At 37.1% G+C, this 72,089-nt stretch overlaps 1 protein-coding gene across 3 annotated transcripts; it reads right to left on the reverse strand.

Annotated features, from left to right (window-relative positions):
* Nucleotides 1-1,418: 1,418 nt before the first annotated feature.
* LOC134655398 (diuretic hormone receptor) lies at nt 1,419-37,404 on the reverse strand. 3 transcript variants are annotated; one of them, XM_063510856.1, is made up of 12 exons: nt 37,269-37,404; nt 35,441-35,534; nt 32,916-33,018; nt 23,475-23,555; nt 19,181-19,260; nt 18,587-18,712; nt 11,319-11,507; nt 8,633-8,691; nt 8,074-8,181; nt 4,852-4,899; nt 2,315-2,417; nt 1,419-1,658 (listed from the first exon to the last, which is right to left on the reverse strand). In XM_063510856.1, exons 2-12 carry the CDS (start codon nt 35,492-35,494, stop codon nt 1,611-1,613), a joined length of 999 nt encoding a protein of 332 aa, XP_063366926.1. In that variant the 5' UTR covers nt 35,495-35,534; nt 37,269-37,404; the 3' UTR covers nt 1,419-1,610. The 3 variants fall into 3 exon arrangements, with proteins under 3 accessions (XP_063366926.1, XP_063366927.1, XP_063366928.1); XM_063510857.1 differs by lacking the exon at nt 4,852-4,899; XM_063510858.1 differs by lacking the exons at nt 1,419-1,658; nt 2,315-2,417; nt 4,852-4,899 and adding an exon at nt 6,101-6,259.
* Nucleotides 37,405-72,089: the final 34,685 nt, after the last annotated feature.

Consider the following 72,089-nt stretch of genomic DNA (forward strand, 5'->3'; position numbering starts at 1 on the left):
ATTTTTGATAAATTCGCCATGCACGCTGATGGTTATTAGCTGACGCTATTGAAAGTTATTTATTTTCTTAGTATAACGTACCTACGTAATATAACGTAATAAATGTACAAGTTTATTTATAACCTTGACGACCGGTCTGGCCTAGTGGGTAGTGACCCTGCCTGCTAAGCCGATGGTCCTGGGTTCGAATCCCGGTAAGGGCATTTTATTTGTGTGATGAACACTAATATTTGTTCCGGAGTCATGGATGTTTTCTATGTATATAAGTATGTATTTATCTATATAAGTATGTATATCGTCGCCTAGCACCCATAGTACAAGCTTTGCTTAGTTTGGGGCTAGGTTGATCTGTGTAAGATGTCCCCCAATATTTATTTATTTATTTATAACATTTTAACATCACTATTAGATATGTGTGTGTGACAGGCGGCTATTATCGTTAAATTAGGAATTAGTAGAGTAACTGAATTGATTTCATGAAGTATGTATACATCTTGATGTCTAATGCAATGTTAAAACTGGTTAGGCAAGTTTGTTACAAAAAATAAAAACCGAGTCATTTGTTTTGTTAAAACAATTTGGGATTCGAATTATCATTATTATTATATAATCTATAATCTGCATCTGACTGTTTTATTATTGTCCTTGTAAGTCGTCTATTTAACACACGTCGCTTAAGGAAACAAGAAGTAGGAATTATTACAGGGCCCTAGCCAGGATGACAATCGTTGATAGAAAACGCCAATCAAAACTCAAATAATGTATGGAAATAGTCACGTGACTTTTCGTAGCATTTGTCATCACGATACTATTTTTCTAGGCCCCCAGGTCGGAGGGGCATAGTATCCAAATACATATACACATTTGTAAAACTACCTGACCGTCTAGCATGAGCTGCGCTCTCGCGCGCAAATTCATTCTTGAAGTCGCGCAAGATTTATGGAGTCGCGCGCGACAACGCAACTCATGCTGGCAGATCTCGACTACTCGACTCGAAAACCACGTCAAAAAATTACTGTTCTAAAATTTATATTAAGGATCTATCGGTTTAAAATTGTAGCTATAACAGTACTCATAAGCATTTTAGAAGCGTCCACACAGTCACTGAACAGAGATTCGTAAGCACGGCATATCGAAAGATTGAGATTTGAAGGCGAGAGAGACGGACGAGGCGGCTCATTCCATTCATTTCACACCTCTGGGATTGGCCCTACCGCGGGCTCACATGAATGGGTCCATAACTGAACAGAGATCAGAGGCACGTGGTAGCAGTTGATGCCGAGAGCGAGCAATGCGATGCGTTCTTCTAGTCTGTTTCACACCAAGCATTGTGCTGGATATACATATAGGCTAGGCTATGTGCCAAGTTGGTGGTGAGGGAAATACAGGCCACGTCACGACATCATACTATTTGGCAGCTGTCAACTGTCATATAAAAAATATGTTCCACACTAGGGTGGCGCCACAGTCATGCACGGAGCGAATAATCACTGAACAGAGATAGTAGGCACGTCGAAAGGACAGCTGAAGAGAGCGAGAGAGGCGGGCGAGGCAGGTGCGTCTTCCTCGGGCAAAGTGCGTAGTCGCGGGGGCCCCCCTCGCTTCTCTCCTCACACTGGGGACTGGTCGCCGCTGGCGCTGCCGCTGCCCGTGTACTCCTGCGCACAAACATACAAATTGAAAAGACAGTCTAGTTGTTTTGGAGCTTTCCGATGATATTAGATGGTCGGACACTGTGAAGATCTGGCGGCACGGCTGTCTGCACCGTGCAGTCCACACCCACAGACTTATGACCGCACAAAATGGAGACAAATCAGAAATCTCATGTGATCGCGATTCTTAGCAATGAGGAAACGAGAAAGAAGAAGATTGTGTTTAGGAGAGACAGTTCTAGATTTGATATTATGACTAGGCATTTGATTTCATACGTTGGGCATTCATTCAAACATCATACTAAATAGAATAGTTAGATAGGAGGGCCTACCACAAACATGAAATTCCGAAATTTAGGTATCTGCCTCTTTTCCTTGAATATGCAAAATTGATAGAAGAGACGCTTATTCCAAAATGCCCTTGCAATTATTTAACAATTCCTAATTTAGATAACCCATTCACTGCCAAGAACACATATGTGTGTTCATTTTGGAAATTAACCTAGAATCTGGGACGGGTACCGCGGCCGGGTGGTCTAGTGGTTAAGACGTTAGCCGCGTAAGCTGAAGACACCGGTTTGATTCCTGCCACGGGCTTGAGCCAGATGGCTTGGTCACTTTGTCTTTAGTATATGGCATCTATTTCGGTTTTAGGTACTTACGACATGTAAATGGTGGGGAGCCAGCGAGTGCCGTGGTACCAGTAGTGTGGTGGTGGTGGTTTCGGACGCGGCCGACTCTCGCTTCGACGGATGGCTGTACAACCTGGGCCAAGCTCTTTCATTAATTCGTTAAAACTAACCTTAACTAATATTAACTACAAAAACTTTCGCTATGTTCTACTCGTATGTTACAATATCTCCACTACGTTAGTTACTTCTTACACCTTACTTGGTAGTAACCAGGCGTGTCTCACTCCGCGATTTCGTCGCTTTGCTACAGGTAGCTAAAAGTATATCCGTTCGGCCCCAATTTTAGGGAAAGCCGCGCGTGGCGCTGTCGCCACCTAGCGGCCATATCTGTGACTGAGGAGACTACACTGGAAAATACAGTTTATTATTGCATTCCGGTGGACTTAGTGAGAAGAGAACGCTTGCAAACAATAAAACGAGAAGCTGCTACTTATTTCATAAAAGGCTAAACTTGGTTTTATAGTCTCCGTTTGACTTGACAAAAGGGATAGTGACGAATATAATATAGTTGTGTCGTTCTGGAGAACGTTCTCTGTTTTGTACGGGGAATGTTTTCGTGCGTTTCGTGCTCGGAAATTTGCATTCGAATACAGTGTGTAAATCCAATACGGGCGAATATTTAAACGGTGGTTAGCATAGGACCTAAAAAGTATATTCAGATACATTTTACTTAAAAATGCAATGAAAATTTTAACCATACAGAATAATTCGGCCCGCAATGTAATACACCACACGTTACGGGATACGAGCTTTTTAAAGTAACTGTCAACGCTTGTTAGCAGTTACCATAAAAAGCTCGTATCTCGTAATGTCATGTCATCTTCTGTTTCTTAATGTTTGCAGTACATTGCTGCTTGGTACATGTGAAAAAAAATCATTACGGAGTCATATTAAGTGTAACTTTAAAAAACTTCTTAATTAATGATTAGACGGGTAAATTCTTATACCTGGTTTAATTTATTGCCCGTATTGGACTTACACACTGTATAATAAGTTAATAACACCCGTTGACGTGACAGCTCAGTCAATTTGACAAACTATTCAACACAATAACAATCATAATAGTAATCCCTCAGAATAATTTATGTCTATGCAGTCAATTTAGATTCAACATTTTAATTGAATCTACATATATTTATTATTCTATAAATTTAATATATTGGGAAAGTATTCATACAAGCAAATTGAAATAAGCCTCATTCATGCAAACTATTTCATTATCACAAATTATAATTCACTTTCCAATTTCAAATACAAATCTAAGCGAATCTACAAATTATAGCAACAAATATACTCGTAAAGGCTCTATTTTTAGAAATATAAATTAAATCCTATTCAACTCGAATAGGAAGCCTTTAGGTGCAATTGAAATTGATACAAGCGAGATTGATTGCGAGGCACTTGGCCCTGCAATTAATACTTTATACAAATTAATTATAATAAACGTACACAGTTGAATATATATATATATAAATCATGGAGTAGAATTAACAACTGAATGGGGTACAGATGTAGTGCATAATTATTTTCCATCGTATTTTCTCGGAAACGTTCGTATTTGTTATGCTAGTTCAGTCAATGTCAGTACTTTTTGCACGAGACCAGGCGTGGCTCACTCCGCGATTTCGTCGCTTTGCTACAGGTAGCTAAAAGTACATCCGTTCCGACCTAATTTTGGGGAAAGCCATAAGCCGCGCGTGGCGCTGTCGCTACCTATAGCGGCCATATCTGTGCTGATCGTAACAGACGCGTTTTGTTAGAGAGTGAGTCTTTTGTACTTAGTACTATTATTTATTCTGTGACGAGACTGACTGAAATAGCAAGACACATTCACATTCGTAAGTTTCCGTGAAAATAGGATGGAAAATAATAATGCACTACATCTGTAGCGCTGTACTGTATGACGCAATGGGTAGAGGTACTTACATTTTGCGTTTACTGACTGGATTTGTTACCCAAGGACCACGGAAGTCACGGACACACGCTCCGAGCGTGAACGTTCTTGTCTTAACACTGTTAACTCTTTGACCCACCATACCCACAGATACGCACGATTAGAATTTAATATTAACCTTCTTGCATTCCAATAAGGTTTCCTTTGGCGCGTTATATGCAATAGGCGAGGCATTCAAAGGCTTAACAATGTATGGTGGTCGATGTTAGCGTCGAGCGTGCACGCTCGGTGCGTGCGTTTCGTGGCCGAGGAGGTAAAATTACGTATTTTTCAACTGCGTACGTTTATATAATTTTATTGTTAATAGGGGCATTCCACGAGAATGTCGCTTACGTAACGCTTTCGCCTTGTATGGCAGCTATCTTAATCAAATCCCTAAAGTTCTGGATTATACAGCCAATTTCTTAGCCAAGTCGTGAAATATTAACAGACCCAATATAGCTTACTCAGCATTTTCAGAAGTATTAGAATAATGTCGTTACGTAAGCGACATTCTCGTGGAATGCCCCAATACTAGTAGTACTACGTTGCAAATTTATAAATGCTTACTTACCCTTTAATTGGTTTATTCTCTTTTAAGTCGATGGTTTGCAGCTCAATGCTGAATTGGCCAAAGTTTGCATGCAAGTTTAGTTTTAGTAATTATGACATATTAGTCGAATTAGCTTATTTATTTTCAACACTCACAATATTCTACATTGCGGAGTCATGCTCCAATGAGTAAAATATGGGCCATTCTACTTTTTGTTGGACCGGAGGATTTTAATTTTAAACACACCCTTGGTTAAAATGCTTTTTAGGGAATAATCGGACCTCGAATAACTTTAACTTAATTCTAATTTAAAAGGGATATAATTTGGCCTTTTACTTAAATAGTTTTATTAAATATGTATCTAACTATTAATATTCATTAAGCAACTAAGTGACCATTAATGTCATTGATCTTTGTATGAATTATTATTATTTCCACTGCGTTACGAGCTTTTTAATCTAGCGTTGGACCAAGGTAACTCTGCATGACATTTTCAATGACAAAGTGTGGTTATTAATGTCAAATTTCTATCAAAATATGACGCTTATAATGACACTCCCTCAATTTAATTTGTTTAAGTTGGTGCAAAGTTAGCTAAGACGGACCCTACGTGTTTTTATCAATGAATTTATTTGGAAACGAGTACCTAAGTAATAATTTGATTCAAAAACAATTTTAAGCGAGTATAAACTCGTATTTGGATTATTAATGTGTGTCACACAAAACAAAACTATACAGGGTGGTCCAAACCTTGACGTCCAAAAATTTTTTTTAGATTCCTCACGTCGTGGGCTATCAGAATATACCCCATGTATGTCAGCGAAATCGCGAAAAACAAAATTTGGCTGTTTCATACATTTTGGCTGGTCCATTTTCTATAGAAGAGTACCTAAATTTTTTTTCGCCATTTCGGGGTTGGTCCCATAGTAAAAGTTCCTCAGTATAATCCCAACACCTCCCTGGCAACGGGAATGCACTTAATTTTTAGCCACTCTGTATGGGAACCCCGGAATTTCATAACAAAAGTTAAAAGTTTAATAAATCATAACTCGAAAACTACGAAAAATTGGCTAACATACATGGGGTATATTCTGATAGCCCACGAAGTGAGGAATCTAAAAAAAAATTTTGGACGTCAAGGTTTGGACCACCCTGTATAGTTGTGTGTCGTACTATTTTATTCAAGAATAAAAGTAGAATGACCCATCTCACATGCATTTCTCTTCGGATTAAAATGTCAAGCGATGCGAAAGAGTGAATAAAAAACCAGTAACACAAAGTAGGTTACATTTATTATAAACAAAATAACGAAAAAGAGAATATGTTCGTCCAAATCCACATTATTATTCCTCTGAAGTCTTCGTAAATGCAATAAGTCCTTGTATGTTGGATCGTATCCAGATCCGCCAGGCTTCTTCATACCGTGAGCCTAGTGGGAACAGAAATTGTACGTCAAATATGGATTTGGAAAGAAAAAAGACAAGCGAGGTTTGAAGCAGGTATGATGCATGCTTAGTGGAAGGCCTGAGTGGACGCTCGAAGCGGAGCGTTCGGCGGGGCGTGCAGCGTGGCGTCGGACTCACAAGTGATTTGAGCAGCGTGCACTAAGGCCGCTCCTATACGCTTGCATTTGTTTAACATCCACGCCGCACGCCCCGCCCCGCTGCACGCCGATCTCGAGCGTCCACTCAGTCCTTACACTTACACAGATGATTACTATTTTGTTTGATGCCAATTTGAGGTATGTTAGATTCGATTTTTTATTGTTTATCCTATTTCGAACTATATAATCGAGAAGTATTGTCGTTGAAGGTTCGGACGAGTGACAATAATAAAAAGTGTACGATTACATCAGGTTTGGTCGAAACGAAATTGAATCCCTTGAATTAAAACTATCATAGATGCATTGTTTATTTTTAATATTAGAGGTTATAGTGTTATGATACGCTAATCAAAATTATGATCATCATGAGAGTTAGGTAGGTACCTACGTAAATTATCATACAGTACGGGTAGTCAACATTTTATTATACTTGTTTATTATTACCAAAAATAAACACAGAAAATCGTAATTAGCGTCTGTGCTAACCATTTAATCAAACGAATGAATGAGCGCGATAATTAGTACATTCGGTCTCCGACTCAATTTCCATCACCAAACATTGTCACAAAAAACGGATAAGGCAAATTGTAGTAGCTAATTGGAAGCTCAAATCTATGACAACAAACGTTGTCGCTTTTCTAAAGATTTATAATGAGAAAGATTAATAAAAAGATACATTATTAGCAAAAAAAGCTTTTTCATTGAAGAAAAACTGTTTCTATAGTTCGTTTTTTTTAACATTAGAAAGAACTTGAAAGAAGGTAAGCGATTTTGACATGTCTTTTAATTGAAAAACACTTTAAAAAAATCAATAACTATTACTTATGAAAGCAGAAGACTATAAAAGATCGTATTAGATTCATAATTGTTACATATTTGCCGTAACTTATTTTTAAAATGTGTTTTTCAATTAAAATACACATCAAGATTGTTTACCTTATTTCTAATGCTAAAAAACACGAACTATAATTTGAATCAATAACAGCTCAGCTAATAAGATATTTCTTTTGAAATCAGTATCTTTATTGATATAACAGGCTATTGTAGAAATCTAGTTTGTATTCACAGAAGTATAAATACCGTAAAGAAAGGTAAAAGGTTTGCCTTTTTACTATTTGTATTGACTAGGTAAGCTTATTTACTTTTGTGTATATTTTTTAAGATCAAACAAAATGTTTCTTTTGCATACGTTAACTTATGTTAACATTGTAAATTAACGTAGCATTGTTTTGCTATGATATTACTTTTTTTGTAAGAAATAATAAGTATGGCTGCTTGAGAAAAGCTGTTATGACATGACCCGAAGATGAACCGTTTAAGATATATTTTATCTATATGTCCCACTAGCGCGTCCAGATGTGCATGGTGTGGAATGTTCCCAAAAAGTTGATTCAGGAAAATTTCACAGAAAACAAAGGAAACTTTAATTTGGGAAATGGAAAATTTCGATTCCCATACAAAAATATGTAAATTTTCCGAAATTATCCCATGGGGATGTGGATTTCCCAATTTTGGAAGCGTTCTAACGGCACATCGTGTCGGGCCGCGCCTGATTAGAAAATAATTATTAGATTAATTATCCTAACTAAATGAAAACTAAAACACAGCTATCTCATGCTGAAGCCAGAGCGTTCGCTCACCGTATGCTCTCGGTCCTGGATCTCGGAGACCAGTCCTTGGAGTACGAGGCGCCTCTCCGCCGGCCTCCACCTATCGCCCGTCCGGTCTTCCACCGTTCTACGCGATACCTGGACAGAGAATTAGTTGATATTAGTTGGTTGGTTGGTATTGTTAGTTATAAATAAATAAATAATAAATAAATAAATATTATAGGACATTATTACACAAATTGACTAAGCCCCACGGTAAGCTCAAGAAGCTTGTGTTGTGGGTACTCAGACAACGATACATATAAGTAATATACAAATACTTAAATACATAAAAAACAACCATGACTCAGGAACAAATATCTGTGCTCATCGCACAAATAAATGCCCTTACTGGGATTCGAACCCAGGACCGCGGCTTCACAGGCAGGGTCACTACCCACTAGGCCAGACCGGTCGTCTAACCGACCGTCGTTACTTGGTTGTTTCTGTAGCTTTAATTTCCTGTACCAAAATCGGCAATACGCTTAAGGCTGTCGCTGTCTGTCTGTTCGTTTGCTCCTAGTTTTCATAAACTGTTTTTTATACGTACCTAATAGCGTGCCGTACTTCTGTGTTCATGAAGCAGTAAAACAATGCTACGGTAAAACCCTGAAACAAACAATTTATAATTAATATTAATAATTACAATTACAGTTAATTAAGTAATACATTCATTATACAATTTTGTTTTATTCACAGGTACGGAATGGGCCATCCGATGATACGCAGATGGTAAGTGATGATTTATTTTTCGAATTTAGACTGACACGATAATGTTTATTTTATGTGATCTTAGTAAATAATTACGCCGCCAGCTGTGTTAATTATGCCGCTTTGGTTTCCGCGCCGGCGCGTAAAACCTATACAGATGTAAAAGAATAACACTAAAAATAAATTAGCCGAACCATAGAGAAATATAGTAAGACAAGAGTGCTCACTCCATACATCAGTTCAGACTATTAATTTCAGTGTCTACGTCTAGCATCGAGTAGCGGAATTATCAGTACTGCTACTTGACAATAGATGTAGCACCGACCGGAAAGTCTTATCTCAACAGCATAAGACTTTATGGTCGGTGCTACATCTATTGTCAAGTAGCAGTACTGATAGTTCCGCTACTCGATGCTAGTCTTTTTCGTACTAAAACTGATGTATGGAGTGAGCACTCTATGTATTTTTTTCTCTATGGCCGAACTTTTTGAGTACCTAATAAAAAAAAGTACTAGTACCTATCTGAAATCAAGGACTAAAGAAATAAAATTTGCAACTAGGGAACCAATCAAATTATTTTATATCGTTGGATTTGTTTTTTTAGTAGGTACTTATGAGAGAAAAAGTAACCGAGACTTCGAGGCACATACAATATTTTATAAAGTACGTATTAGAACAAATTAAATTATTTTCAGATATACTGGAGGCCTGGGTCACTTTTTCGTAGTATATGACATTTATTTAAGTTTTTAATAAAGTAATTTGATTTGATCCTTAATTCCTTAGTTTCATTGTAACTCGTATGGGTCTTTTATCATGTACTTTTTTCTCTGTACAAATTTCTTCCAGAATTCTCGTGCAGTTCACGCCCTGTCTGAGAAGGGCTTAGCGAGCACGTCTGGTGAATCAACTCTTTGTTGTATTGAAGCCTCTTTTAATGGTACAATTGCCAGCGACATGTTTCCCATTTACGATTTCCAGAGCAACGAAATGGTAATATTTCTGGGAATTTTGTGTAGGTACTTACATAACTTTAATTTGAAAAAGTTTTATAAAAGCAGTCAGGCGTATAAAAATGTTTTAGAAATTTAATGTGAAATGAAATAAAAAGTAAAATAATGAATCAAATTGGATTGAAACGAGGTTAAGAATCAGAAAAATGCTTCAAAACTCTCTAAATTTCAATAGTTACTTATTTCAAATTCCAATCAGCAGTCCATAAAACAATGAAAAGAATTTTCTTAAATCAATCGAGGCTTTACTTCAAAACATTCACTGTGTTCTATTTAATAAAGCTATTATGAACATAAACTTTTTAAACTGTAATTGGCAAAGCTTTAGAAAATTGGAAGCACTTAGAGATGGTTGAGGCTTTAAAAGCTTTGTACAGTTAATATGGCTAGACGTTTTGGTTGGAAAAGAGGACTTTATTACGACTATTATTCTATTGTATCCTGTAAAATGATGTAGAAGCTGTAAGGTTACAGTACCAATGAAACATTGAAATATGTTTTTTTTCTTGAACATTAACTTGGAAATTTCTGACAACTACTCAAAAACCACAAATTTTATAAGCTTGAAAATGTATCTAGTAGATTCTGGCCACGCTAACTGTGCACAAACTTGGCAGTAAAGTATGCATACATATTAATATACACATCCCTATAAGCTCCATACTTAACGTAGCACTTGTCATGAAAACTTAGCGTGGTTTGACTCTAGCCGCCCAAAACTATCAAATCAAAAGCAAATTTGATTTGCCTGAAAAAAATTTCAAAGTACGATGAACGGAAGGTCGTATTTTAGGTCTCTCTGTATCTTACACTCTATGAGATAAGCGTTCTGGGCTCGACAAATTATGACAGCGCCTTTAGGGTTTTCAGCGTTCAAAGGGTTAAGACATAGAATGCTTTGTCTTTACCTGAATTATACAACCTAGCTAGAATATTGTTTTTGTTTGACAAAGGATGCTTTTTATCCAGGATCGGAGAATTAACAAAATTGTGGTTAAACTAAGTCTGACTTACATGGCCTTCGCATTTATACAAAAACAATTCTTACTCAAACACAAAAAAGGCTAGTTTCATTTGACTTAATTATGAAAGCAACGTTAGGTGAGTTTTTATTTAAAGCTAGCTTAGTAACTTCATATTAGGGCGCATGGACGAGTTAATGTTAGCACAAAGAAAGTACCTATATAAAGTCGATGTTTACTATTTGAGCTGTTTGTGGTTTCTTTGTTTTTTGGTTTGATAGCTAAATTAACATGTTGGGTTTGATATTGAATAATCGTAATATACATTGTTTTAGCGAATATGGTCATCGCGTTCTATTTGGCTAATTTACAATGTAATCATGACAAGCGTAGCGTGCATCGGGGCATGCCGAGGGGCGTGCGGCATTCATAGCAACTAAATGCAAACGTACGCGAGCGGATGATGCAGATGCAGACTCTTTGCCGCTTGTCACTCCGCTGGCCGCCTCGTCGTACGCTCTGTTGGAAGACAGTTAGATTTTCATGTTACCTGTGTGGAAAGCATTAGTGCCCTCGTGTACTCGAAGGCGGACGCGAACCACGAGTCGTCGCTGGGGCCGCACAGCACCAGCAAGTTGGTGATGCCCAGCAGGGGTATCAGCACCAGCAAAGCCTTGGTTGCTTTCCTGTACTGCTCCGTTTCTAGAGTGTTGGCTGACCGCAGTTTTGTTATGAGAACCTGAGGAAAAAAATATGTCAGTGTTGTCTAAAAGAGGCATTTATTCGCTGTGTCTAAAAAGTCAGATCTAATTCTATTTATAAGGTTTTCTTTGTGTGAGACCGCGGACTAGACGCAAGACGCGCGGCAAATCAAGGCCATTCATACATTGCGCTCGACCAAATGTATGAACGCCGCTTGATTTGCCGACGCCCGGCACCGACCGCAACGACCGCCGACCGACCGGCCGGCCGTGGCCTAGTGGGTAGTGACCCTGCCGGTGAAGCCGCGGTCCTATTTAGGTTCGAATCCCGATAATGGCATTTATTTGTGTGATGAGCACCGATATTTGTTCCTGAGTCATGATTGTTTTCTATGTATTAAGTATTTGTATATTATATATATCGTTGTCTGAGTACCCACAACACAAGCTTTCTTGAGCTTACCGTGGGGCTTAGTCAATTTGTGTAAAAATGTCCTATAATATTTATATTTATTTATTTATTTGCCGCTCACCGCGCCGCACGCCTCTTTCTTCCAGTCCACAGCCATTCAACATAACAATCATGGATATTAGGCAGCATTTTTTTTTCAGTCTTTGGTTTTGACATGATTTTAAAACTATCCTTTAATTCTTCACAGAATTGCATAGATAATCCAATTTTCATTACATTGGCATTTATTGCATGTAAAAATCTAGCAAAGTAATGGTATAATATGAGGTGCCTTTCATTATGTAGAATCACATAAGAGCGCTCCAACAAGAAAAGTCAAAATAATGCAAAATTGATGATATTCCTCGATGACATTCAGTACTTTAGGGTCATTATTAGAAACAATGAGTACTTGTTACGGTAAAAGCGTCATCTTATCTTTAGGAATTACTTTTTAAATATTGGAAAAAGGGCTTATTAAATTAGTAATGATTTTTTTTCTGATGGTTGTTTCCGAAAAACCACGTGAAGCACTATATTGTGAGCTCGTATTTGTAAATGTTGAGAAGTTTACTCTGGTAAAGCTGGCTATTTTGTATTACTAATACCCTGTACATTAGGAATTACTTTTGACATTTTTTCTAAATACCTTTGAGAAAGAGAAAATCGAAGAAAAACAAACTCAATTTTCTCTCCGAAACAAGTGTCAATTCCTACGAAATTCTACTTAATATCGAAGTCATTTTCATACTCAAGCAATCTGCAGCGTTTGCTTATACTGATGGTATACATTAGTGTTTATGAAATTCTACTATAATTTTTTGGCAATTTTTTGAAAACGACTCTAATATTACCGATGACGCGCGGTCGTGAGCTCAGTGCCGCGGCAGAGCTTGTAGAGGTAGGACGTGTGTCGGTCGGCTCCGCACGTTTTCAACGGCGACGACGAGGTTTTTTATCATTGTGTGCGGCAGGCGCCGCGTAAAATGCTATACTGTGTGCGTGACAGTGCGTGTAAACGGCGATTGAGAAACTTTGATCCTAGTACTGTGTATTTGGTTTTATAGTATAGTATGTAACTACCGGACAGCATTAAAGATATTTGAAATGATCTGATATTTTATAGGTACTAAATTAAAAAATGGCTGAATACAAATGCTTTTGATGACATGTCAGAATCAGAATATATAGGTCTGATGATGGAGCTGGGAGGTGGTCACCGGTACCAATCAACCATGCAACTAAACCACTTCGTGTTTCGGCTCGTTTGATTCGTCTCAACAAGATCTTTGACACAAGATAGGACTCAGGGTCTGATGATGGAGCTGGAAGGTGGTCACCGGTACCAGTCAACCACGCAACTAAACCACTTCATGTTTGGGCTCGTTTGATTCGTCTCAACAAGATCTTTGACACAAGATAGGACTCAGGGTCTGATGATGGAGCTGGAAGGTGGTCACCGGTACCAGTCAACCACGCAACTAAACTACTTCGTGTTTGGGCTCGTTTGATTCCTCTCAACGAGATCTTTGACACAAGATATAACTCAGGGTCTGATGATGAAGCTGGAAGGTGGTCAACGGTACCAGTCAACCATGCAACTAAATCACTTCGTGTTTCAGCTCGTTTGATTCGTCTCTACAAGATCTTTGACACAAGATAGTACTGAGGGTCTGATGATGGAGCTGGAGGTTGGCACCGGTACCAGTCAACCACGCAACTAAACCACTTCGTGTTTGGGCTCGTTTTATTCCTCTCAACGAGATCTTTGACACAAGATAGAACTCAGGGTCTGATGATGAAGCTGGAAGGTGGTCACCAGTACCAGTCAACCATGCAACTAAACCACTTCGTGTTTGGGCTCGTTTGATTCCTCTCAACGAGATCTTTGACACAAGATAGAACTCAGGGTCTGATGATGAAGCTGGAAGGTGGTCACCAGTACCAGTCAACCATGCAACTAAACCACTTCGTGTTTGGGCTCGTTTGATTCCTCTCAACGAGATCTTTGACACAAGATAGAACTCAGGGTCTGATGATGAAGCTGGAAGGTGGTCAACGGTACCAGTCAACCATGCAACTAAACCACTTCGTGTTTCGGCTCGTTTGATTCGTCTCAACAAGATCTTTGACACAAGATAGTACTGAGGGTCTGATGATGGAGCTGGAAGGTTGGCACCGGTACCAGTCAACCACGCAACTAAACCACTTCGTGTTTGGGCTCGTTTTATTCATTTCAACAAGATCTTTGACACAAGATATGACTCAGGGTCTGATGATGGAGCTGGAAGGTGGTCACCGGTACCAGTCAACCATGCAACTAAACCACTTCGTGTTTGAGCTCGTTTGATTCGTCTCAACAAGATCTTGGACACTAGGTGATATTCAGGGTCTGATGATGGAGCTGGAAGGTGGTCACCGGTACCAGTCAACCACGCAACTAAACCACTTCTTGTTTGGGCTCGTTTGATTCCTCTCAACGAGATTTTTGACACAAGATAGAACTCAGGGTCTGATGGTGGAGCTGGAAGGTGGTCACCGGTACCAGTCAACCACGAAACTAAACAACTTCGTGTTTGGGCTCGTTTGATTCCTCTCAACGAGATCTTTGACACAAGATAGAACTCAGGGTCTGATGATGAAGCTGGAAGGTGGTCAACGGTACCAGTTCACCATGCAACTAAACCACTTCGTGTTTCGGCTCGTTTGATTCGTCTCAACAAGATCTTTGACACAAGATAGTACTGAGGGTCTGATGATGGAGCTGGAAGGTTGGCACCGGTACCAGTAAACCACGCAACTAAACCACTTCGTGTTTGGGCTCTTTTTATTCCTCTCAACGAGATCTTTGACACAAGATAGAACTCAGGGTCTGACGATGAAGCTGGAACTTGGTCAACGGTACCAGTCAACCATGCACCTAAACCACTTCGTGTTTGGGCTCGTTTGATTCGTCTCAACAAGATCTTTGACACAAGATAGTACTGAGGGTCTGATAATGGAGCTGGACGGTGGTCACCAGTACCAGTCAACCATGCAACTAAACCACTTCGTGTTTGGGCTCGTTTGATTCCTCTCAACGAGATCTTTGACACAAGATAGTACTGAGGGTCTGATGATGGAGCTGGAAGGTGGTCACTGGTACCAGTCAATCATGCAACTAAACCACTTCGTGTTTGGGCTCGTTTGATTTGTCTCAACAAGATCTTTGACACAACATAGTACTCACAGGGTCTGATGTGCAGCTGGAAGGTTGTCATCCCAGACACGAAGTGGTTTAGTTGCATGGTTGACTGGTACCGGTGACCACCATTCAGCTCCATCATCAGACCCTGAGTATCACCTAGTGTCAAAGATCTTGTTGAGATGAATCAAACGAGCTCAAACACGAAGTGGTTTAGTTGCATGGTTGACTGGTACCGGTGACCACCTTCCAGCTTCATCATCAGACCCTGAGTCCTATCTTGTGTCAAAGATCTTGTTGAAACAGTTGCATCAGGCCGTCATTGGTAGGGTCTGAACCCTGAATATCACCTAGTGTCCAAGATCTTGTTGAGACGAATCAAACGAGCCCAAACACGAAGTGGTTTAGTTGCATGGTTGAATGGTACCGGTGACCACCTTCCAGCTCCATCATCAGACCCTGAGTCCTATCTTGTGTCAAAGATCTTGTTGAAATGAATAAAACGAGCCCAAACACGAAGTGGTTTAGTTGCATGGTTGACTGGTACCGGTGACCACCATTCAGCTCCATCATCAGACCCTGAGTATCACCTAGTGTCAAAGATCTTGTTGAGATGAATCAAACGAGCTCAAACACTGAAGTGGTTTAGTTGCATGGTTGACTGGTACCGGTGACCACCTTCCAGCTTCATCATCAGACCCTGAGTCCTATCTTGTGTCAAAGATCTTGTTGAGACGAATCAAACGAGCCCAAACACGAAGTGGTTTAGTTGCATGGTTGACTGGTACCGGTGACCACCTTCCAGCTCCATCATCAGACCCTGAGTCATATCTTGTGTCAAAGATCTTGTTGAAATGAATAAAACGAGCCCAAACACGAAGTGGTTTAATTGCATGGTTTACTGGTACCGGTGACCACCTTCCAGCTCCATCATCAGACCCTGAATATCACCTAGTGTCCAAGATCTTGTTGAGACGAATCAAACGAGCTCAAACACGAAGTGGTTTAGTTGCATGGTTGACTGGTACCGGTGACCACCTTCCAGCTCCATCATCAGACCCTGAGTCATATCTTGTGTCAAAGATCTTGTTGAAATGAATAAAACGAGCCCAAACACGAAGTGGTTTAGTTGCATGGTTGACTGGTACCGGTGACCACCTTCCAGCTTCATCATCAGACCCTGAGTCCTATCTTGTGTCAAAGATCTTGTTGAAATGAATAAAACGAGCCCAAACACGAAGTGGTTTAGTTGCATGGTTTACTGGTACCGGTGACCACCTTCCAGCTCCATCATCAGACCCTGAATATCACCTAGTGTCCAAGATCTTGTTGAGACGAATCAAACGAGCCCAAACACGAAGTGGTTTAGTTGCATGGTTGAATGGTACCGGTGACCACCTTCCAGCTCCATCATCAGACCCTGACTATCACCTAGTGCCAAAGATCTTGTTGAGACGAATCAAACGAGCTCAAACACGAAGTGGTTTAATTGCATAGTTGACTGGTACCAGTGGCCACTTTCTAGCTCCATTATCAGACCCTGAGTGTCACCTAGTGCCAAAGATCTTGTTGAGACGAATCAAACGAGCCTAATCATGTTACTACATGGTTGATTGGTATCCGTGACCACCTTCATCATCATCATCAGGCTTCATCATCAGATGCTTAGTATCAGCTCGTTTCTAAACCTAAGATACAAATTAAGGGTTTTATTATATAGCTAAAATAGTTTCACTATACAACCTATACCATATGCAATGACGAAAAATGAAAATAAGCGAGTACCTAAGTAAGTACGTTTAATTTCTTTCTAGTAATAATGACCTACATAAGTATGTATATTTGCACTGGATTTAGTATTTTCGTACCAAATAACATTTTTAGGACTTTGATATTAAAGTACAGTTAGTGTTGTTATGATTGATTTCAATGTGCTTCACGATCGGATCAAGAATGTTTAATCCATCATTGTAGTGCGACCGAGGGAAAATGCGGTGGAAGGGTTCGGCGACCTGAGCTCGCGGGGCCTGCCGCAGCGCGTAAAATACCTAAACTCGCTCATCCCCGAAATGTAATAGCACTCTTACCGATTGTCAACAGAATTTGGGGGAAATGGGGAGAATTTATTAAATAAATTACATACATACGCTGACAGACGGAGAAGGCCGACTTTAAAAATAACGAATGGACCATTTTCTCTCCCCTATATTCTCAACTATCACTACAAACCCGTACTGATAAAAGCACCTGCCACTTTTCCGAAGGTAGGTAAGCACTAAAGTCTAACGGTGAATTTGGGGTCTCCTTACTACCTCAGTACCTAATTTATTTATAGAGAGCTACGGATAGGGTTACCAGATACAAATTTAGAATTTACTGACAAAATTCCTGATTTCCGAATATTTTTCCTGACATTCATATTTTTGACGAACGACGACGACGGGTGGGGGGGGGGGGGTTTAGGGGGTCTAGCCGTTAGCGATGGGCACCCGATTGAGCCGATAGCCGCGTTTTATTATTAAGTTTTATTAAAATTTATCATTTGTATTTTTTTTTCTCAATGAACTGTGTTATTTTATTATCGACATTATGCAGAAACTAATATACATAAAAATTAAATTAACACTAACATTAATATGATTGTATTGATTTAAGTAAATAAAAAGGTACTTTATAAAGAAGTCTATCAATTCCAAAAATTCCTGACATTTTCGTGTTCCGTCCCCATTCCTGACAAAAGGCCAAAATTCCTGACATGTCAGGAAAATTCCTGTCATCTGGTAACCCTAGCTACGGACCCCTGTCCTATTCAATTCTGCTTAAAAAATAAGTATCTGACTGCGATGGATTTGTAAATAATATATAAACCATACGGTTTCTAGTTAACATTTAAGGTTAAGGTTGAACTCCGGAAAGGTTTCAATACGGTTGCATCAGATATTCCATGATTTTAAAATAGTAGTACACATGGGAATCACTCATAAAATGAGGAAAATGAAATGTCAGTTAAGTATATAGGTAGATCTTAAATATTTGCTGACTAAATAAAGTGTGGTTTTATGCGATTATGTTCCATGTTGCTTTTGCACCTATTTGGCTGTGTCAATACAATCTAAAAAACAGACCTACTCGTATCAATATCCGGTCCGTAAAACTGGCTTCTATAATGTTATACTTGAAAATACTGCACACATTTTTATTCGAGTTTGTTATATGTTTACATACTGTATGTGTTTGTTTACGATTTTGCAATGCTACTATGTTCTAGTTTGACCTACGAGTAAAGTCAAACATTAGCTTGGCCGTTGACGCAATCTATACCTTAAGCACAGAATAAGTAATAGTACTACCGTACAGAAAGGATACTTCCTACAAAACCGATGTTTGACAGCGATTCAGGGTCATGATATCCCTTTCTAATTTCTCTTACAAATTTCTGTCTCCTCACTGCCTTAAGTTTCATATAAATTTTTAATACTTACCCACATGATCCTGACTAGAAAGAAGAGGTTGAGAGCGAGCCCTATGAGCGAGGGCGCCTTGTGGATCCAGTCCACCTGGTGCTCGTGCATCCAGAGGCAGACCTTCGCCTCGCCCGCCAGCGCCAGCTGAAACACATGTCAAATATTGAATTGGTACAGTCGCCATCAGATATATCGGATCGGCCAAGGTGTTCACAATATCTGAACACGCACTCTAGAGCCCTGATAATAGAGCCGTGTTCAGATGTTTGTGAGCGCCCTAGCTGCACCGATATATCTGATGGTGACTGTACATACTCCAAACCTTTTGGTTGTATGTTTATGTTTAATGTTTATTTGCGCGGTGTTAAGAAGCAGTGGGCTCAGGTACGTCTCCGAACGCAGTCCGCTGAGCACTGAGCGGACGGCCGTGCGTACACGGCAGCGCGAATGTCATTGTTATTTTTAACAAAAACAAGTAGTCAATGAGTTCGAATCCAGTTAACTCTGAACGATATCATGCGAAAATCGGCCTTAAACAAAATGTCAACTGGAAATCTTAACTATCGGCAAGATGGCGGGTCGTTAGAGTGAAATAAGCGGTTGACAAATTACCCCATCGGAGCCGGTGGAAGGCACCACGGTGACGAGACACCGCGATATCACCCATATCGTTAGGAACACCGCCGGCGCGCCTGCGAACATAACAGACAAATTAATTTTAAATCAAGCCTTTGAGGCTGATTCTGCAAGCTTAACACAGGAGAGGAGCGACAATATTTTGCCTGCGGGATAGATTGCCTCCCTAATTATTACGGTAATAAAAAGTCGGGTAGTTTATCTCGCGGGCGAGATACTGTGATGAGTGTCATGACGCTCCTGTGCTAAATCTATTATCTATTTGATATGGTTTTCAGTTTGTTTTGACGCGACTTTGGTAGTGAGAACCAATCAGCGGCAGCAACTTACGCTGATTGATGTTGGAAATTTAATCGCAATCAGGAGTCGTCTCATAAGCCATTTCGTCGTGAGAAATACCTGATAACACGACTAAGGCCCACTTGCACCATTCCACTAACCCTGGGTTAACCGGTTAACTTGTTACCATGGTTACCAATACAATTTGACATCACTTAATTACGGCCTTGTCTATTATGTACCTAACCATTAAAAATGAATTTGTAAATAATTTAAGACTCCTTAACTCAAAAATCTTTTTAAGTTAAGATTAGTAGTTAAGCTTAGTATGTAATACAATGTCTTTTTACTGAAATAAACAGTTTAAATTTTAATTTTTTTTTTTTTTTTTATTGGGTTAACGGTTTAACCCCGGGTAAGTAGGATGGTGCAAGTGGGCCTAAAGCAGAGGCGGCTGGTAGCTATGTATTATGGGTGTTCACTCACAATAAAAAACAAAAAACCGGCCAAGTGCGAGTCGGACTCGCGCACGGAGGGTTCCGCACCATCAACAAAAAATAGAGCAAAACAAGCAAAAAAACGGTCACCCATCCAAGTACTGACCCCGTCCGACGTTGCTTAACTTCGGTCAAAATTCACGTTTGTTGTATGGGAGCCCCACTTAAATCTTAATTTTATTCTGTTTTTAGTATTTGTTGTTATAGCGGCAACAGAAATACATCATCTGTGAAAATTTCAACTGTCTAGCTATCACGGTTCGTGAGATACAGCCTGGTGACAGACGGACGGACGGACGGACGGACGGACAGCGGAGTCTTAGTAATAGGGTCCCGTTTTTACCCTTTGGGTACGGAACCCTAAAAACTAAACCTACACATTCAATTAACCGTCGCAAAGTACATAGATGTCGGTTTCCGTCCACCCGGTCATTGAACTCTCTCATAGATTTTCGGTATTACGAATCTTGACGACCGATAGACGCCAACTGCAGTTCATTTTACAAATGGATATAATGTTTTTATTTAAATTTTATGGAAAGATGTGCTAAATTGTTAACACACCTGTTTCGGTCCAAACAAACTCACCGCACAGTCATGGCCCGCGCCCGCGCCCGCGCCCACAGACTTGTAATTGTCGCTCGCGCTTGACAGACAGCTGAAGTGTGCGAAAGGGAAGCCCTCGCGTATATGAACATTGCATGAGTGCGAAAGAGTCAGACTACAAATGAGAAAACGTGACCATTTTGGAGTTTGACAACGGCCGCGGACGGCCAAGAGCGTATCACCGTAATTTTCAATTTGAAAAATATACACAAATTCGGAAGAAGACTATTTGATTAAGTAATACAATGAAGATAGTGTCTTGTAGTGTACCGGATTTCAGTGTCACAGGGCCAAATAAACCTAGCAAATACTCATTTCAGAGGAATTATGATATTCCGAGCGAAATTTTCTTGACGATATTTTGTCAAATTAACAGCATAAAATGTGTAAGAAGCCGGTTTATACAGTTAATTATAAGTTTTTCTTCCTTTGTGTGCTAATATTTTATCATATTACTCAATAATTTAAGATATTTTGTGTAAAAACATAAACTGTTACTTTACGCTAGGGCTTGACAAAATGTCCAGATGACAGTATCGATAACTTGTCTGTATATTAATAGCTATGTAATAATTTCTTCACAAGACATCATTAAGATATTAACCTTTATAACCGACTTCAAATAATAACGATTGTTATACCTTTTTGAAGGTGCACATGTTTAGCAGTAAATTTAAACTTCACTTTCCAACACAGAGAAAGAGTTAGACTAAGATAAGTCTGTAACGATTTTGATAGCACACGGAGTTCAAGGTGTTATTTATACGTCATAATGTCGTAAATTTTAACGTTTGAAAAAAAACCGGCCAAGTGCGAGTCGGACTCGCGTTTCAAGGGTTCCGTACATTAAGTCCGACTCACGCTTGACCACATTTCTGATAGGTTTTCCTGTCATCTATAGGTAAAGAACTATTTTGTGTATTTTTTTCAAAATTTTAGACCCAGTAGTTTCGAAGATAAGGGGGGGGGGGATTGTCATTATTTGCCTATTTTCTTGAATAACTGCGAAACTATTAATCCTAAAATTATAAAAAATATATATTTGAGATTCTTACAATGAGCTCTTTCATCTGATATGTAACACGATATAGTTTGAAAAAACTTTATTTTTTAATTTTCTCATTTACCTCCCAAAAATGGCCTCCATATTTAAAATTCATTTGTTTACGTTACACGTCCATCTTTGGGTCATAAACTTATGACATATGTGTGCAAATTTCAACTTAATTGGTCCAGTAGTTTCGGAGAAAATAGGCTGTGATAGACGGACGGACAGACAGATAGACAGACGCACGAGTGATCCTATTAGGGTTCCGTTTTTTCCTTTTGAGGTACGGGACCCTAAAAACGGTAATTTACAAACAAACAAACAAAACAAACTTATAACTAGGTAAATATAAAAATTAAGGGTAGGTATATAATTATATGCTATTAGGCCATAGGTACCCGGCTAAATGTACCTAGTACGCTGCTGGCGTTTCCTCTTTGCACCGCTAGCGAAATACGCTGGATAATACGTTTAAAATAACACATTTTAAAAAGTTATCGATAAAGCAACCAAACACCGACAGATTATTAATATGTTGTAACATGACATCACTATTTTTGAACTCACATAGACAATTTACGCACACACTTGCATTTCATTTTTGGTCGCACTTTTGAAGATTGACAGTTGTTCTTGTCTATTCTAATTCTATGCCCGCGCCAAACACAAAACATATAGGTAACACGAAAAACAAAATAAGCTAGTTACTTTTATCACATTCACACAACACAACCACGGTGTTTTTGCTTATTAATCTGATTTAAAAAATATATAAGTTTTTGCTTTTGACTAACATGTAACATTGCTACGAAAGTTCAAGGTCGTCCATAATTTAACTCGAGTCGATTTTGTAAACTTTTTCACATTCTCACGTTAAATTCATTCATTTTGAAACACCTCACAACAAACAAATTATGTGCTTTAACTGTTTAAACTCTTGTTTCATTATTTAGAATGAAAAAAAGCCAAAATTGCATTCCCGCACATACTTTAAAATTGACTAAGGTCTGTTTAGAAACAAGTGACAACAATCTCAACATGGCGCGCGGGTTGCGCGCGCAGATCAACCGGGCTCGGAGCGCCGCACCGATTTTGCCTCTTCCCTCATAGAAAATATTCCGTTTCACGCGCAGAGCTCTGTCGAAACTTCTCTTTCGCTCTTATTGAATTTCCTATTGATCGAATGTACTAAATCTTTTTCCATAGGAGCGCAAACCAAAGCGCTCCGCTTCGCGCGTTACGTTTGATTTCTATGAAATTATAGGAGTACGCCGTGTAGGTAGTGGTGAGCTGTCTATAAACTTAAGTATAATGAATAAAGGTATTATTTAATTGGTATTGAGTTTTTTACGATAGATCTTAAATAGTAACAGATTAAATAAGTACCATAATTTCATTTTGATTATTTATGGGAGTGCACCGCACAAGCGCTCCTTAAGGCGGGCCGCGCCTGGCCTAAAGGTCGTATCAAAATGAGAAGAAAACCATATCAAATGTTTAAAACGGAATCAACTTCCAAGCGTTTATTACAAACATACAGTTTCGAACCTTAAATACGAAACGTAAAGCTCGAAATGAAATGGCATGTGTTTATATTGCATTATAAATGTGATCGACTGATCGTGAAGGGAAACGCGCTAAATGTAAATCAAAATGTTTGTCTCAGTATGTATGTTTAAATCATGTTATGTCTATTAAAATGTTGACCGATTAGTACAAAGAAATTGCACGTGTTGTCTACTTATATGTTAACATAAAGACTCATAAAACACTAAGTTGGATACCTACTACATATATGTCATACCTATGGTGGTAACTTCACATTGACTATTAAACTTACCCCATCCAATAGTGGTGTAGACTTTTAACTTTATATTTTCTGCAGTAAACGTTTCCACGACTAGCATATACAGATATAGACCTAAAAACAAAAAAAAAACACATTACCACATTAATTTATAAATATGCTTCCAAAGAATACTATACTTAAGTCATATCATTAGTATGGCGTAAGGTTTCCGATAATCCCAAAACCTCTCACAACAGTCATGACTTTCTGGGTTAAAGAATAAAAATGAAAAAGATAGAAAATATAAATAAAATATATTTATAAATAACGTAATGGACCCTATAATGGACGTGGAACCGGTAATGGGATATAAAACCACAAATCCTCTAAAATAAGTATGTAAAAGTAGTTTATAAACACTGGCAATATTTTACCGTAAATAAGAGTCATAGAGCTGTTTAAGTTCGACTTTTTATTAATTTCGGTTAATTTTTAAGAAATTGGCGCCAACCCAAAAGTTGTCGTGTCACTGGAAAAAATAACCAGTAAGAATTCTTAACAACTTCGCTAAGAGAGGTGAGTTCATATATTAAATTGTAATTAATTATTACTTGGTGTAAACTAGAATGTGTTTTGTTAATTGCATTTACCATGAGATAAGGTATACAACACATTATGTTGTGACTCTAGAGATGTATAAAAAATAGTGGTATTTTGCCCAATCCCATTATAGGAGCTGTAAAACTGCATACCTCCTATGATGGGATAATTTACATAATGATGCTTGCCATGGCGTAATTTCATGTTTAAACACACTGACTTAATATAAAAGAAATAGACACACAAAGCAGAACAAAAACGTCAAGAAATGTGGATCCCAATGACGTTTCGCACCATTTGCATTGATGATAAAAACGCTTACGTAAATTTTGAGTCAAGATAAATGTTTCGTACAGAAAAGAGCTTAATGTCGTAAGCATTAAGTGTCAAATTTGCAAACATAAGTACCAACACTGTTAAAAAATTTAGTCCGATGGCACTAAACGTAACGTATTTACGTCAAACAACGTCAAACGAGAATAATGAACGAATGGAGTCACTTTGGTACACTTTAATATGTATTACTGTACAGGAAAATATTAAAATTGAAGTAATAAATAAAACAAATTTAATTTAATCGAGAGCTCAAATAAAATTAATTCGTGGTTCAAATTCAAACAAATTAAATTTTTAATTCGTAAGTATACGTCTTTAAATACTAATTTCCTTGAAATAAATTCTACTTATTAAATAACTGTGTATTTAAGATCTACATTTACTCATAGCACGGGTGCACGGGGACATTTAGATACTGATTGGATTTTTTTTATAAAGTCTACCTATACTTTATAAAAAAAAATCCTGTGTTTGTCACTGTGTTCCGACAGGTTTAGCATTTACAGTTAGTCGATATAAGCCCTTATTGGTGGTGTATATGTCGGAAATAGGGAAATGGGCCAAACACACAAGTGCCGTTTTGCCTTGTTTAAAACTGCATCACCCCTATCTCTTGCTATAATTAAATAGCAGTCCACTTTGCACGTCGCATAGGTTTTCTTGGAAATCTTCAATTTAAACATAATATTATTTCTTATGATTTATGAATTCCATATAAAAATATAAAAAAATATTGACCTCACATCGACTCAATAGAATTTTGTTCCTTGACATCCGTTCTTTGGTACTAACAAATTAATTTATTCAAAACCATAAAATTACCACCAGATTACATTAAATTATGTAATGCTATCCAAAGAACTAACCGAAAAAAATACATTCCATCCTTTTTCCTTGTTTTATCATTGTTATTTTTACATATTTTAACGGCACATTTCGTAATTGTTGACAACTTCACATTTGAGCGTTTCAAACAAGACTAAACGAAAAAGTAATGCATGATCTGTTTTGACATCACTTTTGTGGGGCCATTTTTGGCGGCTGATTGGGTATCCAGTTCTTTATACTATATCAATGTTTAAACAATACAGAAGTATAATGTAGTTACTCGTACGAACTATGTCAGGAGGTCTACTCGGACTTCGGATAAATTAATATCGTTTTTACAAAATTTTATTTAACTTGCCCTGTTAGTTTGTATACAGGGTGGATTTTCTTTTTGGGTCAGTGAGGGCAGCTACCAGATCCCGTGCTGCGACGAGAAAACGGTCTTAGAAAACCTTCCCTCGATTTCAAATTAATGAAGATTGGCTTTTACAGATTTTGGAAAAAACATACAGGGTGCGAGAAAAAGGTAATTTTTGACAATCTTTTTTTTGATGCCAATCGATCCCATTCCTATTGAGGATCAAAAGCTTGTATGGAACTAAAAAAAAAAATTCCGGCTAGAAAAGCCACAAATCGAGGAAAACTTTTCCCAAACAATTTGTATGAAAATCAAAACTTTTATTTTTCACATGCTTTTTTTCTATGCCAATTGATTCCATTTTTATCTAGTATCAATAGTTTCTTTGGGGTCAATTTACGATAATGTACTAAAAAGCCACAAATTAATAAAAACTTTTTCCATAGGTACATTTACTATGGAGAAAATGTGAAATTTAATTTTGACCCCAAAAAAACTATTGATACTGGATAGGAATGGAATCGATTGGCATACAAAAATAGCATGTGAAAAATATAAGTTTTCATTTTCATACAAATTGTATGGGAAATGTTTTCCTCGATTTGTGGCTTTTCTAGCCGGAATTTTTTTTTGTATCATACAAGCTTTTGATCCTCAATAGGAATGGGATCGATTGGCATCAAAAAAAAAAGTTTGTCAAAAATTACCTTTTCCTCGCACCCTGTATGTTTTTTCCAAAATCTGTAAAAGCCAATCTTCATTAATTTGAAATCGAGGGAAGGTCTTCTAAGACCGTTTTCTCGTAGCAGCACGGGATCTGGTAGCTGCCCTCACTGACCCAAAAAGAAAATCCAGCCTGTATTAGTTAGTGTGGTTCAAATCTTGGAAATGGCATTTGAGCCACTTTCGGATTTCCGATTGAGTTGAAATTTTGGATACGTATGCAAATCGGATGACAATGCAATCGGGTGACAAAAATGACTAATAACTAGTTTTTTGCCAAAAACTTATTCCCTATTCCAATATCTTATACTGATAGGGTATGCCCATTATAGGGGGCCCATTACTGGATCCACGTCCATTACCGGGGTTCCATTACTGGAGCTTTGGTGTCCATGACTGGAGAAAAAAACATACTTTTAATTTATTAATTATGTGGAAACTAACTGCAGTATCTTTGATACAATACGCCTGAAACATAAAAGAAGGATAGGATATTCATCTTTTAACAAGCTAAGCGGTAGAACTTTTACATGTATCAGGGAAATATCACAAATACTCCAAATTTCCTCTTAAATGTCCCATGACTGGTGCCGTTACTATAGTTTTTGTTAAACTACGTATCACCAACAAGATTATACATATCAAAAACCGATCCAGACATGTTTTATTAATATGACATTAGGGAGTCCCTAGACAAACCATATAATTTATAACTTCTTAGAAAAGTTACCTACAAAGAAACGACTTTTGAAACATAATACCGAAGGTCGATGCTAATGTGTTTACTTCTTTTACTCCAATTTTATTAAAGCATTATATTTCAGTCTGTCAATCATTTTTTAGCTACTCATTAGAATTTAGTTATATAGTTTGGTAATGCTAATGGTTAAAGAGATTAGCTAAACAGAAAAGTATCAAGCAGACTATATAGAAGTCACAGTTCAGAGAAAATACAAGCAAAAAAAAACACAAATCAAAATAGTTGATAAAAAGAATTTGATTTGTTCCCAAAGTTGTGTAAAAATACAGTCATATTTCATATTTACTATGAGTGGAAAGCATTCGACGTTTCTATTGAAAACATTCTATTAAAAGGATTCAGTTAGTAATAATAATTCACCGTTACGTCCATCGCCTGTCATCTGTCAATTCTGAAGAATTTGATTACATTAATCCGTATTTATAGTCGGACCACGGACCCGCCTACGTTGGAATTTTTAAAGTGTCTTTTTTATTGTGTGTGTGTTTTTTATTGGTCGTGTAAAACAAAAGAACGATTCTCTATTTAAATATTTTTGATTTATGATAATATTGTTTCCAATAAAAATATGCCAACCATCATCAAATGTACACAAAAACAATCTCGAAATAATAAAATTTTTTGGTTTACGATAAAGTTGAGCAGACTGTCTACATTCTTCAAATGTTTTTCAGCTTCGGTGTCTAGTCTAGAATTGTTTTGTTACCTATCCTGCCGTGTCACGCGCATCTCGTGTAACTTTAAAAGTTGAGTTTCGAAATAATTACGTTTAAGGTTTTAAAGATTCAAATGCTGTTATTGTTGACGGTTTATCGTAATTTTTTTATTTTTTCTAATCTACATGTAGGAAATATGGTCACAGAATAGGATCTTTAATTTTTTTTTCGCATAATTGAATAGGTTTCATTTTATTCGAATTAAATGGTTCCGCATGACCAACTCTTCCATACTATAGTGGTCACACGAAGTCATGTAAGTCAAGTTACATGACATACGCGTGATCACGTATTAAGTGAAATAATATTGTTGTCGTATAAACCAAGCGCTCGGCCAGTCATGCCAATCATGCAACTCAAGTTAACTGAGTTGTGTCTGACGCCATCGGCAAAAAAATGAAGTTACATGAGTTAGTCATATGATGTCGGCGACGGATGGTCCCGATGGCGGTGGGCGCGTGGGGGTAGTACCTAGATGTATTACTTCACAGCCAAAATAGTAGGTATGCTACCAACGCATGAAATAAACATTCGGACTCATTAACCATACTAGTGCCTACTATTATTTCAGTACTAAATAAACGATCTTACGATGGAATCGTATTCAATAAAAATAAAAAGATCACATGAAATCGTTCAAATCTTTATTTAAGTCAAACTAAACCGGTTCCAACCCTACACCTCTGACCCGAGAAGATTTAACCCGGCAACAAACTCGGCGGGACACATCTTTTCAAAACAACACATAGTTTCTTTATTTTACAAAAGTAAGCTTCTAATGGCACATAAGAAATCAAAATAACACTTGGAATAAAACACTTAGCTAAACGGTTAAACAACGTGAGAATCTATAAGCTTTCAGAATAATCCTTCAGGTGTAAGCCTTCAGGAACGTAGCGAATTAGGCACGAGCTTGGCTAACGTCCGATCTCTAGCGCGGTCCGATCAAGAAGAAGGAAGCCAGTTCCAGCGGCGGAGCCAACCGCTCCCGCCTCCAATTCAAGTTGGTAAACCTGCCTGACCAGTCTACCAACATAACGACAAAAATGCCTGCTCGTGCCTACGTTCACTCAAGATACTACGTCATCTTGACGTTCCAAAGCCTTCTACCTGTCATTTTAGTTCAACAATACGCCAAACATTGCTAATCGATTTTATACAGGCGTCCAACTATGAACTGTAATGCTGCAATACGTCTTTCTGGTGTCTCGCTCCGACACGGCCGTCCTGCGCTACACACGTCCTCGTGTGTGGGTGTACGCATTTGATTCTGTAACAAAATACTCAGCACAGTATCTCATCGCTCGGTCATTCCTGACCAACAATTTGGGTCTCACTCAAATTACTATTAAAATCAAACTTTGTTATCAATCAAACCAGAAAAAATAATTGTTCAAAATTACTTTAACAATCCTTAATTCTCTAGTCAAAAATAGTCCATCGGGCAATGACTAAATAAAAATAATCATCAGTAATCATCGCCGTTATCTAACGGATACACTCCAATAATCATCGCCCCAATCTGGCGGATACTCTCAAAAGTCTCAAACTTATGTGAAAACAGAACAATCCCAAACATCAAAAACACAAATCACAACAGCTCTAATTCATTGCTCGACAGTATCACTAGTATCACTACTATTGTCGTCAAACTCGTCAATATCAATTTACGGGGAAATTATCGGGCTTTAAAAAAAAAATTGGTCATTCTAAATTTTTGTAAGACATCTTAAAATAAATAACATTCTGAATTGATAGTTCCAATTTTACTCATATGAACACAGTACATAAACGGGAAATCATTTTTAACAAAACAACACCAGTCCTTCGGTGCATTGCCAGTCCTTCGGCAGATACCAGACCCTCGTCAGAAGTAACCATCTCAGCTGCGTAAGTGCTACTCCTCGCAAAGAGCATTCTGCACATAAAAAGCAGACCACGTGCACCTCTTACATGCTCCGGCACTTCTGATGCGGTCACTAAACAATACCCAGTCCATCGGGCATACTTTCAGTCCATCGAAAGCAAAACAGTATTGCCCAGTCCATCGGGCGTGCCTTCAGTCCATCGAAAGCAAAACAGTAGTGCCCAGTCCATCGGGCGTAATTTCAGTCCTACGAAAGTACAAGCTTTCAGTCCGTCGAAAGCAAAACAATGTTAACAGTGAATTCCAAAAAAAAGAAAATAAAAATAGGTCTTTAAATCATGTTACTCAGAACCATTGGTACTATCAGCGTCAACTGATCAACTGAAACTGAACATTACTGATCAAAATCACTAAAGATAGCTTTCTTCTTTAGCTTTAACAACAGAAACTCGCTCAAGACTTCTATGCAGAAGTAAAACGTCTCAAAATAATCCCAACGAAATGGGAACTGCTCACCAGCTTAATAAAGTATGATGCACGCGACCAAGTCAAAGGTGGTGGTGGTGAGGTCCAACCCAAGCACGGAGGCTGATCCTTTCCGCTTGCCGTTGCCGTTGCTGCGGCAGATTGCGAGAGACACGATGTGGTTCAACATAGCTGGCTGTTACTGAAATCATTTGCACGGTATCAGGTTTATCATGTATCCAGGCTAAACTCAAAAGGTTTATGAAATGCAAGGTAACAGACACAAAAAAACATGTTTCCAATGTATACGGGACTTCAAAAATCTCAGAATAAAATTTAAACTTCAATGAGTGAGTTTTATTTCATTCTATGAACACACAAACACGTGTTCCAAAAATAAGTAGCACGGTAAATTGGGCCAATACGAAAAGTGACAGCTTATTAGTTACGTTCGACTGTTATGCTTCGCCATTACACTCAAAATAAAATTCACTAATAAACAATTAGAACGAAACCTGTCCTTTTATTTCCAAATCTCCAGCACAGAAGATACTGCACAGCCGCCTCTGTATCACGGGCGCAATGGCGTCCGCAAGCTCGCTCGGCTCCGGCTGCAGGACACTGTAACATTTATTTTCATATGCGTAGCTCATGTTTCCATAGTATGCACTATTTGTGATCTATCACGGCATTACGAGCAATAATTTGTCGCAATTTTATTAATTACTAAACGTTACAGGGTAAAGATTACATAATCCTATGCATTGGCAAATCAGCAGGATCAATTTCTAACAGTGCATTGTATTTTCATGAAAAAAAAATATTTTTTGAGGGTAGATGCACAAGTGAGCAATGAAATAATATCACGTCGCGACAGCCAATATTTGATTTTAATTAACAATATGGATTTCACATCAAAATAACTTAAGATCACTTAGATTTAAATGGATTTTAAAAATTAATTGTATTTTCATGAAAAATCAATTATTGAGGGTAGATTCACAAGTGAGCGATGAAATAATATCACGTCGTGATAGCTAATACTTGGTTTTAATTAACCGTATGGATTTCAAATCAAAATAACTCAAGATCGCTTCGATTTAAATGGATTACAAAAATTAATTATAAAGAAACGTGGCGATACCAGAGATGACGTCACGTCACGACCACTCTGTTCGATAGCCCCAATCATAATTCACAATTTCACAATAATTCTCACCAAATAACAATGAATAACACTCACCATTCAATCAAGGTTAGACACGTGAGCTTACCTTACCACGTGTCCAGATTATGGAATGTAGGTCACTAGAAATACAAACCGGAAATACACCTGCGCTCCCACGTGGCTGTGTAAGCAATAACTGAAACTCCGCATCTATCCCACTTGCTGATGTCGGCGACGGATGGTCCCGATGGCGGTGGGCGCGTGGGGGTAGTACCTAGATGTATTACTTCACAGCCAAAATAGTAGGTATGCTACCAACGCATGAAATAAACATTCGGACTCATTAACCATACTAGTGCCTACTATTATTTCAGTACTAAATAAACGATCTTACGATGGAATCGTATTCAATAAAAATAAAAAGATCACATGAAATCGTTCAAATCTTTATTTAAGTCAAACTAAACCGGTTCCAACCCTACACCTCTGACCCGAGAAGATTTAACCCGGCAACAAACTCGGCGGGACACATCTTTTCAAAACAACACATAGTTTCTTTATTTTACAAAAGTAAGCTTCTAATGGCACATAAGAAATCAAAATAACACTTGGAATAAAACACTTAGCTAAACGGTTAAACAACGTGAGAATCTATAAGCTTTCAGAATAATCCTTCAGGTGTAAGCCTTCAGGAACGTAGCGAATTAGGCACGAGCTTGGCTAACGTCCGATCTCTAGCGCGGTCCGATCAAGAAGAAGGAAGCCAGTTCCAGCGGCGGAGCCAACCGCTCCCGCCTCCAATTCAAGTTGGTAAACCTGCCTGCTCTACCAACATAACGACAAAAATGCCTGCTCGTGCCTACGTTCACTCAAGATACTACGTCATCTGGACGTTCCAAAGCCTTCTACCTGTCATTTTAGTTCAACAATACGCCAAACATTGCTAATCGATTTTATACAGGCGTCCAACTATGAACTGTAATGCTGCAATACGTCTTTCTGGTGTCTCGCTCCGACATATATTTAATGGTTTTTAAGACGATTTAAACTGGTTACCCGTAACTCATGTAACTCGAGTTAACGGAGTTTGGCGTGACACGGCAGTATCTAAAGTTAGTTTTGCTACTGGAGTCTGGTCAGGATAGATCACCAAAATTTTGTTGAAACCAGTTGCGGTATCTTTCACCAAACACGTCAAAACATAAAAGATGAAATTTGATGAAAACATACTTAGCATAAATTTTACAGGTATCAGTGAAATATCAAAAATTGGTAGCTACTCCAAATGTTCTCTTAAATCTATGATTTTAGCCGTTACTATACACAATAATGGCGTTAGTCATACACGCGCTACAAGCCTCAATTAGCTATTAATTGTTTGTCTTCATCTGTCATTTTGACTAATCACATAAGTCAATGTATTTGTAAGAAAGGTATAAAACATAAATTTACTAATTGAGGCTTGTAAAGTCTTATGAATAAAGGGGCAACTGTAAGGCCTGAGTGTAAGGCCTGAGTGGACGCTCGAGTTGGGCGTGCAGCAGGGCGGGGCGTGCTGCTCAAATTACTTGTGAGCCCGACGCCACGCTGCACGCCCTAACGAACGCTCCACTTCGAGCGTCCACTCAGGCCTTACACTAAGTATTTGCACGTTTATATTAAAATTCTTACCTTCAACAAGCATCCAAAAGAAGTTGGTCAGATAAAAGTAGTGCATACAAATCACTAGGATCATACACGACGTTTGATGTTGCGACGCCTCGTCTGACCAATTCTAAACAAAAGACTGACGATAAAACACCATTACGAAGATGTGAGGTTTACATGAATGTGGGGATCTTTGATGTGGGATGTGGGGCTTTAATGACTTTTGAAACTAAATAGGTCGAGGTTTTTGTGCTCACACTTTGCACAGTTTACTACTCCTAATTTTGTTTAAAAATGAACTTTAAAGTTTTTGGAGGTCTTAAATTATTTAGAGGTCCCACAAATTGAATATAATTTACTTAATTTAACAGCAGCGAGATTTGGTCTAACGTATCGAACGCAAGTGTATTGAGGGCATAAAACTACATCGTAACATACCCGTAAGTATTCTCTTTGATTATAAAGTCATGCGCAAACTTCCGTGCGGTGCCAAGACTGCCAAGTTCGGTACTTATCCAGCTTCAACGTTTGAGTCAGGCCATTACCTAGATAGTCTAAGTTATATATTGCCATTATTTTATGAGATGTGGTTGTTTTATTACGAATTGTTATTGTTAAGAAATTTTAGAGTAAAAGTACTAAAATTGAGACTGCCAGTTATTTCGAGGTTTTCTATCCATTAAGTTTAGAAATTTGCCATGTTATTACAAAATAACTATTGAATGTAACGTGATGTAGGTTCTAAGAAATAATGTGTCCCCTACTTTAACAGATGAAACAGATGGCGCTGTACTGCACCATGTTTTGGGGTAACTCGAATCAAATGTCAACTTTTGATAACCAGAGAACTTGCTATAATATGTACAGCGAGCGGTATACCCAGTATACCCACTTCATGAATGGAATTCATTCATAAATATGTATGGGTATATGTACTCTTACAACTGGACGTACGGACTACGGACCATATTACAGCACCATCTTTATCAAATGTCAAATTCGAGACACGAATTTGTCACTTCTTATACATTAAATTAATCTTTGTTATCACTTATAATAGAATATTATCTACTTAGGACGTAATTTTGTTCTTTCTAATTTTCAGTCCTCTTAACTTTATACGTAATTCAAAGTTGTTTAAAAACCTATACACATTCTTTTGTAACCGGGCAGGACAGATAGACGATCGTAAATCTTCCCTTGTCCATTACGCTAAGGGCTGTGTCTTGCTCCCTAATTCACAAAACATTTCTCCTCGACTGTGAGCCCATTCCCAATATAACTAAACCTGTATCCCTAACAACTATGCATACACCATCAAAAAATTTATACTGGTCTATTCTAAGCAAGAGCTTTTATAAGTTTTGTAAAAAACAGCTTCGTTCGCTTGTTTATTCGTCCCACAAACGCAATATGCCCATTGACATTTAGGTCAACGTTTTAGTTAGGGTTTGCAATCCGGATCCGAAATGTATGGAATTATCCGGATCTGGATCCGGATCCGCGGATATTCCCATACATTTCGGTTCCGTCGTGCAAACCCTAGTTTTAGTTCATAGAATTACTGTCTTCCAAGTTAGTCTCCTTGGAGAAAATTTTACAAATTTAGTTTAGAACTAGTTTTATTTGTATTATTTTAGAAAGGCGCTCTCTTATCTTTCTGTCATGGAATTATTAAGTAACGAGGAAAGTGCCTTTTCGGCGGAAAGTGCATCTGAATGAAAAGGTGTTTCAGGGGGACTGTTCGTTCTAATTAAGGTGACCAAGTTTGTGTGTGTTCACCTGTATACATTTACTGGGCATTTACAAGACTTATACTGGGCTGGCCACAGGGGAGGAGGTTCCGCATTCTATTTTCGATCACTGTTTTATCTCATTACCCTTCCCTTTTATTCAGTCTGGCTAAACATTCCTCGAAATTATTATTTACTTTGATTCACCTTTGGCTTTTTTTCAAACTTGGCGCCATGTTTTAACGGTTGAACGGTAAGGTCAGACTATTATTAGTATTATGACTCTTTATTTCGACACTAAGAAGATTGCGGATATACTCTCTTTGGTCCAAAGACATCCGGACTCAAAACTTTTATTTATACTCTTAGATTGAGAAATTTAGCAACTTTGCTATTAATAGAAAACCTTCAAAGTACCCAACTAAGACAATTTCGCAGCCAAGTTTGAACATTAAAGCTGGATAATTGCTAGACTTCTGTAAATAGTTTACAAAGCACCTGCTAATTACTAACTATTTGGTGATATTTCAGTTGATTTACAGTTTACATAAACAATAAGCACCTTAATTAAAGTCAATGTGGCTAATTCCGTCATAGGGACTATTCCGTCCATTAGCGTTTTTCTCGAACAACGAACAACATTGATAAATTCATCGACAAAGCAGCGATTGCTTTTAGTTTCAACAATCAAAAGCACCGACCCTACGATTGAAAATTAAAGAAATATACGCTCGTGGACGGAATAGTCCCTACGACGCAATTAGCCACATTGACCTTACATAAATAAACTGGTAAATAAAGTACATTGTGGCTTACCTGTAAAGATAAATTTAGTATCCAACTGCATGCTGACAGAATGTACGTCGACATGAGATTTGTGTGTATTGTATTTCGTAGACATCTTAGATCTCTGAAATGGAAAAGCGGAATTAATATACGAATACATAATCCACGACAAACGGACACAGCATTTTGTCGAATCACTACATAACATAGTATAAAACAAAGTCGCTTCCCGCTGTCTGTCTGTCCGTATGTACGCTTAGATCTTTAAAACTACGCAACGGATTTTGATGCGGTTTTTTAATAGATAGAGTAATTCAAGAGGAAGGTTTATGTATAATTTGTTAACCCGAGCGAAGCCGGGGCGGGTCGCTAGTTGTTATTTATTTTAACGGGACTGAAACGTGAATACTTAAGCTTTTAATTTTCAACGACGTTTCAAGGACGGCATCGTCCCCGTGGTCTCGGGACCCATTAAAGTAAATAATAATGTGTGAAAATCGAAGCCATTTTTGTAAATTTTGTTAACAAAAAATATATAAATTATGTAAATGAGCAAATAAGTTGCGTAACACCATTTTTAGAACAGTACGCCTTAGTATGTTTTATTTTAAATAAAGAATGAGTAGGTTACCAACTTAAATTGCGATAAATCTTCTATTCAGTTAATATGTCAAAGTATGCATGTGAAAGAGGTAGGTTATTAGGTAAAAAATTTAAGTACTTATTCATCATATGAAAAAATCATATAAAAAATAGTTTCGGATCAATGAATCATTTGTGAGCTCTTCAGAATGATAATGAAATATTTGAAGAGCACTTGAAAGAATTGTTAGAAAAGTGACTATTCATATTGAATGTGTTATCTGTCGTATTTCTGATATGATTCGACGCCACGCGATGCGTACGTTGCACTAAAAATCTTAATTATTGGTAGAGGTACGAGTAATAGGACAGTAACAACAGTCTTGTTATACATTATTGTGGATATATGTTGCAGTTATGGCCATGTCTTACAAAGAAAATCAAAAACAATGCTATTCATTGCCTGTGGATGTTATATTTATAATTTAAAGCAATGTTATAACTTCAAGCAATTGCGGTTTAACATTATTTTAAGATAAAATGTACTCTTATGTTGAATTCGTATTGAAATGGAGGGGTACTCCATTGTTCGTCTTTGTATAATTATTATCTTCTGATAGCGGATGCTTTACATGTTCAGTGCGATCGACCTTCAAAGAAAGAGTTGATTATTATCAATTATCGAGTTGATGTGATGTTGGTAACAGTTGCTTTGTGCATTTTTAGTGATTGCTCAAGCGTTGGCGACCGGCGGGGCGTTCGGTGAAGCGAGCGGCCTCAGTGAACGCTCCAAGTTAGACGCTCGTCGCAACGCTGGCGCCGCTGCTCGCTTTTCGCTCGCTACTTATGGGCCCGACACTATCATGAATAATGACATTACTTTGAATAAATGGCATGAAGGAATTACGGTAAGTAATGATTTTTTTTGCTTCAGTATTTGAGTTATGTCAAAGTAATGATACTAGAAATGACATTACTATTGACAGTGAATTGATTGAAATTATGGAATCAGAAATACCAGAAAGAACAACGGAAGATAATGAAGTTATTAATGAAGTTGGATATTTTTGAAGTAATGACGAAATGATGACATTATACTCATAGTGAGTGTAGCGCAACTGAAACCATAGGCTAAAGGGGCCAACTGATTACCAGTCCGCCGGACGATATCAGCCTGTCAGTTGTTCGGAACTGTCAACTTTTTGTTTTAACTGACAGGCCGATATCGTCCGGCGGACTGGTAATCAGTGGGCCCCTTAAGCTAGTGTCAACTCACTTGAAGTATAGGAAGACGAAGACGGCCAGCGACAGCACAGCGAGGCTGAGCGAGTAACCGGCGAGGTAGATGAGACTCGTGACATCTGTCGCTGAGGTGTTGGAGATGCGCTCTGAGCAGTTTGAGTAGTCCGAGTAGTTGTGCCAGAAGCCTTCGGCGCAGTGCCGCGAGGCGTTTTCTGTGGAAAACAATACCTATATTTAAATAAAGTCGCAAATAATAAACTAAATAAAACAACGCGATAGACCCGTCTACGAGTATAAATGTGAGTTAATATGTGTTAAAAACGCGAAAGTTAAATTATAAATAAAACAAGTTCCACCTAATACCAAGATTATTTTGAGAATACTCTACTGATTCGGTTACTATATTGCAGCTCGCAGTAATATGTTTTCTAGGGATATCAATAGCTACTTACATTCACAGATTATTTCAGTATTCGGTTAAAATAATAAAATGACAACATTTATATATTTTCTGGCAGAGCGTATTCCCGAAAGCTTAAAATATTATCACATTTTCTTTATTGTGAAAACTATGTTTTGTGTAACTCTTCGATATGTAAGAGAATTCAATAAAATACTCGTAACCAGAAAAAAAGTTTTAATCTTTCCAATAATTCTTTGAAGATAAAATATTATAAATACGTGCATTGATTATTACTTTACTATTAAAAACTGCTACTAATTTATTGAAAGTTCATGTAATAAGTCATTTTCCTGAAAACGAATGATAGTAAGGTTCCCGCGGACGGTTAAGAGCATATTTTTTTCGGATACTATGCTATCGTCGGACGGTCAAGTGGATAAATCATGTTATTATTCGTTGTGTTTTGTGATGAACGGAAAAAACATGGTGAAACCTTACAAAACCGGCGTGCGGGAGTTACTTTTCCGCATGACGAATAATTTTACACTAGTAAAAAATCATCAGGAGGCGATTCAAGTTCAAAAACGACAATGTTTACAAAATTTGGAGTTGATGACGGGTAAGTGGAATGAAACATCTTAATACTTGCACCATAATGTACTTAGATAATATAATATTGGTTTAGACTAAGGTTGCACAGCAAATTGAACACACCTAATAGGTACCTATAGACATACTTACCCTATGAACTTCCTCGAACATTTCGAGAAACTCATTGGTACTAGCCGGGTTTCGAGCTAGAACCCACAACCTCCATGCTTATGCTCACGGCATGGGTACCTATTAGTTAAAAAAGCTAAAATTTATTTTTAATATATGTTTATTGTTTTAATGGTTTATTTCGTTTTTCCGAAAACTGTATTTCGCAAATTGCGGGCAATTTCTCTGTCAATCTAATTACGCCTTAATGGGAGTAAAAGAGAAAGATGCCCGCATATTGGGAACTTCGGTGCTCGCGGTAGGCCCTCTGTACCTATTTACCACTAGGCCGTCGCGAATATCACAAAAGCTTAATAAATTTGATGAAGCCAAATGTCACATTCTCCCAATATTATTTATCAATAATAGTATATGTCTACATATTAATAGTGCCATCTATTGTTGGAATGAAATTTATTTTACCATAATGCATACCTTAATTTTTTCATAGACGGTAAATATGGTAGTAATGAGTAATGAAATAAATGCATTTGTATTTGTATTTTTTGTATTTATGAAATTTCACAAGTATCAAGACTATTTAATCCATTTTCTGTGGTGTTGTCACATACTGATTTTTAAAAACGACTTTTAATCTAGCGCTCCAGACTTTCGTTGGTCTTACTCTATAAAGACCTTAGTATCTTTGTTTTTTTGCAGTTATTTAAAAAAAAACTGGTTTTAAAAATGTTTTGGCACAGATACAGTATTTTACGTGAAAAACAAAAGGTTATTGTCTGTTGTCAGGTAGCGGCGGCGAATGACATAAATAATTCATTGTTTTCAACTTTTACGCAGCCAAATCTGAAAAGCTTAAACGGCCTTAGAAGTTATTTTTCTACAAGGGGATTTTATTATGAGATTTTTGCTAATATCATTTAGGTAAAGCTGTATGATTTTAAGCTTCCTTTTTTCATAACGAAATTCCTACTTATAATTTATATACAAGAATTCCGAATATTCTGAAGGGACCACACCAGTCACGCTTATTACCTAAGCGTAAAACCGTATAAACTACGAAGAAGCGTATTTAATTATATAAGTATTTACCTATATAAATTGCCGCATTTGAGTAGTAGGTGAGGGTGGGGAGGGTCGATCCCTAGGGGACACTTGGTAAACTTCATTTTTAATCAAACCAAACGACATACAATTTTTTGCGCTGGTAACACTTATTCATTCGTTCCTAACTTCACGTTCTGTCATGGCACTGTATCGGAAAAGTCAGTGGTTCAAAAATGGCGGACGGTGAAAGATTTTCTGCGTACTATATTCAATTTTCGGTAAGCTTTAACTGGATTTATTTTATAATATGAGATGGAAATGATGTTAGTGAGTGTGCTTATTTTATTTGTTGTTTATTGAAGTGATGATTAACTTGGATTACATTAATATCCGCGAACACATGTTTCGAGTACGGCACGTTTTATAATCTTACTATGTATGGGGAGACTTTGTCTTTTTCTTCAGGGGAGATATGATTCCGGGATCATGTCACCCCCAAAGCGATCAAGTATACATTGTAATAAATTTACTTACAAAATGATTCATAGAGCTATCATAAATATCTTCTTTTCTTTAGTAAATCATGCCGCGAAAGTACGACCAGAGAAACACTGATTTAAACTTTCAAGGTTTTTGACTCATTATTGTTTATTAAAACGGAATTTAATGGCGTATAATTCAGTTTTTAACTATACAACCGACTCTGAAAACGGAATTATCCCCGTGGCCTTTGAAAAGACTGACTAAAGTTGACATCAACATTTTACGAACTACCCGTACTTGGTCTTTTTTATCAAGTTAAACGTTTTACACACAGGGGATGTTACTCGGTCGACAAAAAACACTTATAACGATATTTGGTTTTCAACCGGCGATATTTGTTTTTATGGATGAAATGCTATTTCAATGGCTTTCCGACCTTATGTACTATAGAACCGACGGTCCATAGAAAGGATTTTAGGATTATGCAGCTCAAACACCGTCCTCGAAACGTGAGCAGTAAATTTCTAAACTTATTTATTATAGTAAACAATAACGACCAGTGATGGGTAAAAAAATTAAAATTGCTGTAGGTATCTGACGCTAAAAATACCTTCATAAGAACTTTAAAAAAATTAGCTTGTTACAAGAAATTTTATGTTAATAACTTCGATATTTGTTTTTTTTTTGTACAAAAATTGATTCCCTATTTTATGTTGTTTTATGGATAATACGATTACATTGTTTTTTTTTAAAGTATAAGATTATGGATTAATATGTGTTTGATATCTTGATATATTAATTTTCTGTAGATAAAGTGAATAAATTAATGTAGATACTACCCTCGAAATATGACATTGCCACTTAAAATCTTTTTACCAAATGTCCCCAAATCTGGAAGACTTGATCCCTTCGGCTTAGACATCTGATTACCGGAAATACAACTGCAAAGCATGGAAGATGCAATATATATATGTTTGCTGTGTATTTTACAAATTATAGATGCATTGCTAATAGCGATCCTAGTTATATAATCAATGAGAATCTGGTATGGGGAGACATGGTAAAAATATGTTTACCATGTGTCCCAAGAACCAGGGTCACTTGATCCCCCTAGGATCAAGGCTCCCGACCAGGGGTAAACAAGTCTCCCTTACATAGGGGACACATGGTAAAAGTCAACAGTATGGGTTTTCATGAAATAATGATCTAATTTATTGCACAAATCTGTTCTAATTCAAACTATTAATGAAGAGATAAATTCTGAGTCGTATGGTCTATAAAATTTTTCAATACTACAAATAGTTAAGAAAATGTATGCTAAAAACAAAAGGGGTGATCAACCCTCCCCAGTTTCCCCTAAAATAAAATTAGATGCTAGAATACAAACGGCACTGTTAAGTTATGAGTATATGTATGTATGTATGTCACTTTAATGCACAATATAAACATATAAAAACTCGAAAATGCGCGTTTTCCCAGAGATAAAACCTAGCTAGATCGATTTTTCGCCCCTAAAACCCCCATATAGCAAATTTCATCGAAGTCGTTAGAGCCGTTCCCGAGATGCCCGAAATATATATACATATAAATAAATATGCAAGAATTGCTTGTTTAAAGGTATTAGATAAACAAGTTTACAAACAACAGAAACAACAGTATATGCCAATTGATATAGCCTAACCTAAAAAATATTATTATAGGTACGGCTTCCTATAATAGTTTTTATTATTCATTTGTACTGGGTACAGAAAGTCTACCAGAATTCGAACCCGGAACCTCCTGCTGCGTAGGTAGTGTCACTACCGAATAATGCTCAATACGATCACTCTCAACTTGGTTTCCCGCGTAATATGTTATTTTGCATTGATCGCTGCAACTCGTTTTCTATCATTTTTACACGATCTTTCCCTTTTCCCTCCCTTCAGAATCTTCTTTAACAGATTCTAATGATCTGAACATAAATCACGTATGACTAATAAAAATCACTACATAGTATAAAACAAAGTCGCTTCCCGCTGTCTGTCTGTTTGTATATATGCTTAGATCTTTAAAACTACGCAACGGATTTTGATGCGGTTTTTTTTAAATAGAGTGATTCAAGAGGAAGGTTTATTTATAATTTGTTACCTCGTGCTAAGCCGGGGCGGGTCTCTAGTAATAATTAAAAAGCTACTCACGTGTATCGTCATACTGGACTCCATTTAGCTCACTGAAGCACTTCTGTATGGCCCTTGTGTTCCACGGCGTGGGGTCCCAGCACAGCAGCCCGTCGTGGTACGCTGGGCAGTAGCTCCCGTCCAGCTCATCGTTCTTGGCCAAACACTCCAACGCCCTCGCACTGAGATTAGCCTCCCCCAGTGTCTCTTGCACCTCGATCGTACTTAGTTCCTCCAGTTTGCCGAATTTTAAAACTACTTTACACAATATTCACTGTCTTTTCACTTGCACTTGCACGTTTCCATCGCGTTGCAGCGTAATTAAACTTGCGTTTCAAGTGTTGTGTGCTGAAACGGGCCGCAGAGTCCCCAGTGAGACGGGCATGATAAGGTTGTTTGCCAGCGGCTTGTGTTTTAACTTATCAAACGATAAGACAGCGAGAGCAAACATCGGCAGTCTGTGGGAGTATTTGCGTATCGTGCAAGGAACTCTGCCTTTTTCATAAATTGCCTCCGTTCAATTTAAACTTTCTCCTTGGACCTGAAAAGAAACGTGAGATTGTAAATTAAGTTCGTTGGAACTTGTATTGAGTTGGTTACAGTTTGATTTGCTTTAGATACGTTGAGGCTTAGATAAGAGGAGGAATGAACCGGTGAAGGTGACGCTGTGTACTTCATATTTGTTTGAGTTGGAAAAATGGGTCGACACTACGCTCGAGCATTTTGTTGGAAGGGCATTATGCACTATATTTATAACTAAGGTTTTGTGCAATTCAATATCACTATTGTCAATAAATTACAATCTTGCTTGGACATGGTCAGCGATTTTATTCGATGATGGAGAGAGCACATGCTCATGGCCACATGGCCATAGGAAATCTGTGATAAAATAACGCAACCTAATTGTACTTAGTAGTAGTAGTAGTAGTAGTAAACTCTTTATTGTACAAAAAGACATATTAAAAATAACATACTATTAGTAAGAAGTACAAAGGCTAACTTATCCCTTTGAGGGATCTCTTCCAGTTAACCTTTGAGTAGATGAGAGGAGAAAGTGAAAAGAGGGTGACAAATGCAGCAAAATGTACAACAAGGTACCAGAAAGATAAAGGATATACAAAATTTATACGATAAACATACATATAATACACAAAAAGGAATGGGGAAAATACACTAAAAATTGGAAAGAATTAGAAAGATATAAAGCAACTATACAATAGAAATATAGACAAATTAATCAGTCAGATCAGATAGCCATAGCATATCGACAATTCTAAAAACCCCATACACATAGTGTTTGGGGTTTTTAGAATTGTCTCGATGAGTTGTCTGTGGAAAGAAAAGTACAGTCAGCGATAAAAACTTGTACGAAAAATGAAATTATTGCCAAAAACTTATTCTAAAATGTGTTTGACCAAGTAACCATAATACAAGCTCTAATACTGTGCCTACTGTGGGGCTGGACTGATTTAGTGTGAGACGGTCCCATAATATTTAGTCTATCCTTTGGCAAATTCTGTCATCTTTGACATCCATAAAGGACGTCGTCAGATATCAAGCGAACATCTCTGAAATGCATAAATTATACGAAACTTATCAAATCCGCCGCGCCCGATGAAATGGAAAGCCGGAGCTTACAGTTTTGAGCTTCAAACTCGTGTAAATAAACTTTACAGTGACAGCTATGAAATCACGTCTGGAGGCAAAATTGGCGAATGTCCAGATTTTAGTGGTTATCAAAGTTCCATTGATTGTATAAGTCCAAAACGAATTCATACTTCGAATTTGATAGTTAATAGCTAGTAACTACTATACCTATACTAATAACAAATAAACAAGAAACTTCCAAATATAGAAATTCAATTTGCTGTCCTGCAGTTGCTATCGACTATAAGCGCAGTCGGCTCGGCCATATTCATTTGAGAAAACGCCTTTTGCGTCTAGTCTCTCTATGCCTTTAACGAGTATTCCATTCGGAAAAGGAAACTGCTGGAGACAAAATCCTATTATTTTAATGACGGCTTAGGATTAGAGCAACCATGGTGGCTTTGATTTGGTTGATTTGGTTAGTTTGGTTGGTTAGTTGGTTGGTTTGGTTGCTTTGTTGGATTTGTGAATGAGGATTATACCTAAGCGTTTCATCACTTTGGACTTAGTTAAATAAACAGGTATGAATTTGAAATTAATAATATAGGATTACTGCTGGATTAGACGCAATCAGCAAACATGGGCGTTGAGTATTGCAGATTAATATTTCGATTATAATTTAATGATATAGACAAACCAACGTATTTACTCAAAATATATATAACATTTTTATCCACACAGGTAGGTAATGTCAGTAGGGTATATCATTTGCAATATAATATTTATCAATGATTTTAGCAGGTGTTGAGACGTTTTTGCAGTGAACTTAATGATTTATTAATAAATTCTGCCCTGAAGGACAGAGACTAGCTAGCTAACTTAAGTACTTAATTTATAATCAATTCTTCATCAAGATAATAAAACGTGTCAGTTTTATACACTGAACCATTAAGATTTATAGCACACTATATGAATAACGAACAATTTGAACCTTAAGACATTGAAATACAGATAAATTACTCTCAAGGAGTAAGGACATGTCGTGTCATTATCATTAATGAACACAGGTAAACATTGACACAAGTGAGCAAATGACAAAGTTGGGGAGTCGGGCCGAGCGAACATTCCCGTAATGGGCAAGTTTGTAATGGGGGGAAAGTTGAGATACAGACTGCCGTATTCGAACTTCAAAATATTCACAAGAGACGACACGTACTAGATCCATTCTAGATACGTTATAGTTTAGATTTCAACAAGTTCTCTTTTGCAGCGCAATTCGGGCAACCAATGTCACTTTTACGATAGATCGTGTTAGATATCTATTAGATGTGAATTAGATCTCTAAGTAATATCTTGTGGAAATCGTTCAAAAGTATCTCCAGAATCGCGGAAATGTCAAATTTGACAGGTTAGATCCTAAACATATCGTTATCGTATCTTGGCGATGTCTAATAGATATCTATTACAAAATCCGAATCGGGCCCAGATTCCTCGGTATCACGAAGTTACCTATTATTAAAGGTTCTTCTAATCAACTTTTAAATTGGTTTTAAGTTATAAAATCAAGTACTGTAGAAACAATGCACAATGACATCGTTTTTGTAAACATCATGATACATTTTGGGTCCCCTTTTACAATACATATATAACGGTATTTTTTTGTTTAATTTAATGCACCAGCAAGTTTATTCTACACTTGTTATTTGAATATTAAACTTACTTAGCTTAGTAACTAGTTATGAATTAATTTTGTATTAAAACCCTTACTCCGATTTCGCTCGAAGCGATTAAGCTTTCCATTTTTCCTTTTATTTTAAAATTGTAGGTACTTAATGGACGATTTCAATAAATTCCGTGCTGCAGAATAAGTAATTAATATAAATTAATATCGAACAATAAAATGGAAATCGCACCGTTCAGAATTCAATTATCAACTCATCTTGATTACCGTGTTGTCTTTATCAACAACGATTTACCACATGCGGGGCCCGTTAGCATATTTGTCAATAAAATTTGGTTTCCACGTATCCGAATAAATATGGAAATGTTTCGCCGCAAGGGTTGTCGTGACAAATGGATCGTTGGTGAGCTATGAATATTTCAAACCAAATAGAAATCGTGGATAGTGCAGGCTTTTCTAAAACAGTGATGTGTGCATTTGTTTATGATTTTTATGAGGCACAGTTCGAACATGAAAACCCTCGATCCCGGAAGAGGGCGTTATTTTCCTTTTATTTTTTGCCCAAAGTTTACGTTGCTCTCCAAAAATACAGAGTGGATTTTTTAATGGGTCGGTAAGAGCGGCTTAATCCTATGCCGCTTCGTGAATATAATTTACTACTAACCCTTTCCTAAGCTTTTTAATTTATGAGTTGACAGTCAGGCATTTCCCTTTAGGTCGGGGTCGGGGTTTCCGTCAGGCTTTTCGGTCAAGGAAAACATCGTGAGGAAACCGGAGTAATCGCAATAAGGCCTAGTTTACCCTATGGGTTGGAAGGTCAGATGACAGTCGCTTTCGTAGAAACTAGTGCCTATGTCAATTCTTGGGATTAGTTGCCAAGTGGACCCCAGGCTCCTATGAGCCGTGGCAAAATGCCGGGACAACGCAAGGAAGATGATGATGAGTCAGGCATTTCCCTGTTATCAAAACATCGGTATTTTTCTTATACTTTTTTGTGCCAATGTATCATGCAGGGTGATATTTCATCCACCAGTATGTCTGCGTAGTGAACAACTTTTATTATGCGACCAATGCTGAAATCGCTTCCCATTGGTCCCATAATAAAAGTTGTTCAGTATGACTTCAGAGTATGGCTGCTGGTTAAAATTTCCCCCTGTATTTATCTAGGATCGAAAACATTTTAAAGGCGAACCTACAATACAGAAAGTGGTTTTCAAGCTAGAATATTAATTACCAACATATTGTTAGTTATTTACCAACATGTTATTTAAATGAAGCTGGTTAAACTCAAAGTTAACTAACTTACTACACTAGTGATGCTATAGGTATTAACTTGGCCGGCCAAAGTTCGTATGTGTGTTCCTCCGGGCATTAGTTCAAATGTTAACAGCAAACAACTACTCCTAACGACCGGAGCACATTTCAAAGTGTGAGTTTGATTTGAATGTTGGTTAATTTAAATCTGCTTATTCAAGAATAAGTTCATGGTCATGAATAAATCCTATGGCTCTAAATGTCAACTTTTTATGTAAAGTGCTAAAATCACACCCTCCCCGTTTTGCTTTGCTCGGTTAAAAAACAAAAGAAAAAGACGTCCGTAGAATCCCAACCCGACACACAAATTAATTCGCGAGGCACGGTCGCCGGAGTGCAGCGTCGAATCGACTCATTTCCGTCATTCGCCGAAGGAAATTACCGTTCCAGGCTCGGTGAAAAAATGGAAATTACTCGTTCGTGTTCTATTATCATTTTTAACCTACGGGAATTTTAGCAGGCTATGTATATGTTGCATAGGTAATTGTAAGTAAGAAAGTAAAAAACATTTTGTTGCATAATATATTGGTACAGTAACAGCGGAAAAAGTACAATGGCGAACTTATCGGCGAGGGATATCTTCCTGCTATCCTCAAATTGCCTAAGTAGGTAAATATCGTCACCCTAGTTCACAATTTAACCCACTTTAGGTTGTTTGAACGTGTAGTCAGGTTATTCATTTAAACGTTTTGCTTGTACGGGATGTTTTTATAATGAAGAAACCAAGCAAAGTTTTTTCCGAGAACAGTTTATCATGTTTACTGGATGATAGTGCGTGCAAATGCAAACGTTTTCATTCAGTTAAAATTGGTAAACTGAGACAATGTTATCTTTGCTTTCTTGACATAAAACTAAGGTCGCAGTTTAACATTTACTGAATTATGAAGAGGCTTAGCGTTTTCGAAAACAGTGCGCACTACATTGTAACACTATTAAAGTAGTGGGTAGGTATTTAATTTATTACTTACTTAATCTTCCCCATTACTTTATTCATGTTGTGTCAAATTACCAACGTGTTACTTTCATGAACATGTGTCAATAATTAAGTGTTATTAGGTAGGCCTCGGCAGAAATTCGAGGCGGGAAACCCATTTGTCACGTGGCACAAAAGGGACGTCATTAATGAAACCCAAGTGTGGCACCTCTCGTTCAGAGCTTAGTGACAGGTGTCACAGTGTACGTCATTGTACTATCTGGTACATGAATGCTCGGCGTAATGAAATGAATGAAATGAAAATCATTTATTTCGAACAAAAGTCCATAATGTGTTAGTAACATACTAATTCTTAAAGCTAGGGTTATTTTTATGTAATATTGTCAAAGAATAAAAAAAACCGGCCAAGTGCGAGTCGGTCTCGCGCACGGAGGGTTCCGCACCATCAACAAAAAATAGAGCAAAAAAATCGTGTATGTTGTATGGGAGCCCCCCTTAAATATTTATTTTATTTTATTTTCAGTATTTGTTGTTATAGCGGCAACAGAGATACATCATTTGTGAAAATTTCAACTATCTAGCTGTCGCGGTTCATGAGATACAGCTTGGTGACAGACGGACGGACGGACGGACGGACAGCGAAGTCTTAGTAATAGGGTCCCGTTTTTTACCCTTTGGGTACGGAACCCTAATAAAAAACAAACCGATGCCTGCCGCATAATTTCTTACTTGGCATCTTTCATTATTTGTTGCACTGCTGTGATAGAATATTCCAAAGCAACATTCGCCTGTAAAATTCATTTAATGGACCGATTAATTTAAGATTCGGCATGCGTACTTTCGATGACAATGAAATGGGTTAATCGAATTTTGTTGTTGTTATTTTGTCCTTTAAAAATCGTTTTTTACACGTCTGTGTCAGAAAACAATAATTTAAACCTTACATTACATAATACATGAAAAATAAATATAAAAAGCTCTACAAATAATTCAAATAGATTCTACTTACATTTTATAAGTTTGTTTTATGAAATAAAAACTTATGTCTTCTTGAAAATAATTACTTAGCTTAGTAAGGTAGATACTTATTGTTTAATGTTTATTGTAAATATAAATATTATAGGCATTAGTTAATTATTTAACGCAAAGGTTGAATTCAATAGGTCTTAAGTTTTTAGTCTCACGGTCAGTTCAGCTATTTTGAATAGAAAATTACCCTCTAAAGCACTTTGAAGTAAATCGAGACACAAAATAAGAGCAATTAGGGTTGATTCGAATCGATGTACAACTCAATAATAGTTTCAAACCCGCTGAAGCGTCACTATATGACTGCTATTCAAATCGTTTCGAATTGTTTTTTGTTTTTACTGTATGCCGATTCTGATTTAACTATTTGATATGGTTTTAGTGTAAGGCCTGAGTGGACGCTCGAAGCGGAGCGTTCAGCGGGGCGTGCAGCGTCGGGCTCCCAAGTGATTTGAGCAGCGTGCACTAAGGCCGCTCCTATACGTTTGCATTTGTTTAACTTGCACGCCGCACGCCCCCCCCCCACCCGCTGCACGCCCAACTCGAGCGTCCACTCAGGCCTTACACTTAGTGTTATTTTGATATGAATTTAAGTGAGCTTAGCGAGCGCCGCTGCGTATACTTACCTGCTGATACTGATTAGTCCATACGAAATGCCATCAGGAGTAGTCTCATAAGGCATCTCGCTCGCCTTTTGAGAGGCTCCACTCCACGCCTAGTCAACGCTGGCGCAACTGCGCAATGACACTTTCTATAGCGATGATTACTAGCCGTTCGCTGCAAGATGGCGTTACCGCCCCACGCCCCTCGCAACCCAGGCCCGCTTACTACTGTGGTAGTGAGTTTGTGACCTCATTACGCAACGGTCACCTCGAAGTGAACGGGTAGTAGAAGCCGACGCTCAAAAGACGCTAGTGTGGGGTATTTCTTTTTAGTGCGCGTAAGATGTTTGATGACATAAATCATGGTCGTATCAAAATAAAATCAAAACCAAATTAAATAGTTAAAACAGAACCAGCATCCTGTCCCTAGCGCAACGTGGAAAAAATGCCGACTGATTTACGAGTATTCAAGATAACTTGATGAATCACCCGCGTGTGAATGAGCGAAAAATGTTCGCACCTTAAATACGTAAACGGGTTTTTCCTGTGGGATAAATACAGTTAGCTACACATACAAGCTAAACAAATTTGACGGTTTGGCTTTTGTTTTTTTTTTTTCACGGCTTCGCACTTCAATTACGTTAGACGGTGGCAGTAAAAAACAGGCAGTATGATAAGTCGATTTTGAAGGGAAATACGAAAATAATCGCATTGATGAGGTTTATGAAGTGTTTGTCTAGTAATGAGTCATGGCAACAGAAAGTTTTTTGAACTACTAACATCTCTTTTCCATTATATTCATTGATATAGTATAAAGAACTGGATACCCAATCAGCCGCCAAAAATGGCCCCACAAAAGTGATGTTAAAACAGATCATGCATTACTTTTTCGTTTAGTCTTGTTTGAAACGCTCAAATGTGAAGTTGTCAACAATTACGAAATGTGCCGTTAAAATATGTAAAAATAACAATGATAAAACAAGGAAAAAGGATGGAATGTATTTCTTTCGGTTAGTTCTTTGGATAGCATTGCATAATTTATGTAATCTGGTGGTAATTTTATGGTTTTGAATAAATTAATTTGTTAGTACCAAAGAAGGGATGTCAAGGAACAAAATTCTATTGAGTCGATGTGAGGTCAATATTTTTTTATATTTTTATATGGAATTCATAAGAAATAATATTATGTTTAAATTGAAGATTTCCAAGAAAACCTATGCGACGTGCAAAGTGGACTGCTATTTAATTATAGCAAGAGATAGGGGTGATGCAGTTTTAAACAAGGCAAAACGGCACTTGTGTGTTTGGCCCATTTCCCTGTTTCCGACATATACACCACCAATAAGGGCTTATATCAACTAACTGTAAATGCTAAACCTGTCGGAACACAGTGACAACCACAGGATTTTTTTTTATAAAGTATAGGTAGACTTTATAAAAAAATCCAATCAGTATCTAAATGTCCCCGTGCACCCGTGCTATGAGTAAATGTAGATCTGAAATACACAGTTATTTAATAAGTAGAATTTATTTCAAGGAAATTAGTATTTAAAGACGTATACTTACGAATTAAAAATTTAATTTGTTTGAATTTGAACCACGAATTAATTTTATTCGAGCTCCCGATTAAATTAAATTTGTTTTATTTATTACTTCAATTTTAATATTTTCCTGTACAGTAATACATATTAAAGTGTACCAAAGTGACTCCATTCGTTCATTATTCTCGTTTGACGTTGTTTGACGTAAATACGTTACGTTTAGTGCCATCGGACTAAATTTTTTAACAGTGTTGGTACTTATGTTTGCAAATTTGACACTTAATGCTTACGACATTAAGCTCTTTTCTGTACGAAACATTTATCTTGACTCAAAATTTACGTAAGCGTTTTTATCATCAATGCAAATGGTGCGAAACGTCATTGGGATCCACATTTCTTGACGTTTTTGTTCTGCTTTGTGTGTCTATTTCTTTTATACTAAGTCAGTGATTATATTAAATTAATATTTCAAATAACCTGGATAAGGTAAGCGTACTGTTGCTGCGGTACCAGTACATATCATTTTGAAACTTAAGTCATTGTCAATAGAGGTGATAGCAGGGTGTCATCTATTGGGCATTAGCACGTCGAGCACTAGTACGTTTACCTAATTCAAATTTTGTGATGGATAATTTAAAAACGATTTTATGTAATTACAAAATTGTCGTTTTCTAATTACAATATAGTAGGCTAACTCGTTTTCACTCAAAAATTAAAAAAGCTAAACATCTATAGGTAGTAATATGTGTGATTACAATACAGTTTTTCATTCAAAATTATATCACAAACGTCAAAAAAAAATTGAGCCTTTATACGTCCCACTGCTGGGCACAGGCCTCCTCTCATGCGCGAGAGGGCTCGGGCTATAGTCCCCACGCTAGCCCAATGCGGATTGGGGACTTCACATACACCTTTGAATTTCTTCACAGATGTATGCAGGTTTCCTCACGATGTTTTCCTTCACCGAAAAGCTAGTGGTAAATATCAAATGATATTTCGTACATAAGTTCCGAAAAACTCATTGGTACGAGCCAGGATTTGAATCCACGACCTCCGGATTGAAAGTCGTGCGTCATATCCACTCGGCCACCACCGCTTATGTAATAGTTTCTGTTTATTTATTAATTAAGGTATGACTTAAAATATACAAATAAACAAGAAAGAAAGAAGATAAAAAAGAACTTAATGTTTATCCTTATTTTAAGGATATCAGGTCACGGATTACCGTAAATAAGCATCCTTGTGTAAAATTGGCCACCGATTGGAAAATCAGGGGGTCACAGGAAGAGCAGAGCTCGATAAACACGGAGGTAAGGAATGTTTGTATTTCTTATGTTCAAACTTTCCGCAAATCTGGCTCATGTTTAACGCGTGAATGAGTTTGTTTTTGAAGTCTGGATGCTTTTGAAGCGGAAAAAAGGATCTAATAAAAGGTTGTCGTAGTCCCACGACCGGATAACACTCCCTAAGCACACCTCGGACACTGGCGATCAAATGTATGAAACAAACGCGTTCATACGCACACAGCCTAAGCTCGTGTAGGTGAACGCGTACCATGCCTGTGTGAGTGAGATAAGACATTGTAGGGTAACTGTGAGGTAACCGAGAGCGGGTCTCAGCGGGTGGGCGGCACTTTCAACGGGAGGCAGGGAGCGTCCAATCGTCCATACTGTATGCTAGTACTCTTTATTATACTGTGCCCTAAGTAGGTACCTACAAGCATTGACATTGAAAATCTTTAACCAGGGTACCATAATAAAACTTCCTGTATCACAAAAGTGTTACAAAAAATGGAGGATTTCATAAATAATTTTGTACTAATTTCCTTCCAACCAATCAGATTATTTTATGAAATATTTATTGATTTGTGTTTTTAAGTCGTTTTTAACTACTATATATAAATTGTAAACTGAAATAGATATCATACACTAAAGAAAGAGTAACCAAGTCCACCGGTGGCCGGGGCGGGAAACGAACCCGCGTATTTAGTTTACGCCTCTCCACCCCCGACTCGGCCACCGGCCAAATTGGTCACTTTTTCTTTAGTGTATAATATCTATTTCAGTTTATAATTATTCTCCTTGTTTATCTCACAAATATCTCAAAATATTTATTTATGTATACCTACAGCATATGAAGGGTCCACGGAAAGAACATGTTGTCTAGTCACACTAGTGACATTTTGAGTAATCGCGGTTTTAAAATTTGGAACAATGTCAAAACGTATGGTAATTCCGTGACCAGGTATTATTTAACTAAAGATAAAGTTGTGTTACATTTATTATACAGTGGTAGCAAAAGATATAATATAACTAATAGTTCATTAAGAGCTCTTCATTTTGAGATAAAAATCTCATTTTCCGAAAAATGTGACTATTTAGACATGTTCTTTCCGTGGACCCTTCATATTATAATTTCTCAATACTGTTTTTGGCACGTACATACATAAGCTCTCAGGCGATAAAGCAATAACTACCCGATTTTAGCATAAAACCGTCGTTAAGGCGATAACTTCATAAGGCGCATTAAGCCGGCGTTAGCTCCTCTTACCCAAACATGCTTTACGCTTTGTTTTTTCCTGTTTACTGAGACTACACGGGCAGATATAACCTTGGCCTTTTTATACAAGAAGCCCGATTTAGGTTAAACAACTTGTCCATCACTACATAGTATAAAACAAAGTCGCTTCCCGCTGTCTGTCTGCCGCTATGTATGCTTAGATCTTTAAAACTAACAACTACCAACGAACTAGCAACGGATTTTGATGCGGTTTTTGTAAATAGATAGAGTGATACAAGGGCAAGGTTTATGTATAATCTGTTAACCCGTGCAAAGCCAGGACGGGTCGCTAGCTCCTAATACGTAAGGAGTGAGGACTCTAAATTGCAAACCAACAAAGAAATTTTAAAAATATATTTTCGAGATCAGGAAAAGCTTTGAGGGTCATCTGACCCTACTCCTTGGGAGTGTAGTGTTCTTTCGCACGCCCTTGGTAGGAGAGCCGGAAAGTATACTTTGCTGGATTTGGCGCGGGTTTACACGCCTACGCCTGTCAGAGAAATGTTTTGATTTTTTTCATTTTCTGCATACTCGCAAATAAATGAAGGGATACGTCTTCTATTTTGCAGGAAATTTCGATGCTGATAATTCGGTTTACAAGTCTATTTTAACATAGGTACATATTTTAAATATGGGAAATAATTGCATTATACTTTTTGTCAGTCAGATACTGCAATGTATAATACATATAAGCTATAAGCATTAAGTCCGCCATTTGTACTTATTTATTATTGTGCAATAAAGTATAAATAAATAATATTTATATTTCAATAAAAAAAAAAGAATAATCGTGTCCTTTTAGTTTAACGCCTGAAACTGTTTCGCAGCGAATAATAAACAATAAACTGTTATGGTTTTACAATAGTTATTTTCGATACAAGTGCGAAAAAGAGGAAATTCGAAACGAGTGGCGATAAATTAAAACACGACCGAAGGGAGTGTTTTAAATCGACACGAGTTGCGAATTACCTATTCGCACGTGTATCGAACAACGTTTTACAGTACATATGGCACTTTAAAGTTTCGACATACGCACGAAAAGTGCTATTTTACTCACTAGTGCGGAAAAGTAGCCCCATATGTACTGTAAATTATTTTTCATAATAAGTTAGGAAATAACACTTGGCGCCGATGTTGGCAGGATTCAAGAGAGAATTTTAAAAATCACATGGCTGTATGTGAACTTTATGAAATAAAGAGAATACATATAGTTTTCTATTGTATTGTAGCAAGGGCAGGATAGCGCAACAAATTTCATTTTAAAGCATAACGTAACAACAGTGTACACCCACAATGCATTAATCAGTTTAACTCACAATTAACCATAAGTAGGTTGAATTCACCACCCCACCGCGCAGTGAACGTGTTAAAAAAAGATTTAGCCACCTCATAAACCCCCTTTCTGACAATTACGAGTGAAATAACTCAAGTTCGCTGTCGCGGGGACAACGATTAAAATAACTTTTTAATCACCTCGCGCTTCGGCATTGTGAAATTCTTCTCCCATTCAAATTGAATGTTGAATTTAATTTAAATTTTGAAGTATAAATTTAAGCGTATTTTAATTATAGTATTTTAATGAATAATACATTTGAATGACCGAAACTAGTTATCAAAATTTTATATTATGTTCTAAATTAATTAATTAATAAATTTACACACATACCTGTGATAAAATTTAATTAAGCGAAAATTAATTATAACCTTAAGTTAACTAATTATCGTAGGTATTTGGATTTCAATTTAGCCTTGAGGAGCAATTCAATACAATAAACACCGTGTACCATAATTACGTAAAATAAATACTTAGTTGACAATCTTACACAAATCGACCTAGTCCCACTTGGTACTAGATTATAAATAATATATTACAACAGGTAGAAATAAACGATACAATTCAATTTAAGTAATATTCTAAAAATCCTGAAAATGAGATTACGATAAATATTTATTTTTATCTTCTGTACTCCTCTTATTTGTAACATTTCGTCGAAATCATTATAACAATATTAGATATTTTCGAGAACCTTGTCACAAAAAGGAATTATTTATTTACAAATTTCGCACTTTCAACAGTTCGCATTCAATTAATCCCTAAAACTAAAACCGAATTAAATATGTAGTGTACGCAAACAATTTGCAAGTGAAAGTTGGTGTTAAAAATTTGAAACTCACTGGTATCGGCTGCTCGGAGCTTTAATGTGAAAACAGCCACAGGGGCCGACAGCTCAACTTAATTACAGCTATTGGTTTCGCTTTCGTGGTGTAAGTATATTTGACAGTTTGAATTGAACTAGTTTTACGACGCGGTTTATCCCTGTCTATACTGTGTTTTCGAAGTTTTTTTTTTTTTTTTTTTATTAAAAATGGGCTTACTCATGGCCACAGACTAGCCGGGGCAAGACGTGGCCTACGATGGAGCGAGTCTGCCCAGAAGGTGCCTGTTCACCCTTGATTTGAAGGTTGCCGGGTTATATGAGCTCGGAAATATAGACGCCGGCAAGGAATTCCATTCCTTGGCAGTGCGTATAAGGAAAGAGGAAGCAAAGCGCTTCGTGCGGATTCGTGGAATATCTACCAAGTAAGGATGAGTGGAAGTGAGGATGATGATGAAGTGACTTCAATGGACATTATTTTATCGAAATATTTATTAAATTATAACATGATTTAAGTACTTCATTGTCTATGCCACCAATGGTTTATTTAGCTAAAATAATAACTCTCGGTATGACCGTTAAGCTAAAGGAAACATATGAAGGCATAAATACATAAAAATAATAATGATAACATTATGTCCACTCTTAAAAATTATAAGACAAGAAATAAGTTTTTCACCCTAAAAGACGGTGCGACCGGTAGTAATTAAACCTAAGTACCTATAATGAATAAATAAATATTATAAGACAACCTTACACAAACCTACCCTCGCAATAATTTCAATAAGGCTTGTTTTATGGGTACTAGACGACGGTAAATATAATAGAAAAATGAATGTTTAAATACTTATATACACAGAAAACATTCATAACTTGATAAACACACAAATAAATGCCCTTAACAGAATTCAAACGATTGATTTATCATTCAATATCATGAATTCATGACACACAAACAGTCCCACGTCGCCTTTTATATCGTGAATAGATTCATTAAATTCATTAATGCTATCGGCGCTATCAGAAGAGGTATCAATCGACGAGAATTTAATTATGGGCCCGATTCGGATTTTGAAATAGACATCTACTAGATATCTTTTAGACATCACCAAGATACGATAACGATACGTTTAAGATGTAACCTGTCAAATTTGACTTTTCTGCGATTCTGGAGATACTCTTGAACGATTTCCACAAGATATGGACTTAGAGATCCAATTCACATCTAATAGATATCTAACACTATCTAACGTAAAAGTGACATTGGTTGCCCGAATTGAGCTGCAAAAGAGAACTAGTTGAAATCTAAACTATAACGTATCTAGAATGGATGGATCTAAGTAAGTCCGCCATTTCATAAACTTGGTGCCGATAGACACAATTATATTTGTGGTAATATACTTACCTATTTTCTGGGTGTTCAGTTTTGATACTACAATAAATTTTGGTATTTTTACATCCGAATTTTCGCATGAATTCATATTACTATTGCACAAATATTGGTAACAATTTAGAATCCGAATATACTTAAATATTTCCGCAAAAAAATGTAGGTACATAAATTAGGGACAATTCGCTTTCTCCATAAAAAGCATATAGGTATGAAAGCAAGAGATGACACCATCTAATAATTACAAGGCACTTATTAGGTTAGCTGGAAGAGATCCCTTAACGGGATAAGTTCGCCTTTGTACACATTTACTGGATGATCTCTGTGTCATGTACTTACTTGTTTTGTGCAATAAAGTGTTTACTACTACTTACTACTCATTTCATTCATTTTCTATATTAGTCTCTATATTAAATATACAATGCTTTATTAAATACTTAAGCTTAAGCTTTATTAACTTTGTGACAGATTGTATGGCAAGACGTGAGAGTGGGCATATCTGACAAACCGTTGATAATGCTTTGTTCTTATCCGTCATTTTGACATTTCTGTTTTTTATAAAAAGACAAGATAAAGATTTGTAGAAGAAGTTTTATGAATAAGCGGGTAGGTATTCATTTGAATCTTGTGCGCAACTTCGCTACGAAGTGCTAAACGACGTAGCGCGTAGTAAATATATATATAAATATATGCACATTAGATATATGCCTGTTTGCGGATGCTGGTAATTTTACAACTTTAGCTTGAAAACATATTAAATCATAATTTTAGCGGGTCTATCATCTGTATAAAATAAAAATAAAAACATTTCAAAGTCAGAAACTATTTTAACAGATTTTCTAGTCATCTATATTTATTACACTTAAGGCCCACTTGCACCATCCCACTAACCCGGGGTTAAGCGGTTAAATCGTTAACCTAGTGTCAAATTGTACTGGTAAGTGATGTGCCGCCGAGAAATTACGCACTTACCGTAATTCTCATTAGTGAAAATTACCGTAAATTACCGAGAATTTACGGTAACTTACCCATGAAGTATATTAAATTAGGATTGAATTTTGCTTACAAGTTTAGTGTTTTTAAAGTATTTAAATGTTTTTTACATTATTATTATTCTGTGTTATTATTATTTTTAAGTTATCTGACATGTGGTTGATTGGTATAATAATTTCTAGTCTTATTTCTCCTTATATTAGTCCCACCTCTATCTGGGTTTATATGTACGGCGGCGGAGACAAACCGCTTTATTCTGGGTTACCAATGTTACCATAGGGTTTAGGTCAAAGAGTAGTATAATATATATATATATATGGTTTAGGTTCTGGGCTTTCATCTCTTGATATTGAACTACCATGTGCCGGGAGGTCTTCGTCTTCCCAGGAATGTTGTGAGGATATTGTATTGTATTGTAGCACGGGCAGATTTCCGTAACTCGACGACGGGCGCATTTTTTTCATGAGGGGTGGTGGGGGCTAGTCCAGCCAACCCAACCCCTCAAGAGGAATGGTCACCCTTCCTCCTGCTGGATCCTGAAAGAGCGACTTCGTGAGTCTTTCATTGATACCAGGCATGGCCTTTCGGCCTCCAGCCTGGTTTAGCCAGTGCGCTGTTTCTTTGTACGTTCTAGCAGCAGTGAGCGTACCTTGCTAAAGTGGATTGGGAGAATCGTTTCCGGGCCAATCGCCTCCGCACCTAATGCGGTTTGATGTAATTATATGGCTCAGGGCGATTAAGAGTGCTCTACTGTCGGATAGCATGTGGATGGAGGACCCTAGTACCCTCCTTGCAGTGATGGCAGCCGCCGCATTGATGATGCCCATGCACTCAGCTTGGAATATGAGTTATGGGCTCCTAGCGGATTGGTAATGGACACGTTCAGGTCTTCTGAGAAGGTTCCAGAGTCCGACTCACTGTCTGTTTGGGGATGTCCGCTGAGGGGGATGGCCTCTTGCTGTATGTGTAGGTGAAGCGATGGAAGGTTTAGCATGCCCTGAAGGGCATGAATGGCTGCAGACTGTGAGGACCTCGTGTTTTGTAGGGATGTTTAAGAGATTTAACTGGCAAACTATCAAACGTTTCATGTGGCCGGACCGGACCATCCTAAGCCTTCTTTTAGTTTGTCATAAATAAAGGACCACTCTGAAAGATCCTCTTACGTGCTCATTGCGCTATCGAGACAAGTAACAGGACATAGAAAAGTCGAGCGCTATAAATGCAGGATCTTGAGGGCCATCAGGATCTATTTTAATCCGTTAGTACCCACACAGTACAAAAATGCACTTTCCACGTGTTTTATTTTTACTGCGGTAACTGGGTACATTGCAAACCCAGCTGATAAGCGTTTACCTGTTTACAATATAACAGCCTACTTAACTTAAAATAAACACGCGACGTAATAAAATTGTATCTTAAAACACACTTGTTGTAATGGAAGTCATTACAAATCAAACTTTACCTTACACATCAATGCTTGCTTATATATGACATTGAAATATAATATCTGGGAGACCGAGCAGCTTTGCTCGGAAAACATATAAAAGCTCAAAAATCAGCGTTTTCCCAGAAATAAGACCTAGCTAGATCGATTTTTCGCCCCTGAAAACCCCCATATAGCAAATTTCATCGAAATCGTTAGAACCGTTTCCGAGATCCCAGAAATATATATAAATAAATATATAAGAATTGCTCGTTTAAAGGTATAAGATATGTTTTTTTAGATTACACAACATTTTGAATTAGGTATTTAAAATCACTGTCATAACTATGAGATGAATTTTATACATTTAAGCTAAAATAATAAAGAACTCACTTTATTTTTCGTTATGCAAGTTTGATTCAACCTACTTTCATTAAAAACACTTAATTCGCACATCAAATGAAACTTATTAAACATTAGTAAAATAATGTAATATTATTGTGTATTTAATCTCTAACATCTAATTACATACATCATTGAATTCATTGATAAAAGTTAAAATTTCTCTTAGAAAAATTACCCGAGAACATTCGCGGGGAAGATTGCCCGTAATTTACGGCGGTAATTTACGGTAATTTTGGTAATAAACTAGTTCCTCTTGCCAGATTATTTTGAAAATTTCTATACAGATTACCTAAATAAGAATCAATTCTGTAAAAAAAGTTTAAAAAAATTTAAACTTAGACCACTTTCTCGATAATTACCCGTACGGAGAACGTTACCGCGAAAGTTACCCGACGATTCTCTCTGTTCTCGTAATTTACGGTAACGGCACATCACTACAGTGGTAACCATCTCTAGGTTTAACCCCGTCGGTTAACCCCGGGTTAGTAGAATGGTCTAAGTGGGCCTAAGTGCAATTTCTGCCTGTCATCTTTGAATCGTTACTCCCTTTGTAATATAATTGTAACCTTGTCACAGACAGGTAAAGCCCCAAATCAGGCCTGTCTTCTAAACCGTTTGTAGATATCGTCTGGCTGTCATAGTGATATGTCTGCTGTCTACAACAAAATGTACAAACTAAATAAATCTTTTAAATGATAATTTTGAATGATAAATATTTAATAACATTCATTTGGATTGATTTTGTTTGATATCTTACAGTTAATATTTTCTTCGGGTTGGTGTGGTGAAAATGTTTGTATTTCACCCGGGGGCAAATTTTGTTTAACCCTCGTGCCTTGAAACCCTCGCATCGCTCAAGATTCCATTTTTCAAACCACTCGCTACGCTCGTGGTTCAATTTTGGAATCAGTCGCTGGCTCGGGTATCAATATTAACACGAGCGGTTAAACAACAACTTTGCCCCCTTGTATAACAAATAACTATTTACGCGGTAAGCGCATTGTTATGTAATTTGTCATACATTCCAGAAGCGCTTAGGGCCTAGAGCTGAACTATTGATGTTTTATAAAAAAATACCTAGGTTTCCCAATAGATTAACTTACACCATACTGTTAGATGAACTAAAAATTTATTTTTGTTTCTTTTAAGACTGTAACTCAAAAGGATCCTATACTTCCCTAAGGCTACTTGTCAGTGCATATCAACTAGTAGGTATGCCACTACCAACCCTAACTTGCTGTAAACTTAATTCTATTCACATAAAATTATAATTGTTATACCCACGATGTACCGTGAAACCGGCCGTTGATCAATATTTACGCAATATTCACTTTCAATTATGTTGTTTATGATGTACAAATATTATTGTTAACGAGTTAACAAGACCGCTGTTAATGTTTGCCCATTCACGAAGTTAAAGACCACAATATTTGATCCATAACGATGGGGAACATGCATAAAACTTATGTAGAAAATTTTTGTAGACATAATATATTTATCTATCTAATACCTTTAAACGAGCAATTCTTGTATATTTATTTATTTATATGTATATATATTTCGGGGATCTCGGAAACGGCTCTAACGATTTCGATGAAATTTGCTATATGGGGGGTTTCGGGGGCGAAAAATCGATCTAGCTAGGTCTTATCTCTGGGAAAACGTGCATTTTTGAGTTTTTATACGTTTTCCGAGCTTTGCTCGGTCTCCCAGATATTCTACATAAAACCGAAAAGTTTCCTTGTACATGCAAACATGAGTGAATTTGTATGTAGAAGTACGAGGGTAGTCCCAGAAGTGACCGACCTGACAAAGAAAACAAAAGAAAATCTAAACTTTTTTTTATTATTTTTCTACATAATCTCCTTTTAGTTCCATGCACTTAGCCCAGCGATGTTCGAGAGCTTCAACACCTTGTTTGTAGTGAGATTTGTCGAGGTCTTCAAAATACCCATCAACCGCAGCCTCCACTTCATCATTGCTGGCAAATCTTTTACCACCAAGCCATTTTTTTAAATTAGGAAACAAAAAATAATCGGAAGGGGCCAAATCAGGCGAATAGGGTGCATGAGGAAGTAATTCGAACTTTAACTCGCGGATTTTGGTCATGGCCTTGGCACACGTGTGTACTGGTGCATTGTCTTGGTGAAACAAAATTTTTTTTTCGCCAGATGTGGTCGTTTTTGACAGATTTTTTCACTCAATTGATGCAAAAGGTTGGCATAATACTCGCCATTGATAGTCTTTCCTTTCTGAAGATAATCTATGAAGATTATCCCACGGCAATCCCAAAAAACGGAGGCCATGACCTTTCCTGCTGATGGAACTGTTTTAGCCTTCTTTGGGGCCGGTTCTCCTCTTCGAGTCCATTGCTTCGACTGTTCTTTCGTCTCTGGTGTGAAATAATGCACCCACGTTTCATCCATAGTAATATAACGCCGCAAAAACTCCGCTTTATTGTTGTGAAATTTTGCCAAACACTCGGTCGAAATATCTTCGCGATGTATTTTTTGTTCGTCTGTGAGCAATCGCGGCACCCACCTTGCGCACATCTTTTTCATATCCAAATTTTCAGTTAATATGCGATGTACAGCACTTTTTGAAATACCTGCCATGTCTGCTAGCTCGCGTACTTTCAATCGACGGTCATCTAATACCATTTTCTGGATTTTTTTTACAGTTTCTGGCGTAGTCACTTCATTTGGTCGACCACATCGATGTTCATCTTCACAACTAGAGCGACCTCGTTTAAACTCTGCCACCCAATATTTTACTGTTGTAAACGATGGAGCAGACTCCCCCAAAGTAGAATCTAGCTCCGTTTTAATACTATTTGGACTAAAACCTTTCAAATGAAAGTATTGTATCACATAACGATGGCCAATTTTCTCCATGTCGGAAAATTTGTTCACAGCGTTCACTATTGATGGCTACTAAACAAAAGACAAACGACGCTATGTGTTCGAATTTCAAATTTAAACTTTATAAAGAGGTATTCTGTTTTAAAAAAGTATTTACTCAAAATAAAAACCTCTTTAAGTGTGTCAGGTCGGTCACTTCTGGGACCACCCTCGTAAATGTAATTTTTCCTACATTCTGTTCATCGCATGCGTTCAACGCTGCGTTTATTGCACCCGTTATTAATTGTAGTGACAAATAAGTACTCGCGGGTTGTAGTTAAAGATAAACCATTGTTTAGCCGTGTGAGATGCAAGGGACTCCCAGAGCGCACATTAGTGGCGCGCTCAGTTCATAAATGGTTTAAATTACCTCTACTGTTGTGACTTTAACCCGAAAACTCGTACACCCACAGAACAAGTAGAATGGCGATGCGAGCAGGGTACGTGTCGCCGCGGGGTTTTGAGCAAACGCGCGCATGCTACTCGCCCGCGCTGACCGAAAATGAAGTAAACATGCCTTTTTGCGCCACAATAACGTTCAGATTAAGAAGCCAGACGTCAAATCTGTTGAAAGGAGGCGTATCCATTCACCACGCACACAAGGCGCTAGCTAGTTTTTACTACCGTTGCGCGAGTGTTAGTAAATGTGGAGAGGAACGAACGGCGACACCGGTTCCGATACCAACTGTGCGCGATAGCCATTCTAACCTCTTTAATATGTTCTGTGCGTACACCCATATCAATATACTAAATAATGTAATGTAGAAAGTGGAAACCCTACTGATAACACGTAAGCGGGTTCGAGCGTATGTTAACAAGCACGCTTAAATATAATCCCTATTTACAAAGTTCATAGTCCCCAGCTAACTTATCTATCCAACTTATTGCCTATCGCAAAACTTATACCAATTCCGGCTCTGGGGAAACTTCTCATTTATCTATACCAGCGGGCTCAGCACGGTTCCATTTTTATCCACTATCACTAAGCCCGTCACTTTCGCACTTACATACTTGTTAGAACGTGACAGGCATGGTGATAAATGATAAAACTGCGACCGTGCTACTAGGCCTGTACTTTGCTTCATGTGGTTGTTGTCTTAGAACAAGTTTATGCCTGACGCAGCATTCCGGGAAAATAAAGGAATCTGCGGCCCGATTCGAACTTTAAAATACGTCAATGAATAGATCTAGAAACGATATGGATTAGATATGTCAGTGTCAAATATGACGTTCAAACAAAAATGTCACTTTTGATACTGACACATCTAATCCATATCGTTTGTAGATCTATTCATTGACGTACCTCAAAGTTCGAATCGGGCAGTTATTTAAGCGTTTTCCAAAAAAAGTGTACATGTCATTCATGTCTTCAAAATATTGACTTCTTGGGCTCATTTTACTCAGAATCATTTGTACATTCACGCCTCATACATGAAAAAATGTGTCCCAAAATTTTGTATGAAATTTTTTTTTTCCAATACAAATAAAAGAAAAATTCATACAAGAATGTGACGATCAGGAAAGGAAATTTTTGGACACATTTTTTTATGTATGAGGCGTGAATGTACAAATGATTCTGAGTAAAATGAGCCCAAGAAGTCAATATTTTGAAGACATGAATGAAATGTACACTTTTTTTGGAAAACGCTCATTTACCTTTTCTGTCTATTATAAAATCGAAAATTGAAGTTTTGTCATATGCCTCTCTAATATTTCTATTGCTCGAATTTGCAAGAGTGATAGAGAGGCAGATAACAAAATATCAACTCAGATATCAGCTTAGACTCAAACACCAGGAACCGGTTCAAAAACTATTTGCAAAATTTGAATCAAATTCCGTTTCTAAATACCACAAAGTTCATAAAAAAACATACGAAATGAAGCTTATAAAACTCATTTGAAACAAACTAAACTTTTTAAACAAGAGGTTTACTAAACAATGTCAATGTGATAAATGTCATTGTACTCGTAAATATACATAAAACTCAAATTCATTCAAAACAATTGGCACGGTACACTTCTAACAATGGAAAGTGGGCATAAAGCTCTTTCAACGGGGTCGGTACAACAGCGCGGATTCTTTGCCAAGAATGCATTGTGTATGCGAATCCCTGTGACAGAATGCTTTCTTTACACAGGAAAGGGTTTCGCACATATTTTTCTGAGAATCAGTCCACGGTTTTTAGTTAGTTTTTCTACTCGTCGACTGCAATGCTTCAATTAAGGCTTCGTATACCAAAGTGAAATCGCATACTTTTTTCTATTATGGGACAACTCAACTATAATATTCATTTCGATACAGTTTAGTGAACTATAATAAAATTGACCAATCGAAAGCGCGGAGCAAGTACCAGGGCCTCATGAGTTACGAGAAGGTGTCGTTGACGGTCGCGTACGAGTGTGAAGGATCGCGGCTGCTCGCGCATCTTAGCTGTATACTTTTGGTTTTTTTACCTACATATATGATGCTTCTACTAGTTTTAAGTATTTTTTTTGTTGACTCGTAGAAAAAGTATTGTATACAATAGTGATATAATCAAGCTCTCCATTATATCACGATTGTATAAAATACTATTTCAGTTTTGTTAGGTAGTGAATATCTTTCGGGAAAAAATGTATCTCCCGATAATCCAGGTATATACGAGTAACACTAGAAATAGAAATAAGCTTGCTATCAGAAAGTTTCGTGTCCGTAAAGTACAAAAGTCATTCGTTGGGCAATGCATTCATTTTTATAACAAGTTACCTGAGGATGCTTTAAGATTACCCTTTCCAGCTCTTAAGAATTACTTAAAAAAGTCATTGATGTTAAAAGCTTATTACAGAGTCGAGGACTACTTGACAGACAAACATGCATGGTCCAAACCAGAAACTAACTAATAAAAAGTAGTAGCAATTAAAAACATTGTATTATGTATAGAGTTATAGGTGACACAGCTCAGGTAAGCAGGAAAGCACATCAAATATTATATGTTGGTAATTAATAATAATCAATCAGATTTATATAATATGTTTTCCCATTTCTTTTAATAACTTTATTTTCTTTTCCTTTTGTAAGAATTTGATATGTTTTCTGAAAGAGCTACGATTTTGTATGATTCCATGTACATATGTATATTTTCTAAATCAAATTTCTATTACACCTTATGTGTATAATTGCATGAATTCTATAGTAATTTAAATTGTATTTTTTCCCTTATTTTCTCGTAATGCATGTTAATTATAAGATGTAATTATTTTTGAAAAGATGTGTCCCGCCGAGTTTGTTGCCGGTCCCATATTGGGATACCCTCCTCCAATTGAGGGGGGATTTAAATCTTCTCGGGGCAGAGGTGTAGGGTTGGAGCCGGTCTACCTAGCTTTATTTGACGTTCATAAGCGCATTGTAATTATGCCTACTTGAATAAACTATCTTTTATCTTTATCTTATCTTTATCTTTATCACTTTAGCCTCTCACCCTCTTCTTGGCTTTCTTCTCTTTTTGGCTTCGTCCTCATAAATGCTTTCTAAAATGTCACAATTTTGCGGGAAAATCAGAGAGAGAGAACCAGAGCTTTACTAGTACAATTTAGACGAGCATTTGTTTAGAAGTCAAGTGAAACACACTAACTACAATAGGAACAGTGAGAGTTAACCTCAACTGCGGGCGCTTTATGAGGTTTTGTTCAAATTTGCAGTAGGTACCGAGTCAACAGAAGTAAGTACCTGCACTTTTGCTACCTAACTCAATAACGGGTGCACTTTGTTTGACTTATGTCGACGTCTTTCAAAGGTTGATGGTGACGTCTGCTCTTAGAATATGCTCACTTGAAACTGTTGAAAGTGAGCAAGGCGAAGTGATCAAAATGGTTTGAGTACTTTTATTTAAGTAAAAGTTTCACTACTAGGCAGAGTTCTTAAGAAATACTTAATTTTAAAATCGAAGCATTTTCGAACGTCTTTTATCAACTGAATTAAATTTTAACGAACTTTTCCGATTGTTATTCTTACTTTTTATACAGTTGAATTTTATTCATTCTCATTATCAAATACTGTGATTTAATATAACAAGAATAGTAGGTAATAGAATAGATTCTTCGGGGAAATCTTAATAACTTAACTACTTTTCCAGATATATTCGTGATGAAGGAGAGTACCGGCATTTTTCGCAAAGTGCCGACATTAGGGCACAATATTCCTCTAATGCGCGGTCATTATCTGACCCCCCCTTCAAGTTATCTCGCACTAAGTATCATCCACATGGGCTTATATTTAAATCAGAATTCTTTGGTTTTATCTAGCAATAAATTAGTCGTAACAAATCGGACTATTTAACGTGATTTAGTTTGAGTGTGGGAATAAGTGGATAACATTTTGGCTTCACATCTTAGATTGTTTTTATGTTCATATTTGATATTAAAAATGTGTTGTAAGAATACTTAAATTTTATTTTATTTTATTTTATTTTATTTTGAAATATGTTTACATGACCTTACAGACAGATCCAATGCGCCATGAAACTTAACATTAACATATACCAAGCAGGTACATATAACTATTACGAATAACAATCAGGTACAAACAAACAATTACAAATAACACAATTACAAATCACTATAGTCCCTTATCACATCCACAATTACACCTTAACGGATGTAGGCCTCGCATCCATCACCTCACAGAATCTCAGGCATTCATTTCTCACAGACACCCAACGCCACGCAAACAGGTCGCACTCGGGTGCTGATGCCAAGAGTGCATTCAACTGTGTGAGGGCACGGAGCAGCGGAGAGTTCAGTCGTGACACGGTGCGTCCCGCTGGCAAAGCCAACAGATCGCGTCGCCGCGGTCTGAGGGCTATCCTGGGGATGTCTGGCACATGTAGTCGCACAAGTCGACTCACCAATTCTGGACAGTCCGAATCACCTCGCAGGGTCCGACACGCCAACGTCAATAAGCTAAGGTTACGTCTCACCTCCAAAGAGTTGTAACCTAAGGTCCCAAGGAGATACTTTGTCGGATAAAGAAACGGGTAATATCCAAACATTTTCTTGTATAAAAACCTTAAAAAGGCTTTTTGTACCTTTTCAAGAAGCAAACTGTAGGTAGATTCGTGGGGATGCCAAACGATCGATGATGTCTCAAGCTTGCTTCTTACAAGTGCATTATAGACAAGCCTGATAGCAACAGGATCGTTAAACTGACGAAGGTTACGTGTAACGAAGCCCAGTCTTCGAAAGCAGTTGGCAGCAGGCGTCGAGATATGCTCATGAAAATGTCTTTCTATCACCGTGTAGTGCGTATATAGGCCCGGTTGCACCAACCACAATCAATTTAAGAGAGACCCCTGAAACTCCCCATACAATAAAATAGCGAATATAATCACGTGTACCGATTCGGTGTACACAGCCCTAAATATAACAGAGAGTAAAACTTCACACCGCAAAATACAAAGTCAAGAGAGAATAAACAAATTCCCAAAGTATAACACTTTATACTTTCCCTCAGAATCAATGCTATAAAGGTACTTTCGTGCAAAGTTTTAGGATTGGATTCGCCAGTTTCTGCAGACAAACAGAAAACTTCATCAAGACCCAAAGTTGCACACTTAAAAACCGAGAATTTAATTTGGATCCAAGTTTCCGGTAATCGCAGCTATTTTAGTTTTATATTAATATTAAAATACTAACTAGTAAATTCACAAACGAGAAATATCTTAGATAATGAGGAAAAGACGGTAAATTTTCTCATACAATATCATTCCTCCATGTATCTGTCAGTTTTACGCATTAAAGAAAATATAAGTTTACATAATAACAGGAGACCTACAGTAGAATTTCGTTATCATGTAAATTGCGGTATGTATTTTAGAGAACGAATAATAATTTCTCCTCCTTTGTCATAATTACAAACATAATAAATGTTTTTGCTTATTGTGCGTGTAAGTACACTCGCTCAGATATATCGAAGTGGCAAAGGTGTTCACCATATCTGAACAAGCACTCTAACGCCTTGACAATAGAGGCGTGTTCAGATATTTGTGAGCGTGATAATGGAATAGATTTTAAGTATTTATGTAGATTTTACCTCGCACAGATTATGTGGCCCAGCTGCACCAACGTTCTTGTCCTTTGCTTAAACACATTCTAGACGTTGCTTTAGGTCGTTCCTGTAATCAAAGAAAAAAAGATTTTTAGGTTTTTAACCATTTACTTATTCAGATAAAACTGAAATAAACACATATTCGTTTTTTCTATGCCATTTTAGTCGACGCGTGCGTCTAACAAGAGCGTCATCGTGAGTAGATTGACAGCTGTCAGGCTAGTGGGGTTACAAGGCGGTACAATGCGCGAGGAGAATGAAATCACATAAACTCAAATGCCAAAAGGCTTAATAATATCATGTTTTCTTTTTTTTTGGTAAGGCCGTGATTTCAGCGATGAGTTGTCAAATTTGACATTGTAGGTACAAAGTCTGAAAGCTCCTGTAAAGATTCCCTCCTTGCTCCTGATTTTTATTTTTGTATATACTTATGTTAGTTAGTAAGGTATGTATCTAGGGGCCTTAGTTGCCTGACAATAAATGATATTTGATTTGATTTGATTTGAAAGAAATTGACATTTGACAAATTTGAATTACATAATGTCTCTTTAATACGACAAGATAATTACGAAGCTGATAACGTGTTATGCCGTAAGATATCATAGTCATATAGGTAGGTCGGGGTAGGGATAATGGGTACCTAATACTACACAAAATTGGCATTGAAACGAAGTGTTAGAAAATTTCAATATTAAAAACGACACGTTTTTCTGAAGTGAAGTTGTTTAGGCTTAGGCAATGTTTGCCTATTTTAGTTCATCCCCAAAATATTTGTTGCGCTTAAATAAGTATTGAAATTAAATAATTAAGTATATATTATCATGTAGGTACGCAACTCGGTATTAACCGTGGGCTCTCACGTGGCAGACGTAAGCATATCAAATTTATTTTATAAGACACTAAACATGTTTTTATTACAAACAAAGCCTAGTAAAGCCTCGGATTTGTCCCGAATTTGTGAGAATTGTATTCGTTTTTATGGCCTCCCCCGCTTACTTCGCGGACATGTTTTATTCAGTGGTGGAATTATTATTCGTGGGCTAATTTTACGTTGAGTTTTAGAATAACTTATACCTTACTTTGAATTTATTAACTAAGGTGATAGACGATAAGTAAATTATTGAGAAGCAATTTTTAAATCAATTAATTTCAACACATGTCACTAAATTTTATTAGAAAGTACAATCGCGGTTTTCCAGTTTAATAGAGATTATTGCTGTTCCATTTATTACTTAGCTTCGTGCTGATCAGCGAATCAATCAATATTTTACGATTTCTACACATTATTAGTATTTACGAAAGGATTCTTTCTTCCTCCTCAAAATGTGGGAGTTAATTACGTCCCATTATTCATGAAGTTTCCGAACGTCCATAATTTAGGCCACTTTAACCATCTTTAATGGATATCAAAATGGCCAATTACTTATTTGTAATTTCATCAATACTCATCTACTTCGTTATACTTAATTGTTCAAAACCAACGTCCCAGATCCAGTGAACAAAAGGATCTTTCATCTTTACCGTAATTATTCGATTAAAACAAGACCTTTTAGGAATCGGAAAAATCCCTCCGGCTTCCGTAAATATTTTGCCTTTTGTTAGGGAACGCTTAGACTGATATTTTCTGTGAAACAAAAGCTGAAAAATGTGTAAAAAAACATTGTGTTTTAGAGCAATGTTTACTGTACATGCATAGACTATGAATCCTCTAGACGGAGTTTAGAGCAATTATTTCATGAAACCGATGCTGCCAAAAATACGGGGGTGAAGTAATCGCCACTCTTCTCTTTTCTGGGCCAGCCTTCATCATCTAGTCCTTACTCACTCGCTCTCCTACACTTTTCACACACGTACCCACCCACACACACACACACACACACACCCTAAAAGCATAATCACCCTCTTTCACACATCATTTTAATTAGGTTTAGTTACCGTATGTTACCTACTCTTTTGTAAGCCCCAAGATACAGGCTCAGCCTAGTTTGGGGCTTACCGGACAGCTTTGTGATTGCGTACCTATTTTATTGTAAATAAATTATTCTTATTCTTTATTCTTTTAACTTAAGCCTTCAAAAAAAAAACCTTATCAATCTAATGATGCAAAGTGTGTGTTTTATTTCTTTCTTTATTATTCCGTTTTTGAATGTATCATCATCATCATTTTAGCCTTCGGTCGCCCACTGCTGAGCATAGGCCTCTCTTATTGTACGCCACTTGAATGAATAAAAATACAAATATATTTAATATTTGATTCAATATATAAGTAAATACCGAGAAGCAGAGGCAACGGCCTCGAGCTAACTAGAGACACTTATCGTGTTAGATGTTTTGTATGTAAATTGATTTATACCGACACGTCGCGGCGGCTCATTGATCAATTTGTTGCAGACTCGATTGTACTATTGTTCTATAAAAAGTACTATAAGTGTGATATAGAATAGTTTAGAATGTAATAGAATAGCTAGACAGGTTTGCTAGAGTTGTATATATTTGTACAATAAAGTTTAAATAAATAAATAAATAAATAGAATAGTTTATATTATTGTAAATATATAATTTTAGTTTTTGTTTAAGTTTTTTTTATGATCAAATTTTGAAATCGAAAATTTGTAACCCTCTAACAAATACCCTGTCAACTGCTGGCATTAGTATGTCAATCTCTAGGACGTTTACATCGCTTCTGTGATACCAATGTGCTCCCTTAAGAGAAATATTAAACGGGCTGTCAACCACACTGACTAACACTAGTTAACACCAATCCCTCGTACCAATGTGTTAACGGCTAAAGAGAAATACTAAACGCGTGTTAAACTATCTAGCGTGAATCCAAAGGGAAACCAATTACTTAATAATTCGTAAAGAGAATTTACTGTTTCCGGGAACATAGGTCATGATTCTCTATTCTCGCTAATGAAAAATTAATTTGAAATTAGAATGCCTAATTGTCTATGTCCTATAACTTCAGATAGCATGTACTGGAGTAAGGACTATAACGGGTAATGGTGAAATGCAACTAGCGATTTTAGCAACCCCAATAACTACCTACTTGAAGTAGTTGACAAGCCGAACGCGCCCGAAGAATTTAGTTATATATGTATTAAAGCATGTCAAACACTTCAAACAGTCAATATATATTTATATTCGTAAAATCATCGCTAACACCATGGCTAAGTAATATATTTCATTCAGACCAGTAAGTAGTACACTTTTTAAAGGCATAGATATAGGAGAAAACGCTTGATCTTGGGATTTTTTCTATAAGCTCCTAGCCGATTTATTGTACCCTTAAATATCAAGAAGCATAAATTTACTTCAATGTTAGATCAAGAAGATAGTGCTTGTACCTAAAAATCTTTTCGTATTTTTAGAAGGATTCTTCAAATCTATAGCTACAAAATACTTAGCTGTTATTTTAGTGGTGCTAAAATCGGCCCGCCCAAGCCAGGTAGTTAA

This window comes from Cydia amplana, chromosome 16 (genome assembly GCF_948474715.1).
Source record: "Cydia amplana chromosome 16, ilCydAmpl1.1, whole genome shotgun sequence".
NCBI classification, from domain to species: domain Eukaryota; kingdom Metazoa; phylum Arthropoda; class Insecta; order Lepidoptera; family Tortricidae; genus Cydia; species Cydia amplana.

What these genes read in the sequence shown, in the direction of transcription:
- LOC134655398 (XM_063510856.1), bottom strand. Translation starts at nt 35,494, where the DNA reads ATGTCGACGTACATTCTGTCAGCATGCAGTTGGATACTAAATTTATCT. An exon ending in GAAGTACGGCACGCTATTAG is followed by an intron (nt 8,182 to 8,632) that starts GTACGTATAAAA and finishes TTCTCTGTCCAG; the next exon opens with GTATCGCGTAGAACGGTGGA. An exon ending in GAGAATAAACCAATTAAAGG is followed by an intron (nt 2,418 to 4,851) that starts GTAAGTAAGCAT and finishes AGCTTGGCCCAG; the next exon opens with GTTGTACAGCCATCCGTCGA.